This window comes from Salmo salar, chromosome 18 (genome assembly GCF_965601325.2).
Source record: "Salmo salar chromosome 18, fSalSal1, whole genome shotgun sequence".
Taxonomy (NCBI): domain Eukaryota; kingdom Metazoa; phylum Chordata; class Actinopteri; order Salmoniformes; family Salmonidae; genus Salmo; species Salmo salar.
The window spans coordinates 6155668-6227756 of NC_138308.1; the positions used below are offsets into that span (position 1 = coordinate 6155668).

A 72089-nucleotide genomic window follows, 5' to 3' on the forward strand; every position below is an offset into this window, starting at 1 on the left:
CAAGGCGGTGACCCGATCCTGTAGGTTCATGCTCTACAACATTCGCAGATTACGACCCTGCCTCACACAGGAAGCGGCGCAGGTCCTAATCCAGGCACTTGTCATCTCCCGTCTGGATTACTGCAACTCGCTGTTGGCTGGGCTCCCTGCCTGTGCCATTAAACCCCTACAACTCATCCAGAACGCCGCAGCCCGTCTGGTGTTCAACCTTCCCAAGTTCTCTCACGTCACCCCGCTCCTCCGCTCTCTCCACTGGCTTCCAGTTGAAGCTCGCATCCGCTACAAGACCATGGTGATTGCCTACGGAGCTGTGAAGGGAACGGCACCTCCATACCTTCAGGCTCTGATCAGGCCCTACACCCAAACAAGGGCACTGCGTTCATCCACCACTGGCCTGCTGGCCCCCCTACCTCTGAGGAAGCACAGTTCCCGCTCAGCCCAGTCAAAACTGTTCGCTGCTCTGGCACCCCAATGGTGGAACAAGCTCCCTCACGACGCCAGGACAGCGGAGTCAATCACCACCTTCCGGAGACACCTGAAACCCCACCTCTTTAAGGAATACCTAGGATAGGATAAAGTAATCCTTCTAACCCCCCCCCCCCCCTTAAAAGATTTAGATGCACTATTGTAAAGTGGTTGTTCCACTGGATATCATAAGGTGAATGCACCATTTTGTAAGTCGCTCTGGATAAGAGCGTCTGCTAAATGACTTAAATGTAAATGTAAATGTAAGACAGAGGAGAAGGGGCAGAGAAGGTGTCATACTGCCTAACAGCCTTACGACCAAACCCCCTTTCCCCCATTTCCCATCCCTACTACCGCAACGTTAAGAGGAGTCCTCTCCACTACATTCCCTCTCCCCTTCTCACGTCTTCCTACCGCCCCTCTGCCTTCCCCTGCAGTCCACATCTATAATAGGAAATAGGCCCTCTCCCAGGGCTGGCCTGTCTGGGTGATGGACACACACACATGGGCTGGGCTTTAATGGAAACACACACACACACACACACACACACACACACACACACACACACACACACACACCACACACACACACACACACACACACACACACACACACACACACACACACACAGCCTGTTACTATGCCTCAGGAAAGGGAAAGAGGTCCTCCCACTCAATCCCCCCTCCCTGTTACTATGCCTCAGGAAAGGCAGAGGTCCTCCCTCTCATCCCCCCTCCCTCTTACCCACCTCTCACCCACTTCCCCTTCTCCTTCACCCCCTCCCTCCATACCAACCTGGTCTCAGAGCATTGCATATTATTCTTTAAATAAATCCGAGACACTCCATTTAGTATGATATGTTACGTTTCGTATTGGTATGTAAATCACATAACGAAACTAAACAAAAAGAAGAAACTATACTCCGGAACAAATATCAATTATTTAAAGAACGATAGTAAAAAGCTCTGGAGTACTTTAAATGAAATTCAAGGCAAAAAAAGCAAACTCGGCTCCATCCTTCATTGAGGCAGATGGCTTGTTCATAACACAACCCTTTGATATTGCCAACCACTTTAATAACTTTTTTGTTGATAAGATTAGCAAACTTAGGCATGACATCCAAACAACAAATGCTGAGCCTTCATATTCATGCCACAATGGACTAAACAATGAAACACAAGCGCTGTAGTTAAGTTCCACAAAGTGGGTGTGGAAGAGCTGGATTTTCAAAATATCTATAAATAAGGACAAACCACCTGCTACCGACAACCTGGATGGTAAATTGCTGAGGTTGATAGTGAAATACATTGTGACTCCTGTTTGCCACATCTTCCATTTAAGCTTAGAAGACAGTGTGTGCCCTCAGACATGGAGGTAGGCAAAGGTCAATCCACTACCCAAGAATAGCAGAGCACCCTTCAATGATTCAAACAGCCGACCAATCATCCTGTTACAAGTATTTAGCAAACTTCTGGAAAAAAATGTGTTTGATCAAATACAAAGTTACTTTACAGAAAACAAATTAACAACAGACTTTCAGCATGCTTATAGGGAAGGGCACTCAACATACTGTGGTGTACCGCAGGGCAGCAGGCTAGCGCCATTATTGTTTTCTGCTTTTACTAATGACCTTCCACTGACCTTGAATAAAGCCTGTGTGTCCATGTACGCTGACAACTCAACAGTATACACGTAGGTTACAACAGTAAAATAAATAACTGACACCTTTAACATTGAGCTCCAGTCAGTTTTAGAATGGGTAACTAGCAATATGCTGGTGCTAAATATCTCAAAAATGGAAGCATCATTTTTGGGAAGAAAACACTCGCTCAACGCTAAACCTCATTTAGATCTATTATTGAATAATGTGGCTATTGAGCAAGTTGAGGGGACTAAACTGCTGGGTGTAACCCTAGTTAGCAAGCTGTCATGGTCAAAACATATAGACGCAATGGTTACTAAAATGGGAAGAGGTCTAACCATGATAGGGTGTTGCTCTGCCTTCTTGACATCTCAGTCGACCGGACAGGTCCTACATGCCCTATTTTTTTGCACCTGGACTACTCCCCAGTTGTGCGGTCATGTGCGGCAAAGAGGGACATAGGTAAATTGCAGGTCATCCAGAACAAAGCAGCACTTTGTTCTGGGGCGGCAGGTAACCTAGTGGTTAGAGCGTTGGGCCAGTAAACAAAAGGTTTCTAGATGAAATCCCTAAGGTGACAATCTGTCGTTCTGCTCCTAAACAAGGCAATTAACCCACTGTTTCTAGGCCATCATTGTAAATAAGATTTTGTTCTTAACTGACTTGCCTAGTTAAATAAAGGTTAAATAAAAAAAATAAAAAAATTGATGTACACGGAGTGCAAGTGTCAGTAACATGCATGTCAATCTCTCCTGGCTCACTATTGGTCTTTGTGTGAGGTTTTGATGTGTTGAAGGAACCGAAATGTCTATTCAAGCAGCTGGCACACAGTCATCAAAAAACGCAAGACTTGCAACCAGAGGTCTCTTCACAGTCCCCAGGTCCAGAGCAGAGCCTGGTAAACACACAGTATTAATTAAATAGAGCCATGACTACATGGAACTCTCTGCCACCCCAGGTAAGTCAAGCTAGCAATAAAAACAGATAAAAGAACACCTTACTGCACAACGGGGACTGTGAAGAGACACAGCCATTTTATATATCTTGTATTGTAATTTGCACCGTATTATGTATTAGACTTCGATATTGTGTGTATGTAATGATATGTAGGCTATGTGTGATGTTTTAAATGTATGTACACCACCAGTCAAAAGTTTTAGAACACCTACTCATTCAAGGGTTTTTCTTTATTTTTTACTATTTTCTACATTGTAGAAATGCCATGAGTGTGCAAAGCTGTCATCAAGGCAAAGGGTGGCTATTTGAAGTATATATATATATATAGAATATATATTTTGATTTAGTTTTGATGTCTTCACTATTATTCTACAATGTCGTAAATAGTAAAATAAATAAAAACTCTTGATTGAGTAGGTGTTCTAAAACCTTTGACCGGTAGTCCTTGACTAATAATCTTCTGTAGTATGTATGTCATGTTTCATGTGGACCCCAGAAAGAGTAGCTGCCGCTTTTAAAGTGGCTAATGGAGATCCTAATAAAGACCAATACCAATATCAATGTATTAATTTGTGTATGTCCATCACCCATTTCATATGATATGTTACAAATTACAATTCGTACTATACTGTATGTTACAAATTTGCTAAACGTACAATATGTTATGAATTTGCAAAATGTTACGAATTTGCTAAATGTATGATATGTTACAAATTCCAGCTATATGGCTAATATTATCTAGCTGGCTAATGTTAGCTAGGCTAGGGGTTAGGGTTAAAGTTAGGGTTAAATTTAGGAGTTAGGTTAAAGGATTAAGTTTAGGGTTAGGGGAAAGGTTAGCTAAAAGGGTTAAGGTTAGGGAAAGGGTTAGCTGAAAGAGTTATGGTTAGGGTTAAGGAAAGGGTTAGCTAAAAGGGTTACGGTTAGGGGAAGGGTAAGCTAACATGCTAAGTAGTTGCAAAATAGCTAAAAAGTAGTAATTAGTTGAAAAGTTTCTAAAATGCTAAAGTTGTCCGTGATGACATTCGAACTTGCAGCTGTTGGGTTACTAGACGTTTGTGTTATATGCCCACCAATCCACACTGACAAACCACCCTAATTTCCTTTTTGCCTTAAAACCTAAGGATCCACCCCTTTTTTTCAATTTTTGCCTAAAATGACATACACCAATCTAACTGCCTATAACTATTCTTGGTAAAATTTGAAAGGAAACACTTTGAAGTTTATGGAAATGTGAAAGGAATGTAGGAAAATATAACACAATAGATCTGGTAAAAGATAATACAAAGAAAATGCCAACCATTCTTTTGTATTTTTTTTGTACCATCATCTTTGAAATGCAAGAGAAAGGCCATAATGTATTATTCCAGCCCAGCTGCAATATAGATTGTGGCCACTAGATGGCAGCAGTGTATGTGCAAAGTTTTAGACTGATCCCATGAACCATTGCATTTCTGTTCAGAATTTTGCATCAAGACTGCCCAAATGTGCCTAGTTTGTTTATTAATAACTTTTCATGTTCAAAACTGTGCACTCTCCTCAAAAAATAGCATGGTATTCTTTCACTGTAATAGCTACTATAAATTGGACAATGCAGTTAGATTAACAAGAATTTAAGCTTTCTGCCAATATCAGATAGGTCTATGTCCTGGGAAATGTTCTTGTTACTTACAACCTCATGCTAATCGCATTAGCCTACATTAGCTCAACCGTCCCGTGGATGGGGCACTGATCCCGACCATCTGTCTTATATTACCATACCAAATGTAACATATCATACTAATTTGAGTCTCTGGGATTTAAATTTACTATGTTAAGTCTAGTCTATGAGACCTGGCTGTCCAGTTTAGTAAAAATGTATGCCTTAATCAAAACATTTCAAAATACTAGGCTGATCCATAATATGAAGGCGGCATCTTATGCACAATTGGGTTGTTCCCCCGCCATCGTTCATTTTGGAATAAACTCATTCCCTTATCTGAATGATCAGCTGTTGTCAAACACACGTGTGTCTGAAAATACAATTTTCTTTCTCAATAGTGTACAGAGAATTCATTCTAGACGAGTTTGACATCCTGGCATTTAAAGCCAGCTAACGTTTTTGAAATTTCACATACTATAAAACATTCTATTTTCACATACCTATGAAGCCTACTACTTAGAACGCAAGTACGGGTATTTGGACATGGCCACTAGTAAGACTGTGGGACACCTATATATCCTCTTCTGACTGTGGGTGAAATCTGGTTGATCACTTTAATCTGCAGCATACCCTTACACAACCTACAACCATTATCTAATTGCTGTGTCTAGAAAAAATACATTATTTCCTTCTTCAAAGGGTAGATTCATTAATGTATGTAAATACAGTACATGATTAAAATGTCCTGGATTTGGTACCCGTAGCACCCCATGCTAATCATTGAGGGTGATCAAGAGGTTTAACCTTCTCACATCTTCTAAAGAAAAAGATATGGACTGAGACCATCCTCGCTAGTCCCTCCCTCCCTCATTTTACCCCCCCCCCCCCCCTCTGCCCCATGTCTTAGAGGCAGGATTGGGACTGTCTTTATCACACAGATAATTACCACAGTTCATTAGGGAGGTTTAAGTAATCACATTCTACGCTGCTACTCTCTCTCTTTCTTCCATTAAATCAACAACATCACTCTCTTTCTCTTTCCCTCTCTTTATTTATTGTTGGTGTGTGTGTGTGTGTGTTTGTGTGTGTATGTGTCTTTCCCGTTGCTATATAAACCACCCAAACGAGTTAAATGAATGTCAACTGCCCCCAGAGGACTGGAAGCTTCAACTGCTTTGAAAATGCCTTTCCTTTGATTTCCCCTGATCCACAACCTCACAACATACACACCTCACCCTACCGTCATCCCTCTACATTTATGTCTGTGGGCCCTTCATAATATTGAACGGTCCCACCTAATATTATTGGAACGATATACTACTTGCTGTGTGTACCACGTGTGTGCCAGCATCAATAAAACGAAGGCGCTGATCGAGGACTTCAGGAGACAGCAGAGAGAGCATGCCCCATCCTCTTCGGGAGGCCACAGTTGAGAGGTTGAAAAGCTTCAAGTTCCTCTGCATGCACATCACTGACAACCTGAAATGGTCCATTCACACAGACAGTGTTGTGAAGGAGGTACAACAGCACCTCTTCAACCTCAGGAGGCTGAAAAAATTCTGCTTGGCCTCTAAGACCCGCACGCACTTCTACAGATGCAGCACTGAGGGCATCTTGTCAGGATCTGGACAGGGAAAACAAAACAACATTAATGCTGACACGGGGAACAAACTGAGGATCAGACAGATATAGAGGGGGCAATCAACAGTCCAGGTGAGTCCAATGAAGCGCTGAGGCGCGTAATGATGGTGACAGGTGTGCGTAATGATGGGCAGCCTGGATGGGCCAGCTAAGGCGTGGGAGCCCGACGAGCCCGCTGAGGCATGACGCAGGATGGGAGCCTGCCTAGCCCGCTGAGGCGTGGGAGCCTGGCATGCCGGCTGAGTCGTGACGTGGTGTGGGAGCGTGCCGAGCCAACTGAGGCAAGGAAACCTCTCGAGCCAGCTAAGACTTTGTCAAAACGGTGGGTGTAGCTGGTGCATGGAAGTTAGGCGCAGGAGAGCAGAGATGAGTGGACAAAGCACTTTACTGAGGCAGTTATTAGAACAGAACGTAACCGCATCACAAAAACAACTGCCCAAAGAACAAGTGAGGCACAAAGTACAACAACCAAGTACAAAGTAAAGGCTGCCACAAAGCACGGGTACAAAACAAAACATGGTGCAAACCAGCCGGAAGCGTGCCAACCTTGACAATAAACAATACCCCACACAGACATGGAGGGAACAGAGGGCTAAATACACATAGTAATTATGAGGAGATGTAAACCAGGTGTGCAGGAAAACAAGACAAAACAAATGGAAAATGAAAGGTGGAGCGGCGATGGCTAGAAGACCGGTGACGTCGACCGCCGAACGCCGCCCGAACAAGGAGAGGGACCGACTTCGGCGGAAGTCGTGACAGACGTGGAAGCCCGACGAACCAGCTGAGGCACCCCCGTTCCTTCGGCAGCGGCACACGGACCCGACGTCACCAACTAAAACAAAAAACAAAACAAACTCCCTGATGCTTCCAACATTGGTGTCAGCATTCTGTGAGGACAGACGCTGGGAGATGAGAAGCAAGTACAGGGAGTGAACATTTAATAAATAACAGACATGAAACAAACATGGACTGCGTCTGGACAGGGAAAACAAAACGACATGAATTAATGCTGACGAGAGGAACAAATGGAGGAGCAGATAGATATAGAGAGGACAATAAACAAAGTGAAGGAGTCCAGGTGAGTCCAATGAAGCATTGCTGCGCGTAATGATGGTGACAGGTGTGCTGAAATGATGGGCAGCCTGGCGCCAGAGAGGGGGAGCGGAAGCAGGCATGACAGTATGTTTGTGAGACATATGGATGGTTGTACGAGGTTAGCTCCTAGCTCCTAGCCTAGCCTTATTGTTTTTGTTAGATGGTTCTTGCATGGGAACAATATCTCAAAACCAGATTGTCAAAAAGTTATACAATGGGCATACAAGTAATTATAGGGCCAAACCATGAACTGAATTGATCATCGTATCAGACCAAGATGCAGACAGTGTCGAAGTAACAAAAGTTTATTACTAGAATAGGGGGCAGGCAAAACGACAGGTCAAGGGCAGGCAGAGGTCAGTAGTCCAGATCAGAGTCTAAAAGGTACGGAACGGCAGGCAGGATGGCAGTGTTGCCATCAGATGGGGGGGAGACCTATGACAAGGTCCAGGGATACAGTTGAAGTCGGAAGTTTACAAACACTTAGGTTGGACTCTTTAAAACTCATTTTTCAACCACTCCACAAATTTCTTCTTCACAAACTATAGTTTTGGCAAGTCGGTTGGGACATCTACTTTGTGCATGACACAAGTAATTTTTCCAACAATTGTTTACAGACAGATTATTTCACTTACAATTCGCTGTATCACAATTCCAGTGGGTCAGAAGTTTACATACACTAAGTTGATTGTGCTTTTAAACAGCTTGGAAAATTCCAGAAAAGAAGCTTCTGATAGACTAATTGACATAATTTGAGTCAATTGGAGGTGTACCTGTGGATGTATTTCAAGGCCTACCTTCAAACTCAGTGCCTCTTTGCTTGACATCATGGGCAAATCAAAAGAAATCAGCCAAGACCTCAGAAAAAAAATTGTAGACCTCCACAAGTCTGGTTCATCTTTGGGAGCAATTTCCAAATGCCTGAATGTACCATGTTCATCTGTACAGACAATAGTACGCAAGTATAAACACCATGGGACCACGCAGCCATCATACCGCTCAGGAAGGAGACGCATTCTGCAACATCTCAAGACATCAGTCAGAAAGTTAAAGCTTGGTCGCAAATGGGTCTTCCAAACGGACAATGACCCCAAGCATACTTCCAAAGTTGTGGCAAAATGGCTTAAGGACAACAAAGTCAAGGTATTGGAGTGGCCATCACAAAGCCCTGACCTCAATCCTATAGAAAATGTGTGGGCAGAACTGAAAAAGTGTGTGCGAGCAAGGAGGCCTACAAACCTGACTCAGTTACACAAGCTCTGTCAGGAGGAACGGGCCAAAATTCACCCAATTTATTGTGGGAAGCTTGTGGAAGGCTACCCGAAACGTTTGACCCAAGTTAAACAATTTAAAGGCAATGCTACCAAATACTAATTGTGTGTATGTAAACTTCTGACCCACTGGGAATGTGATGAAAGAAATAAAAGCTGAAATAAATAATTCTCTCCACTATTATTCTGACATTTCACATTAAAATAAAGTGGTGATCCTAACTGACCTAAAACAGGGAATTTTTACTAGGATTAAATGTCTAGGATTAAATGCTTCCCTATTCCCCAGTGTCGTTGCCAGGCACGAGGTGGGAAGGATGGTCTCAGGTTCTGGGGTTGTAGCTGTGGGGCTATAGCGGCGTGACAGCGCATCTGGCTTGACATTCTTGGATCCCGGTCGGTATGAGAGGGAGAAGTTGAACCAGGTGAACAGCAGAGCCTACCTAGCTTGCCTGGAATTGAGACGCTTGGCGGTGCGTAGGTATTCCAGGTTCTTGTGGATGGTCCACACAATAAACGGATGTTCCGCCCCCTCCAGCCTGTGTCTCCACTCCTCTAACGCCATCTTCACTGCGAGAAGCTCCGGATTCCCCCACATCGTAGTTCCTCTCCGTGGCGTTGAGGGAGACGAAGGCGCAGGGATGTAACTTGAGGTCCCCCACTCCAACATTCGAAGCATTGGCCTCCACCACAAACTGGCGGGACAGGTCAGGATAATCCAAGATGGGAGCTGTGGTGAAACGGTGTTTGAGATCTCGGAACGCCCGGTCAGCAGCTGGGTCCCACGTGAACAGAACCTTGGGAGAGGTGAGTGCAGATAGGGGGGAAGCCAGGGTGCTGTAACCCTGGATAAAGTGGCGATAAAATTTAGAGAATCCCAGGAAACGTTGCAGCTGCACCCTGGACATTGGCTGGAGCCAATCCTTCACCTCACTCACCTTCCCGGGAGGCATCTGTACACTCCTTGCAGAGATGATGTAACCCAGGAAGGGGATGGTGGAGAGATGGAATTCACACATCTCTGTGTTTGAGCCAATCAATTGTGTTGTGACAAGGTGGGAGGGTATACAGAAGATAGCCCTATTTGGTAAGTCCATATTATGGACGGAACATTTCAAGAACTTTGAAAGTTTCTTTAAGTGCAATCGCTAAACCATCAAGCGCTATGATGAAACTGGCTCTCATGAGGAGCACCACAGGAATGGAAGACTCAGAGTTACCTCTGCTTCAGAGGATAAAATCATTAGAGTTACCAGCCTCAGAAATTGCAGCCCAAATAAATGCTTCACAGAGTTCAAGTAACACACACATCTCAACATCAACTGTTCAGAGGAGACTGTGTGAATCAGGCCTTCATGGTCGAATTTCTGCAAAAAAAACACTACTAAAGAACACCAATAAGAAGAAGAGACTTGCTTGGGCCAAGAAACATGAGCAATGGACATTAGACCTGTGGAACGTTATCCTTTGGTCTGGAGTCCAAATTTGAGATTTTTGGTTTTAACCGCCGTGTCTTTGTGGGATACGGTGGGTGAACGGATGATCTCCACATGGGTATTTCCCACCGTAAAGCATGGAGGAAGAGGTGTTATGGTGTGGGGGTGCTTTGCTGGTTAGACGGTTTGTGATTTATTTAGAATTCAAGGCACACTTAACCAGCATGGCTACCACAGCATTCCGCAGCGATACACCATCACATCTGGTTTGTGTTTAGTGGTACTATCATTTGTTTTTCAACAGGACAATGACCCAAAACACACATCTAGGCTGTGTAAGGATTATTTCACCAAGAAGGAGAGTGATGGAGTGCTGCATCAGATGACCTGGCCTCCACAATCCCCAGACCTCAACCAAATTGGGATGAGTTGGACCGCAGAGTGAAGGAAAAGCAGCCAACCAGTGCTCAGCATATGTGGGAACTCCTTCAAGATGGTTGGAAAAGCATTCCAGGTGAAGCTGGTTGAGAGACTGCCAAGAGTGTGCAAAGCTGTCATCAAGGCAAAGGGTGGCTGTTTGAAGAATCTCAAATATAAAATATATTTTGATTTGGTGAACACATTTTTGGTTACTACATGATTCCATATGTGTTATAGTTTTGATGTCTTCACTATTATTCTACCATGTAGAAAATAGTGAAAATAAAGAAAAACCCTTGAATGAGTAGGTGTTCTAAAAATGTTGACCGGTAGTGTATATATATTTAAAATTCTATATATACAGTATATTAAAAATGACCCGGTTAGAATGAATTCTGAGATTTGGCTGAAAATATGTTAGCATTGTCAGAAATGCTACAAAACGTAGAAAGTACATGGTTTGTTCTTAATGGACGGGAATGTGCAAGTGAGAGCGATAATTTCTAAATGTAATAAAAGCTGTTGCACCTAGAAACTTAGGGTGTTTTGCAGATGAAAATATACAGATTAAATTATGCTTTAATTAAAAAATGTATACTCAAAATTGTACCGCCAACCTGCACATCATCTTTTTGGGGTTTGTGGCACTAATGTGAGGGGCTATGGCAGGGGAAACGGTGTTGCAGTAGCTTATAGTGCTTGCTGTGGAAATAAAGATAAGTGAACTGGGTGAGCTTTGTGTTCACATTGCACTAAAAAAGGGAACCTAACTACAGACTTCAAGTGAACCGATCTCAGACTACTTCTTCAGATGGTCTCAGTTCGGTTCACTTCAGGGGCTCTTTTGAGGGGTCTGAGTTTCTTTGAAGCATTCACACTGCACAAAAATTAAAGGGAACTGCACTGAGTTCCCCAAAATTGGCTGAAAGGAACTAAGAGTGAAAACACTCTTTGTCAATATGACATTTTTAAAATCCAAATGGTCACTTTATGGATGCTGTAGTCTCGTTTTGATCCGACATCTCAAATTTGAGCTAGGTACCCAGAAAATTATTCTGGCTCAGCTGTGGGCCGCATACTTTGAGTTTTTCTGGCCCAGTAGTGTATAAGCTTGCATACTTTGGTCAACACACTGTAAAATGATTAATTCTAAAAGGTATGGCCCAGATCTGGCCCATACAGTAAAAAATACATGTAAAATCAACAAGAGTGGCCCAGGTTTGGCCCACATACTGCTCAAATAAGGAAGGGCACTCACCATGCTAGGCACTGACACAAATTACTGATGATTTACTGAAAGAAATTGATAGTAAGAAGATTGTGGGACCTGTTTTGTTAGACCTCAGCGCAGCTTTTGATGTCATTGATCAAAACCTATTGCTGAAAAAATGTAGGTGTTATGGATTTGCATCCTCTGCCTTATTATGGATTGAGAGTTACCTATCTAATAGAACACAGAGCGTTTTTGTTAATGGAAGCTTCTCTCATGCAAATTCAGTTGTGTGTGGTGTACCGCAGGGCAGCCGACAAGCGCCATTATTGTTTTCTGTTTTTACAAATTACCTTCCACTGACCCTAATTAAAGGCAGTGTGTCTACAGTATGTACGCTGAAGACTCAACAGTATACATGTCAGATGCAACAGTAAAATAAATAATTGAAACACTTAACATAGAGCTCCAGTCAGTTTTAGAATGGTTAACTAGCAATAGGCTGTGCTAAATATCTCAAAAACGAAAAGACAAATTTTTGCGACAAATCACTCACTCAATGCTAAACCTCGTTTAGATCTATTATTGAATAATGTGGCGAATGAGCAAGTTGAGGAGACTAAACTGCTGGGTGTAACCCTAGTTAGCAAGCTTTCATGGTCAAAACATATCGACTCAAGTGCTAAAATGGGAAGAGGTCTGTCCATGATAGGGCGTCGCTCTACCTTCATGACATCTCATTTGACCAGACAGGTGGTTATGTGCGGCAAAGAAGGACATAGATAAATTGCAGTTGGTCCAGAACAAAGCAGCACTTATCGCACTTAGATGTACACGGAGGGAAAGTGTCTGTAACATGCATGTCAGTCTCTCCTGGCTCAAAGTTGAAGAAAGATTGACTGCATCACTATTGGTCTTTGTGCGAGGAATTGATGTGTTGAAGGTACTTAACTGTGTGTTTTAGCAGTTGGAACACAGTTTGGACACTCCTCGGTACAACACAAGATATGCAACCAGAGATCTCTTCACAGTCCCCAGGTCCCGAACAGAGGCTGGGAAACGCACAGCAATAAATAGAGCCATGACTACATGGAACTCACTACAGGTAACTCAAGCTAGCAATAAAACCAGTTTTAAAAAACAGATGAAAGAACACCTTACAGCACAAAGGGGACTGTGAAAACAAACAGCCATTTTATAAATCTTGTATTGTAATTTGCACTGTAATATGTATTAGACCTAGATATGTGTATGTACTTATACAGTTGAAGTCGGAAGTTTACATACACCTTAGCCAAATACATTTATGCTCAGTTTTTCACAATTCCTGACATTTAATCCTACTAAAAATTCCCTGTTTTAGGTCAGTTAGGATCACCACTTTATTTTAAGAATGTGAAATGTCAGAATAATAGTAGAGATAATGATATATTTCAGATTTTATTTATTTCATCACATTCCCAGTGGGTCAGAAGTTTACATACACTCAATTAGTATTGTAAACAATAAATTGTTTAACATGGGTCAAATGTTTCGGGTAGCCTTCCACAAGCTTCCAACAATAAGTTGGGTGAATTTTGGCCCATTCCTCCTGACAGAGCTGGTGTAACTGAGTCAGGTTTGTAGGCCTCCTTGCTCACGCACACTTTTTCAGTTCTGCCCACAAATTTTCTATAGGATTGAGGTCAGGGCTTTGTGATGGCCACTCAAATACCTTGACTTTGTTGTCCTTAAGCCATTTTGCCACAACTTTGGAAGTATGCTTGGGGTCATTGTCCATTTGGAAGACCCATTTGCGACCAAGCTTTGACTTCCTGACTGATGTCTTGAGATGTTGCTTCAATATATCCACATAATTTTCCTCACTCATGATGCCAACTATTTTGTGAAGTGCACCAGTCCCTCCTGCAGCAAAGCACCCCCACAACATGATGCTGCCACCCCCGTGCTTCACGGTTGGGATGGTGTTCTTCGGCTTACAAGCCTCCCCCTTTTTCCTCCAAACATAACGATGGTCATTATGGCCAAACAGTTCTGTTTTTGTTTCATCAGACCAGAGGACATTTCTCCAAAAAGTACGATCTTTGTCCCCATGTGCAGTTGCAAACCGTAGTCTGGCTTTTTTATGGCGGTTTTGGAGCAGTGGCTTCTTCCTTGCTGAGCTGCCTTTCGGGTTATGTCAATATAGGACTCGTTTTACTGTGGATATAGATACTTTTGTACCTGTTTCCTCCAGCATCTTCACAAGGTCCTTTGCTGTTGTTCTGGGATTGATTTGCACTTTTCGCACCAAAGTACGTTCGTTCATCTCTTGGAGCCAGAACGCATCTCCTCCTGAGCGGTATGACGGCTGCGTGGTCCCATGGTGTTTATACTTGCATACTATTGTTTCTACAGATGAACGTGGTACCTTCAGGCGTTTGGAAATTGCTCCCAATGATGAACCAGACTTGTGGAGGTCTACATTTCTTTCTGAGGCCTTGGCTGATTTCTTTTGATTTTCCCATGATGTCAAGCAAAGAGGCACTGCGTTTGAAAGTAGGCCTTGAAATACATCCACTGGCACACCTCCAATTGACTCAAATTATGTCAATAAGCCTAACAGAAGCTTCTAAAGCCATGACATCATTTTCTGGAATTTTCCAAGCTGTTTATACTTCCAACTTCAACTGTATGTAGGCAATATGTGACGTTTAAAATTGATGTATTTCAGTACTTGACTAATAATGTTCTGTACTATGTATTATGTCTCTGATGCTTTTGCAGCAGCTATTGGGGATCCTAATAAATACCAAATACCAAAGGTAGGGCTGAGGTCTTTCCTAGGTCCCCAGTCAAGAGGTGGGCGAGATGCAGTCTGCCACACAGACCTTATATGGGGCTACATTAAACAAGCATTAAACCAGCTATACTGCCCAAATTACATTCAGATCCTCCGCTATTAAATGCTGTATTTAAACAAAAGAGAACATAAAAAGAGAAGAGCAGTTGCAGATAAAGTCAATCAAATAGTTGCAAAAGGGAACATGAAAAATTCTAAAATAAGTATCACTGACTTGGATTTGTGCCATAACTGCTATAACATGACCTTTTGAAAACATTGGCCAGGTAAACAAAAACAAAGCATGGACTGCTGTCATACCTTGTCCATAGAAACCTTACAGGGTAAGGACATTTTTAATTACTGTTTACCCTTCCGATGGGTGTTGATGGGATTCATTGTTTTTTTCCCTGTATTTAATTTCAGATTTTTGCATGGTTCTATTGTGCCCAGTGTAAGTAGAAGATGGGCTTCAAAGCCAAAAATGGTGTATTCTAATCCATTGAATTTGAACTGTGTCTGTTATTCTGAACATTCTATTTCATAATTATTAGATAGCACACCATCAGTTAAACTAATAACAATTCATTAATAATAACAATTCTAATAACAATTCCTGAGAATTCTACCTGGTGTTGTTAGGGTTAGTGTATATATTTCCCAAGCTGCTGGAAGGAGAGACAGGGAAGATGTGTCTACCCTCGGCGTCGGATTAACACATCCTCCCCATCTCTCATTCCACCAGCTGGTACTGAAGCATGAGTGAGTGAGGTCTTGCCACTCACCAGGAGAAGAAGGAGAGACAGAAGACGTGCCTATCTTTGGCGTCAGATGAACACATCCTCCCCCTCTCTCCCTCCACCAGCCGGTACTGAAACATGAGTGAGTGAGATATTGTTGGTACTGAAACATGAGTGAGTGTGATATTGCCCCATAAGAAAAGGAGAGACAGGTAGCCAGGCAGTAGCCAGATTTTAGTATCATGATACCATCCTTCTCTCATCCCGGGATGTACGGTATCATCGGCTTAGTACACAAGGCTATTGGGTGTCTATTACCAGAATGCTAACAAAATTAGGACACGTAATAGCAAATTTCTATGGCGACTGATAGCTAAATATGTTAATGAGCGACAACGAAAATAAACTAATTGCAAAGACAGGCAATCCCGCTCTTAAAGTTACACATACATAGGTAGGAACTACTGAATGTCATTTTTGGTGAATTTGGACATTAACAAGCAAATGTGAAGGAGAGACATTGTGCAAATGAACAAAGTTTTGTTGCATGCTTGTCTGAAGGAAGAACAGCACTGTGTACACACTGTGTCTTTGTGGAGTCTGGAGTCGCTAGGGCAATGGGCCTGCCTGCTCTGCTTGGAAAAGATGGGGGAGGAACAGACAAGTCAAGAACGGACAGGAGAAAAAACACAAGGAAATCAAGCTGCAGTGGTAGCTGTACAGATAACTCATCCAAAGGACTTTGACTTCTCAAACACGGCAGAAATATAACACAATAGGATGCCCTGCTGCCTTATTATTCAGCCACTTCAGCCACTTGCTAGATAACTAGCAAGTTAAACTTAGGGGTTGTGTTAATGAAGAAATCTTTGTTTTTCACACAGGAAATAAAGATAAAACACATAAAAAGTATCTTGCTGTGTTTTATAAATGCAGATCTAAAAAGCTTCTTATTGAAATTTCTGCTTGGCATCAAACTGATTGTGTGCTTCAGTTGCACTTCTCCAGTCGGATGAGAATTGGTGTAGCCAGCCTACTTTTCTCTGGTAAATGCAAGATTAACTTAAGCAAAACATTATGAAATGTAGCTGGCTACATTCTTTCCAAAGAAAACATTAGAAATATGATGGCCATGGATCGTTTTGGCAAAAAAGACCTTGCTTTTTCATCGTAAACTCATTTACTTGTGTGGCTGCCAGCCAAATAGCATTGCACTTCTGTTGTCATCAGCTGACAATTCTCTGCCAAATATGTTGCACTAATACATTTTCTGTTAAGGAAAACTATAGTTGCACGTCCCAGATCACTGTACAGTCGTGGCCAAAAGTTTTGAGAATGACACAAATATAAATTTTCACAGTCTGCTGCCTCAGTTTGTATGATGTCAATTTGCATATACTCCAGAATGTTATGAAGAGTGATCAGATGAATTGCAATTAATTGCAAAGTCCCTCATTGCCATGCAAATAAACTGAATCCCCCCCAAAAACATTTCCACTGCATTTCAGCCCTGCCACAAAAGGACCAGCTGACATCATGTCAGTTATTCTCTTGTTAACACAGGTGTGAGTGTTGACGAGGACAAGGCTGGAGATCACTCTGTCATGCTGATTGAGTTTGAATAACAGACTGGAAGCTTCAAAAGGAGGGTGGTGCTTGGAATCATTGTTTTTCCTCTGTCAGTCATGGTTACCTGCAAGGAAACACGTTCTGTCATCATTGCTTTGCACAAAAAGGGCTTCACAGGCAAGGATATTGCTGCCAGTAAGATTGCACCTAAATCAACCATTTATCGGATCATCAAGAACTTCAAGGAGAGCGGTTTAATTGTTGTGAAGAAGGCTTCAGGGCACCTAAGAAAGTCCAGCAAGCGCCAGGACCGTCTCCTAAAGTTGATTCAGCTGTGGGATCGGGGCACCACCAGTACAGAGCTTGCTCAGGAATGGCAGCAGGCAGGTGTGAGTGCATCTGCATGCACAGTAAAGCAAGGACTTTTGGAGGATGGCCTGGTGTCAAAAAGGGCAGCAAAGATGCCCCTTCTCTCCAGGAAAAACATCAGGGACAGACTGATATTCTGCAAAAGGTACAGGGATTGGACTGCTGAGGACTGATGAATCCCCTTTCCGATTGTTTGGGGCATCCGGAAAAAAGCTTGTCTGGAGAAGATAAGGTGAGCGCTATCATCAGTCCTCTGTCATGCCAACAGTAAAGCATCCTGAGACCATTCATGTGTGGGGTTGCTTCTCAGCCAAGGGAGTGGGCTCACTCACAATTTTGCCTAAGAACACAGCCATGAATAAAGAATGGTACCAACACATCCTCCGAGAGCAACTTCTCCCAACCATCCAGGAACAGTTTGGTGACAAACAATGCCTTTTCCAGCATGATGGAGCACCTTGCCATAAGGCAAAAGTGATAACTAAGTGGCTCGGGGAACAAAACATCGATATTTTGGGTCCATGGCCAGGAAACTCCTCAGACCTTAACCCCATTGAGAAATTGTGGTCAATCCTCAAGAGGTGGGTGGACAAACAAAAACCCACAAATTCTGACAAACTCCAAGCATTGATTATGCAAGAATGGGCTGCCATCAGTCAGGATGTGGCCCAGAAGTTAATTGACAGCATGCCAGGGCGGATTGCAGAGGTCTTGAAAAAGAAGGGTAAACACTGCAAATATTTACTCTTTGCATCAACTTCATGTAATTGTCAATAAAAGCCTTTGACACTTATGAAATGCTTGTAATTATACTTCAGTATTTCATAGTAACATCTGACAAAAATATCTAAAGACACATAAGCAGCAAACTTTATGGAAATGAATATTTGTGTCATTCTCATAACTTTTGGCCACGACTGTACTGAAGCAAAAAAAATATTTGACTTTCAATATAAAACGCGACCCCTGTCAATACACTGCTGGACTCACCTGCTCCCGCTTTTTCCCATTGTGCTATTTACAAACAAACACGTGACTGGCTCAGCTGTTCTGGGAAACTATGGTAAGCTTCATAATGTAAAATAATGTGACAGGTGAAATTATGAACCCGATCTGCTTCATATCCTAAAGTATTGCACAATTTGACTGCAGGTATTTACTTAAAAAGAAGCTACAAATATAAACATGTAATGAAAAACTTCAAATACATTTTTTAACGGTATTGAAAAACCATCCTGTGGCCATTTCCAAATACCCCGGTGTAGTGTATTAGCGACACCTAGTGGTGCAATACCAGGGGGGCACTGTGAGGCACATGAGGAACAGATGGACGCTATGCTTGGGGTATGCAGTTGGATGGGTTTGGAGTACATGTCAATGATTCCGTTGAGTCTGAGTCAAGTCGAGACATTACACCCGGTATATGGCATAAACAATATACCGCCCAATCCTAGAGACAGGGAAGATATGTCTATCCTCGGCATCAGATGAACAGATCCTCCCCATCTCTCACTCCACCAGCTGGTACTGAAGCATGAGTGAGTGAGGTCTTGCTGCTCACCAGGAGAAGAAGAAGAGACAGGGAAGATGTGCCTATCCTCAGCGTCAGATGAACACATCCTCCCCATCTGTCCCACCTCCAGCTAGCACCTACCATCCCTCACTACATACCATTCTCCACCCTCAAATACACCCCTCTCACAGTTGTCTCCCTCACTTGACATACTTCTGTACATTTTCATTAAGTTTAATGATTTTTAGATTTGGAGAGAGGTTGGTCACCAAATATATTACAAACTCAAAAGAGTTTATAGGGTAATCAAAGAAGGATTATTTCTGCCCTAACTCCCTATAGACAACATAAGCCTTGTCCTGAGACAGAAGAATGTTCATTACCAAAGTAATGCAGTTGCTAATCTTAACACAGTTATCTCCCTCACAAGACTTCAAATGGAACCCAGTCTTTGCGGCGTGACTCAAAGTTTATTCCAGTGTCTTCCTTTTAACAGTTGGCCACATTAATTTCTTTATTTTTAAATTTGACCTTTATTTAACTAGGCAAGTAAGTTAAGAACAAATTCTTATTTACAATGACAGCCTACCCCGGCCAAACCCGGACGATGCTGGGGAAATTGTGTGCCGCCCTATGGGACTTGCAATCACGGCCGGTTGTGATACAGCCTGGAATCGAACCAGGGTCTGTAGTGACACCTCTAGCACTGAGATGCAATGCCTTAGACCGCTGTGCCACTCAGGAGCCGAGAATGCACACACCATCCATCACCCACACTCCTGGCACCACATCTCCATTTTCATCTCTCTTCATAAATTCAATAACTTTGTAAATGGCTTTTGAGGAAAGTTTTTGCATCCTTCCCATCACTCACTCCTGGCTCATCTCTTTCTTTCTCCCTTCTTCCCTGTCTGTTGACAGCTGCAACCACTTTTTCATGACCGACTCCACATCCCTCTCAGACGCTCTAGATGTTATCGTATTCTTCCAGACTGCAGCTAATGAACAAGAGCACAAAATGTTGCAATGTCATTGTAATCACATTGCAGGAGGCTTTTTGTGTCGTGATGGGACATTTGTAAATATGATAAATCTTTACCAATCAAAAACTCCCTCACTCGAAGGGATGTGTCCATCTCTCCCTCCATCAGCTGGTACTGAAACAAACGTAAATTAGGTAATGCTGCCCACCAGGAGGAGGAGGAGAGCATCTAATGAATCCCTGGGTTTTCTTGTGGTGGTGTCTGCTGGGGCCAAGGTCTTGCATGGTCTTGAGACATCTGGTGGATTAGAGGTGGACAATGTACATATTACAGTTGTTTGGTAAAAAGTTCCTTGTTTGAAGGAAAGGTACATTTTCATGGTGATTTTTCATAATTCCAATAACGTAACTTAAAATATATTTCTAAAGGAACTGACTAATTAAATTTGGCTACTTACAGTATTAATATCACTTTTTAGCTTTTTCAAGTCGTTCTTGTATGCCAATTCCACCTGGGTGCACACACTTCATACCACTTGTGGTCCAATCACTGTAATAGTGATGTTCGGACACATAACACACAACAGACTCTGTGCAAAAGAAAAGCCACAACTCTAACCAAACGCGGATGTCGCACAGTTTGTCTGTGTTGTGGCCCTCCCTTCTTCTTCTTCTTCTGGTATATTGGCGATCACATAATTTAATGTGCATCCCGCTACCTACTGTGCGGGATGTAAACAGGATTCCCCAAAATGGAACAAACCCCCCCCCCCCCAAAAAAAGTTACCGAACATATCAATAATAAACTAAACTTAATCAAACAACTTTTCATTTAAAAAATAAAACAGATCTGATCCTTACACAGGCTCAAGGGGAAACTGGGAGGGTGGGTCTTCCTGCGCCAGTACCCCTTACAAGTCTTCATGATCCCCACCACAATTGCAACACTGTCGTCCTTCTACACACCGTTCTTCAATATACTCTGTCCGTTTGCACACACTTGAAACATGGCCAAATCCTTTACAATTCTTACACTGTAATGGTTTGAGGACGAACGCTCTTACAGCGTATTTTACATAACCAAGCTTCACATGCGTAGGCATTTGCTCTTTATCAAAAAACAGGACCGACAGACTTTCTTATTTTTCTCCATTCACCCAGCAGGTCAGAGGCCGGTCACCAACTACACCAGGAATTGGCTTTTTTCTTCAGGTATTCAAAATAAACATCCGCCATCACCTCTGAGATGACTCCTTTGACAGGTGCTCTATTCTGAAGTTCAAAACACAAAACTTCTGTTGTCTGGATTCTTTTGAGGCTCACTGCAATCTTCCTGTTCTTCAGAAATACAATTAATCAAAATTAGACCACTCCTGGTCACTCTGACAGACTCCACTTTTCCCAGCTCATACTTCACCATTTTCAACACCTCAAACGGGTTTCCCACATATGCATCATTACTCAACAAAGGCATCCCAACAAAAAGCGATTCATTAACTTTCATACGCGCATTCTCCACACCAATTTGAGGCAATTTCCTTTTCGTTCCAGTTTTCACTACTGCTGTTGTCCATTCAGAACATTGGTCTTCACCAACTCTGCTCGACACGCTGCTTGATTCGAACTCAGCATCCACTTCCGCCATCTAGCCCCCCCCCCCCCCCCCCAAGCAGCGGCTTTCTTGTGGCCCTCCCATTTCTTCTTCTTCTTCTTCTTCGAGGTTTATTGGCAGACTACACTCATAAGGTGTATTGCCACCACCTACTGTACCGAGCGCAGTGCACGCTGACACGGTCGCCAGGTGCACAGTGTTTCCTCCGACACATTGGTGCAGCTGGCTTCCGGGTTAAGTGGGAATTGTGTCAAGAAGCAGTGTGGCTTGGTTGGGTTGTGTTTTGGAGGACGCACGGCTCCCGAATTTTTCCTCTCCCGAGTCCGTGAATGAAACATGAAACAATGTGAATGAAACATCCAACATTTCAGTTGGATTTAAATGTCTATTCAGATCCCTACACAGGCTCAGGATCCTGAGAGGGGGAACCTATTAATTCAGTACTCCCTGTAACATTTTGGCGGTGAAGTCCTGGAGATCCAGAAATATATTTGCCATCTTCACAATGATGTCTAGCTTCTTTGATTTTTCATTAGTTTGGCTAGTCCAATTTATCACTTGAGCTATAAACGCAACAAAGTCCACCTTCTTCCCTGTTAGTGTGTCGGGATCCTTCTCCTGCATGATATTCACTACAGACTGTGGGACATCCACTACCATCTCATCTCTACTCAACAATTTTCACTGCCGCCACATAGGAAACCTGCTGGATAGCCCTGATCCTAACTACTGCGACCTCCTTCATCCTTACGTGGCACTCCCTGAACTTGGGAACGTGATTCCCATCACAATTACAGCAACATGCTTCATCTGACTCTTCAACTACTACACATGTATTCCTACCACAAACACTTGCCACGTGTCCAAACGTTTTACAATTGTAACACTGCAGCGGCTTCTGTACATAGGGTCTCACCGCATATCTCACATACCCAAGTTCTACATAAGTCGGAAGAACCACTTCATCAAATGACAGTAAAACCGATAGGCTTTGCGTCTTCTTCCCATCTATCATTCAAGCAACATGCATCTACCACTCCTGGAATGTCACCTTACTCTGAAAATCCTAGCTTTCCACATCATACATCGAGTAAAGCCACAGAGCTTTCTCGTCAATTCGGTCTTATCATCGGATAAAATTAGAGACTCAGAACTAGAAAATGGTATAACATAAACTGCAGTTGAGGAACAATGGGAAAGTAATTCTGCTTTGAAAGTTGATAAACATGTAACCCCACTTTTGATAAAATGGCCCTTGAACATTTTGGTACACCTACTGGAGAGCTCTTCTTTGTCTGCACCCATTCAGCATTGTTCACACCCTCTTAAGCCTTAAGCCTACATGATTCACAACCATCTCTTTAAGCATTCACGTGTGAGGCCATGTGCTAAACAGTAGTAGTAGTTTAGTAAACAATCAAAGCTTTTAAGAATACCATTTTTAAAAGTAGTAGCCTACAATAAGGTTAAACTCCAGATAAAAATACACTTTATCTAGTCCTTGGCCTATATCCTAATCTGACAGGTGCAGGTCATGGTGTTCTTCAAATTACTGTCTCTGGTAAACACACACTATATCAAATAAAATGAAAGTTTATTTGTCACATTCACAGGATACAGAAGGTGTAAACTAGGGGTGCAGAAACCAGTCGATCGCGATCTACTAGTCGATCGCAGAGTGCTTGCCAGTCGATCAAGAGATGATTATACATCTACTAAAATTCAGCCACACAAATCAATGCCTATAATCTCTTTCTGTTTTAACGTTCAACAGTCCTCCATTCACAGCAATGTCTGAAAAGTCACATGGTCCCTTCCCACTTATTGAAGTATGCTTAGTTAGTGCGGTCAGATGCCGCCCGCCAACTCCAAGTCGAGGTCACGGTGATGCCAGTATAACAGTCTTGTTTCCGTCCCTCTCCTCACCCCGAACCAGGGACCCTCTGCACACATAGACAACAGCCACCCTCGAAGCATCATTACCTATCGCTCCACAAAAGCCGCGGCCCTTGCAGAGCAAGGGGAACAACTACTTCAAGGTCTCAGAGCGAGTGACGTCACCGATTGAAACGCTATTAGCGCGCACCCCGCTAACCATTTCACACCGGTTACACCAGACGGGTAGCTAGCTGGCTAGCTTTGTAGCCAGATTCATTCTTAAGTTGTTCTTAAGTTGTGTGGTTGACAGCAGCAATAATGAGTGAAGAGAAGGATACAATAAAACTGAAAACGTATTATTTCCACAAGGAATGGGAGGAGGATTATTTTTTCGTCATGTCAAACTCAAAATGTGTGTACCTCATCTGTCATAATAGCATCGCTATCCCAAAGAAAGGTAACATAGAACAACATTTTTTTAAACCACACACAAAACCAAGGAAAGACATTTTCCAGCAAAGACTGAATTACGAAGAAGAAAGGTACAAGATCTAAAACATCAACTGGCAGCGCAGCAGTCAATTTTCACAAGGCCTGTGACCAAAGGGGAGGCGGCAACCATAGCATCTTATTGTGTGAGTCGCGTTCTTGCTAAGCATAAAAAGTTGTTCAAAGTTGGGGAGATGAACAAGGAAGCATTTATTGAGGCTGTAGACTCGCTGTTTGGGGATTTCTAAGAATAAGACTGAAATGATGGCTACCATCAATGACATTCAGTTGTTCAGAAATACGGTGACAAGAAGATGTGAGGGAATAGCGGAAAACCTCGAGGATCAACTGAAGAAGGATATTGACAACTGCGAGTGTTATTCCCTCCAGTTTGACGATTCCACAGATATGGTAGATGTTGCACACTTATGCATTTTCATCAGAATGGTATTTGACAACATTACAAAGGATGAACTACTAGCCATTTTGCCACTGACATACCAGGGGTGAAGATATTCAACTGCCCTTTTGTAAGCTTGTCTCCATTAATACCGATGGGGCACCCGCTATGGTAGGCCGCATTAGTGGGTTCGTTGAATTGTGCAAACATGATGATTATTTCCCGGACTTTCTTAGTTATCACTGCATAATTCATCAGCAAGCTTTGTGCAGTAAGATGTTAAACATGAAAGAGGTGATGGATGTTGCGTTGAAGATTGTGTGTTCTATTCAAGCAAGAAGCCTACAGTGGAGGCTATTTTAGAAGAGACTGAAGCAGAGCACACAGACCTGCTGCTGCACATGGATGTGCGGTGGCTGAGCCAAGGTACATTTTTAGGGAGATTTAGTGAGTTGTTGCCTGAAATCAAGGAGTTTCTCAAGGTCTCCAAACATGCAGAATATGTACAGCTAGAGGACACACAGTGGCTCCTGGATTATGCTTTTCTCACTGACCTAACTTAAATGCTTAATGAATTGAATGTAGAGGTGCAAGGAAAAGGCAAACATGTAATCGACATGATCAGTTCTGTGAACACTTTTAAATGCAAACTACAACTGCTCACAAGAAAGCTGCAACATAAGGACCTGCACTTCTTTCAACACATGCATTCACAACTTGAACGTCAGGACAAGGATACAGCTTGACAGTGTACGTTACGTGCAGCAAGTCCAGAGCATTTTATCTGAGTTTGACAGTCGTTTCACTGACTTTGCATCACTTGAGCCTATTGCCACTTATATGTGCTTTCCGTTTGGCACAGACATAAATGTGGAAGTCATTGCCTCCAAAATGGGATCACATTTTCAGTTGGACACGACTATAGCAGAAACTGAAATTCACACCCTTCAAAATTACATTCAGCTGAAATCCAGGGCAACCACTGAGATGAAGGAAGAGTTCTGGGAACTACTGCTAGAGGAGAAGTATCCCAACATAAGAAGATGTGCTCTCAACTTATCAGCCCTTTTTGGATCAACCTACCTCTGTGAGTTTGCATTTTCTCACATGAAGATAATAAAGTACAGATCTGCTATGACTGATGACCACCTTGTGGCCTGCATGAGACTTGCAACAAGCTGCTACAGCCCTGACTATGAAAAACTACTTGCCTCCACCCAACGCCAAAAGTTACACTAGGTAGGAAATGATATTAGTTGCATTTATTTGTAGAAAACATGTATTTGGTCCACATTATATTTGGGTATCAAATAGGTATCATAGCGGCAGGTCCATACTCAGTGGTGTGTTGCGTTTCATACATTTGGTGGTTGGTTTAGATTTAGAGACTGGTTGATCTCATCAGACCGGCAAATGAAAAAGTAGATCTCACGTCAAAGAAGGATGGACACACCTGGTGTAAACGGTACAGTGAAATGGTTACTTGCATAGTAGCAATATCAAAAACAGAAAGTGTCTAGATAAAAATATTGTACAAATATTTTATAATTATTAGACGACGCTTACCCGACACATTTGTCTAAATTGATCGGTCATGTGAAGGAAATGCTATAACCACTCCCCAGCCACATCTAGCTAAGTGGATGGGTCACTATTGTCTAGACATGTACACATGTTCATGAAATACAATAGATGACCGTAATCACACCCAGACACACCTGGCTAACGTGATGGGTCATGCAATCATCTGGTGAAGTGGAGTCTTTTGTTTAGACATGTAGCTAGTTAGCTAGCTAGCCAGCCAAACAATGAACCGGCATAATCCCAATTCATACTACTACCAATACAAACATTGTCATAGCTGTAGTATGAATCTGTACCCTCAATGCCATTCTGAAGTGTAATACATTCACAGTGCGATTTCATCAGATTATTTATTTTTGTGTCAAATTAAGGAATTATTGTATTGATAATGCTAAAAATTCTGAACTTGTTTAGCATTATCTAGTCCAAATATGCATGATTCCACTATTTGTATCCGTTTGCATCGCTTTCAATAGGGGACTTTTATTTTGAAGCGAACCGCACATTAAACCATTGTGACTAATCCTTATGTTGGCTAGTTTTACATGGTCAGTTGCTTCCCGCAACTGAAGCAAACTCGGTATCCAACAGTTTCCACCCCCACTCGGTTTTATTTGAAGGATAGCAGCCTACACGAAAAAATAACGTGTAATATTGGTAGCAACAAACTGGATGTCACCGTGATAGTCTACTGCTCAATGGGCTACAAACCGGGGAAGTTACTACGGCAATAACGTCTACATTTTCATAATAAAATAAATAACAACTCTATCAAATCCCCTGCTCATAATTCTGCCAAATATTTGGTTGTCACTAATTACCACAGTACAAAGTCATAAACCCTGCTTATTTCTACAATGTATCTTCTTAAAATGTGATTTTAAACCTAACCTTAGCCACACTACTAACCTTATGCAAGCTGCCTCACTATCCTCAAATTGTTGTTGTCATGACTTTGCTCTATATAGCCCAGTTTTGACTTTGTGGCTGTGCTATCTAGCGGAAACCCAAATATAATGTGTTGAACAGGAAATGACAGTCTTTCGACAAAGCCAGATACTGTTCCCTCATTGGTTGCTCAGATAAAAGTCAACACGATCGAGTGTAGTTGTGTGGTTTGAAGAGTAAGGGTGGAGCTTATGATTGACAGACGATGCTCTTCCTACCTCTGTGGTAGTGATGGGCATTCCGGCTCTTTTCAGTGAGCCGGCTCGTTTGGCTCAGCTCACCAAAAAGAGCCGGCTCTTTTGACTCCCAAACGGCTGTTTTAAAAAACATGTTTTGTATTTTTTGAAGTCAAACAGTTTGCGATAGTTTGACTATGATTGGTGTTAAAACAATTCTAATTAAATTATTTAATGAAATCATACTCTACCTTCACCACAATGTATTTAAAAATGCATTGGTTTGTTATGAAAAAGAGTGCTTATTAAACAATTGCATTTAAAGTATAACTTTTTAATGTATATAAACAAAGTGCATATAAATCTAAACATTCAAAACGAATACAATCTGAACAGCATAATAGAATATTGCACCATATCAAAGAAAAAGAAAAACAATTTGCAAAACTGCAGCATCCCACAAATTGAAATAAATGTAAAAAAAGGATGCTATCACACATGTGCATTTAAAGTATGACTTTTTTAATGTATATAAACAAAGTGCATATAAACATAACTATTCAAAACAAATCAAATCTGAACAACACAGTAATAGAATATTGCGCCATATCAAAGAAAAATAAATAACAATGTGCAAAACTGCAGCATCCCACTTAAAAGATCAAACTGGTCCCTCTTTTCTCTCTCTTCTTTATTGCCATGTTATAACCAGCAGCACACAGCAATGCTGACCCTATTTTGCTTTTATGAGAGATTTGCATTCAGAAATGCAAGCTGCCTCACTTTCGAGGAGCTAATGCGGTTTCTTCTCAGTAATTATTTGTCCCGTTTTCAAGAAGACCCTCTGGGGGAACGGATGTGGCCACTATGCAGAGTCTCCCTGTCATGACTTTAGTAAGCCCTGGGTAGACAGAGGCCTTGTTCTTCCACCAGCTCAGAGGATCTGCAGATCTTTGGAGGAGGTCTCCTCCAAATAGGATCGGACCTCCATTATGGCATCTGCTGAGGGATTTCTTTGCGCTGCATCCCCAGTTGCTCTCTCGTCAAACAGCATCCAAACAGCAGACGTTTGTGGCACTACTGCTGGTGCTTCTGTTCCATCTGATCCCTCTTCTTCCTGTTGCCCTGGTGCCTGAGCCAGCTGACTGCTGGGGCTGTCCCTCCCTGCTGCTGAGGTTATTCTTTGAAGAGCCTCATCAATTGCTCTGGCATCACTGAAGGCTAACTTCTTAAACCTGGGGTCAAGTGGGGCTGCAGGTAGCCTAGTGGTTAGAGCGTTGGGCCGTTCTGCCCCTGAACAAGACAGTTAACCCACTGTTCCTAAGTCGTCATTGTAAAAAAGAATGTGTTCTTAACTGACTTGCCTAGTTAAATAAAGGTAAAACAGTTAAAAAAATGTTTTTATATTATATTCCATTCTGTGGAACTTTCTGTCCATTGATGAACATAGGGTGTCCACCAACTCTATCACATGTCCTGTGGTTACATTTGCTTCTCTCTGGCGGCTGGCTGTGATTCGCTGCAGACCCTTACACAGGGATATCATTTTTTAGGCTGTCACATAGCTGAAAAGAGAGAACAGTAACTTAGTTCAGGTTCATGTTTTGTGCACTGATACTACATTCTCATCTACTGCTCATATACATATATAATACTGGATTAAATAATGATGTAGTAATAACTACTTACTGTACCTCTCTCCACTGATCTCCACAGTGACCTACTCAAAGGGTTCCAGGACTCTGCACATCTCCTCCACCACCTCCCATTCCTCTTGGGTCAGAGCATCAACAGGTGCATTGACAATGGCCAGGGTATAGATGATGGCATCCTTTGACTCAAGAAACTTCTTCAACATATAAAATGTTGAATTCCACCTTGTAGTGCAGTCTTATTTAGTCCTCAGTTCAGGAATCCCTATCTGGCGTTGTGTAGACTTTAGTTTTTCAGCACCTACTGTGCTCCTGTGGAAGTATTCCACATCTGCTTTCACTTTGTCCACAGTGGGCTTCATCACCTTCAGAGCATCTCTTACAATCAGGTTGATTGGTTATGTTAGCTGCATAGTCGCTAACACAACAGACCACATTTCCATCTACTTGCCATTCTCTGGCCACTCTCAACAGTTCCTCTGCCATGTTCTCTGAGGTGTGCCTGTCGCTGAACTCAAAGCAGTTCAGAAGACAGCTAGACATCGAAAAATCTTCAATGAAATGACATGTAACCGACATGTAAGAAGTGGTTACCCTTGATGTCCAGCAGTCAGTGGTAAGGCAAACTGCAGTAGCTTTTCGGACTCTTTTCTGCACTGAAGCCTGTGTGCTCTCATACAGTTGTGGAATAAGTGATTTTGAAAGGGTTTCCCTGCTTGGAATTGTGTACATAAGCATGTGAAAAAGGTAATTCAAATAACCAAATTCAACCTAGCTAAATTCCGATTTATGCGACATCGTTTGACTACATAGGTAGCAAAACTGTACTTCAAATCTATGATACTCCCCCACTTAACATACTGCTTGACTAGTTGGGCCCAAGCTTGCTGTACAACATTAAAACCTATTCAGTCTGTCTACAAACAGGCTCTCAAAGTGCCTGATAGGAAGCCCAATAGCCATCATCACTGTTACATCCTCAGAAAGCATGAGCTCCTGAGTTGGGAAAATCTTGTGCAATACACCAACGCATGTCTTGTATTCAAGATCTTAAATGGCCTGGCTCCCCTCCACTCAGTATTTTTGTTAAACAGAAAACCCAAACATATGGCAGCAGATCCACAAGGTCTGCCATGAGAGGTGACTGTATAGTTCCCTTAAGGAAAAGCACCTTTAGTAAATCTGCTTTCTCTGTGAGAGCTTCCCATGTCTGGAATACACTGCCATCAGACACACAACTCCACCACCTATCACACTTTCACAAAAAACATGAATACATGGCTAAAGGTCAATCAGATTTGTGAACATAATCCCTAGCTGTGCATTGCCGCGTTCCATGTTGTCTGTTGTCTGTAGCTTGTGAGGTGTGGAAACACATTGTTGCTTTTATGGATTTTGTCTTGTTGCTTTTTGTTCTACGTTGCTCTGTCTGTATGCTACGTCTTGCTTGTCCTATGTTGCTCTGCGTGTGCTCACTGCTCAATGATTGTCTATATTGTAATTGTTTTTAATAACCTGCCCAGGGACTGAGGTTGAAAATTAGCCGGCTGGCAAAAACCGGTACTTTTACTGAAACGTTGATTAGTGTGCACTGTCCCTGTAAAAATAAAATAAACTCAAACATTGGATTTAGACTATTGCTATAATTTCTAAAACCTCTGTCCTCCACGATCGAAAATGGCTGGAAATCGGTGGCAATCATTTTAGCCAATGTAATATCAATTCGGCCTTGTTGTTCTACAGATATAGACTTTGGCATAAACTGGTCCATAGAAGACTGCATTGCTGTGGGTCGCGGAGTAGTCCTACTTGACTGAGTGGATACATCGCCATGTGTGGAGTTGCTGGCTCCACCACTATCACTAGCAGACCCGCTAGTTTCTCGATGCTCCACTACAGCTAGCTTCACAGTTGGGTGCACAGTTCGCATATGCCGGTATAGGTTGTGCGTAGAACTGGCTTTATATGAGATTTTGTTTGGGCAAATTCTACACTGTGCTCTAGCATTGTCTACATTATTAAAATGCATCCAAATGCTACTGTGCTTCCGACTAATTTTCCAGCTGTTGTTTTCACAGCTGTCCTTCCTCTCTCTCCTCGGCTGCTAAGTGTGTGACTGTGAGTGAGTTGGCTCGGCCCTCCCTCACGCATCTTTGGTTCATTGGTTGACACTGCGTGTCTGATTGACAGAAACAACAGGTGAGGCTGTTAGTCTGAGCAGACAGTTAGAACGAGTGTGTGCGCTTGAGCATTTAGGCCTATATGATTTTATTTATTTTATTTTATTTTAATTAGTTCATTCTATTCATTTAAATATTTTGTTTATTCATATCTTAATTTTGTCATGTTTTTATAAATAGATTAGGCTCTTCTGATATGCAGTACAACATTTATTTTTTTTAAATGCATGAAATGAAATGTATGAAATGTTTGCATTCACTATTGTAAGTTGCTCTGGGTAAGAGCGTCTGCTAAATGACTAAAATGTAAATGTAAATATGCGAGCCGGCTTCCAACGTTCACCTACAAGAGCCAGCTCTTAGAGCTGACTAGTTCGCGAATGACCCATCACTACTCTGTGGCTGTGCTCTCCTCTTAATGAAAAGCTCTGCTCTCCAATTTAAGAGGCACATCACAGCATTGAAACACTGACTCTATGGAAATGCTCACTGCACTTTCACATAATCATTGGCATTTCCTAAAACATTGGAAATGCCTAATACAAGCATTGCGACTTTGACATTCGAGGTGTGTTTGTTATTTGTAGATTGACCAAGCCCATTACTTGCACTAAGTTTTCAATATAGGATGTGTGGATTCTATAGTTGAATTTTGAATATTTTTTTTCTCCATGTATACTGTATTTAGGCCCATGTTGCCTATATATCTTTTAATGCGGTCATCTCGGTTGTCATTTGAAGCTTAATTTTATCCTTCCCTTGTTTGGCAACTTTGTATTCATAATCAACTTCAACTTATTGGCTGTCACAGTCAGACAGAATGCTTGATTCTATCTTTAGCGGAGATTTTCTGTGACTAAAGTGATGCGGAAGGGGAAAGAAGCATCTAACGATGCACTTTGGCTGCTCCATGAGTAGTCTGGATCACTCATAGATGTGCAAAGATTTTTAAGAGCTACATTACTGTAAGGCTCTGGGAAACACCTTGGCTATTAACGATACATTGTATGAAGGTTCTAACAATGTCCTTAATGCTGGGAAACGAGGCTCTGAATAGCCAAATGTAACTCCATGGTTGTACTGGTGTATAATAGTGAGAAAGTGAAAAATAGACTATTTTAACTACATGGGGCAGAGAGGAGCACAGTAGGTAGCAACAGGGAATACAGACAGAAGTGTGTATGTGTGTGGTAGCAGGTAGCTGCATCTATCTTATGTTTTATGTTTTGGGCCAGATGCCCATAAATTGCATTACACTACCATGTGGTTTGCATCAACTGTTTATTATGATCGATCACATGTTAATCAGAAGTGAATCAATTGATTACTCTGGGAGGGGAGTGATAGTACAGAGAGCTCTACAGTTCACTTTAAAACACTTTCAACATGATTTACTGCATTTTAAGGTATCTTAAAACATCATGTAACCATTGGTGAGAAATTCCACATCTGGTTTCTATTCTATTCAATTCTATTCCGTTACCATTGTCTTACATCAGATAGCGAGACAAACCATCTGCAACCGTCAGTTGAGGGACAAGTGTCTCATAGGAGTGACGCCACCTGTTGGAAGACATTGTTTGATTACTGTATAGTAAGTTCATCTTTACAAAAGGAGTAAATGTAGGAAGTGCTTTCAATTTACATTTACATTTACAATTTTGTCATTTAGCAGACGCTCTTATCCAGAGCAACTTAGAGTAAGTAGTGAGTGTCATCCTGCAATTTCAATGTCATCCTGCACAACAAACGTGAAGTTTGCAGAACTGTTACACCAGCCACATTTGACAAAGTGGTAACACATTACATTAAGTTACAGTGTTCAGTGCATGCCAAATAGTGAGCAAAATTGTACCTGCAGTTATTAGGACTTTATAAATGCACTTACACATGGTTATAACATGAACCCTTAAGTATCATCATGCAACCTTACAAAAAAATCTGATTGTCATTTTGCTTACTTTTTTCATTATTTTCAGTGTTCTATTCCTGAAGTTCACAGCTCAGCACTGAGCTGGCTGCCAATTGTGACGTCATCAACTAGAGCAAACAGGGAGAATGGAAGGGACGGAGATGTGTTAAATACATTCAATTTGCTAATTTATTAAAACAAATAATAATAAAATATCACATTTACAAGTATTCAGACCCTTTACTTGCTCTGACAACTGTGGGACCTTATATAGACAGGTGTGTGCCTTTCCAAATCATGTCATATCAGTTGAATTTACCACAGGTGGAGAAGCATCTCAAGGATGATCAATGGAAACAGGATGCGCCTGAGCTGAATTTCGAGTCTGATAGCTAAGGGTCTGAATACTTATGTAAATGAGGTATTTCTGTTTTTAATTGTACATTTTTGTGCAAACATTCTAAATAACTGTTTTCGCTTTGTCATTATGGAGTATTGTGGGTAGATTAAAGATGGAAAAGTGTATTTAATCCATTTTAGAATAGGGCTTCCTGTGTTGTGCTTTTGTATCATGTTTGTTTGAGATGCAATGATCGCATTAGCTCCTGCTAATACACAGTTGTTTCCATGCTACAGACAAATCTACAGCCATCATTTTTCGAATGAGGCTGTAACCTAACAAAATGTGGAAAAAATCAAGAGGTCTGAATACTTTCCGAAGACTACTCTCTAAAGAGAATTAAGGGAATGTTAAGACCCCATTGGCAAAAATGCCTGTTACATGTTAAGTACACACTGTGACAATGGTTACCTCATAGAAAGAAAATAAAAACCTGGGCCTACTTGACCTCTGACCAATTACCCCCATAGGGCCCTCTTGACCTGAAAATAACATAAAGGCCAGCCTGGAGTCCCATCTAATGAACTCAAAACGTCCTCTGTGTCTGCATAGTCTCTATGAGCCTCAGTGGTGCTTTCCTAACTCTACCAGTCCCTGACCTGACAGGCCTAACCCAGCTATCATTACGGTTATCATGTTAAACTACAACCACCATAGATAGGTCACTGTCCACAGTCGAGGGATAGCCAAGGTCAAGGGCTCTGCGACTGTGGCCCAGCGTCATCTTCAGAACGCCTTTCCTCATCAGAGGGTTGTGACCTTTCTTCTCTAAAGGTCAGCTCTGACACACTTGTGTCACCAATGGCATCCTCAGAATGTGGTGTGTTCTGAGGGTTCTGACTGTGAATTTCCAGAGGTCAGCTCTGATACCCACAAACTAGTCCTCTCGCTCATGTCCATGTCTGCTATGTTATTCACAGATGAGGCCTCTGTCTTCTCACTCTGATCCTCTCTGTCTCCCATATCAGCTAAGGCAGCATCAGGGAAAGGCAATAAGTTCACTGATATTATCAGACTGCAGTGGACTGTGTTTTTTGGGCCCGTCAACGTGTTCCATATCTTGAAGGTGTGGATCTTATTGTTTTTCTCTGCCACGATGTAGAGGTTGTCCTCCCTTCGATCAGCCAGCTTCCTTTTTCCACATTCACACTTATTTGCCAGCTGCACCCAGTCACCAACTTCCACAGGAGCTCCTCTGATCTTCCTGTTGTACAGGTCTGCATGTCTCTTCAGCTGTTTGCTCACCGACACATGAAACGTCTCCATGGCCTCTCTCAGGTTTCTCGACAGGGACTTGACATACTTGTCGTAGTCTACAACCTCTGAGTCATGCAGCACTGCTCCAAACATCATGTCAATGGGCAGATGTGGTTGTACTCCCAAACATCAACTCGAAAGGGGCGTGGCCTGTTTCATGGACTGTACAGTTGTAAGCAAAGGTCAACGACTCCAGCTTCTGAGGCCATCTGTATTTCGTTCTGGCAGCTAAAGCTCGGATCATATTTCCCAGCGTTCTGTTGAACCTATCGACTGCTCTGTTGCCCATAGGGTGGTATGGGGTCGTGTGCAACTTCTGGACTCAAGCAACACTCAACAACTCAGCAATCAGGTTACTTTCGAAGTTGGCACCTTGGTCAGAATGGATACGATGAGGAAGGAAAACCACACACACAGAATATGTTTTTCCACAGCTGATGAGCCACTGCTTTAGCAGATTGATTCGAACACAGGAAGGCACGGGCCATCTTGGTAAAATGGTCGGTGACAACCAGGATGTCCATGCTGGTCATCTATGAACGTTTGAACATCTTGAAGTGTAGTATCTGTGAACTACATCGGTTTATATTAGCTACTATGCTGTTACTAAGCAGTAATGTATTACAGCAGTGTTATGTTACTACACCTAATAGGAAATGCACATGCGCAAAACTGTACTCCCATCTCCTGCCTGGTCATTTTGCCACAACACAAATATTACACTGGCGACGAGGTGATTAAGCTTCTAAAACGGACATTGCTTGAAGGGAAGAATGTTGCATGAGTAATGAAACTCAAAATAATTATGGAAATCGTCAGTTTTTTTTTCGCCAGCAGAAAAGGCTAAGCACTGCTAGTAGGTACAGTGTTCAGGAGCTGCCAAGTAGCAAGCCTATTGGAGTACAAAATAGCGACACTGCCCTCTTGTGATTAAATTAAAAACTGTCATTGAACCCATTGAAATTATGCGATCTCAGTGGAAAAATATTGTAAAAGAGAAAAAGAAAAAAAAAGGAAGAGGAAATGTGACACAGTTATTACAAATGAGTGCAGTGAATGAGTGCAATGAATTAAGTAATTGCAGAAACTTCTGAAATGAAGTGAAGAATTAAATGAAAATTCAAAAAATTAAGGAATACAAGGAATAAGGAAACTGAACATTTAACTGTGAAAATGGCAACCAGGCGGTCGAGTACCAGAGTTTGAGGCTACAAAAGAGGATTTTGATTCCTATTTAGAGCGTTTTTTAGCGTTGGCTGGCTGCAAATGAAATCAAAGATGAAAAGAAAGCAGACGTATTTCTCAGTGTTTTGGGTCCAACTGAGTATGGATTGCTGAAAGGTCTCATTGAACCAATAAAAGCAGTGGAGTTGACCTATGCAGAACTGACTGAAACTCTTTCAAAGCATTTCAAGCCTAAGCAAATTCTCACTGCAGAACGTTTGCGATTTTAACAATGTCACCAGAGTCAAGGGGGTACCGTGGCTGACTACATCCTTGCATTGAAAAGGCTGGCAAGTGCATGTGAGTTTGCACTATTTCTTGATGACGCTCTCCGAGACAAGTATATATGTGGTCTCACAGGTCAAGCATATCACAGAAGGCTTCTGTCAGAGAAGGACCTAACCTTTAACCTGTTAGGGACAGACGTTCCGCTAGCGGAAGGCCTCATCAATATCCAATGGTAGAGCGTGGCGCGAAATACAAATACCTTAAAAATGCTATAACTTCAATTTCTCAAACATATGACTATTTTACACCATTTTAAAGACAAGACTCTCGCTAATCTAACCACATTGTCCGATTTCAAAAAGGCTTTACAGCGAAAGCAAAACATTAGATTATGTCAGGAGAGTACCCTGCCAAAAATAATCACACAGCCATTTTCAAAGCAAGCATATATGTCACAAAAACCAAAACCACAGCTAAATGCAGCACTAACCTTTGATGATCTTCATCAGATGACACTCCTAGGACATTATGTTATACAATACATGCATGTTTTGTTCAATCAAGTTCATATTTATATCAAAAAACAGCTTTTTACGTTAGCATGTGATGTTCAGAACTAGCATACCCACCGAAAACTTCCGGTGAATTTACTACATTACTCATGATAAACGTTTACAAAAAACATAACAATTATTTTAAGAATTATAGATACAGAACTCCTTTATGCAATCGCGGTGTCAGATTTTAAAATAGCTTTTCGGCGAAAGCACATTTTGCAATATTCTGAGTAGATAGCTCAGCCATCACAGGCTAGCTAATTTGACACCCACCAAGTTTGGTGCTCACTAAACTCAGAATTACTATAAGAAAAATTGGATTACCTTTCCTGTTCTTCATCAGAATGCACTCCCAGGACTTCTACTTCAACAACAAATGTTGTTTTGGTTCGAAATAATCCATAGTTATATTGAAATAGCTCCGTTTTGTTCATGCGTTGAGGTCACTATCCGAAGGGTGACGCGCGGGCGCATTTCGTGACAATTTTTTTTCAAAATATTCCATTACCGTACTTTGAAGCATGTCAAACGCTGTTTAAAATCAACCGGGTGACGTTATATTCATTCATAGACTGAAAGAAAAACATGGAGTCGTCTCGTGCACGCGCACTCCAGTGTCATTGTTCCCTGCCTGACCACTCACAAAAACTCCTGCTGTTTTTCGCCCAGAGACTGCAGAGACGTCATTCCACTTTCTGGCGCCTTCTGAGAGCCAATGTAAGCCTTAGAAAATGTCGCGTTACAGCAGAGATGCTGTATTTTTGATAGAGATGCCCTAGAAGGAGAACAAATTGTCAGACAGGGCACTTCCTGTATGGAATCTCTTCAGGTTTTGGCCTGCCATATGAGTTCTGTTATACTCACAGACACCATTCAAACAGTTTTAGAAACTTTAGAGTGTTTGCTATCCAAATCTACTAATTATATGCATATTCTAGTTTCTGGGCAGGAGTAGTAACCAGATTAAATCGGGTACATTTTTTATCCGGCCGTGATATCGCACTTGGACTCAAGCTTGCCGACAGGGATTCTATTGAGCTATGGGGACATGCAGAACATCAGAAAGGTGTTCACAAGGGCAGTGACAGACGTGGAGGAAAAGGCTCACAAAAGCCACACTTTTCTCAGTCCCGTCCTCAAGATTACACAAGAACAAAGCAGCCCACATCACAAAAATAAGTTGCTACAGATGTGGGGGAGATAACCATCAGCACAGTGAATGTCGATTCCAAACTGAAAAGTGCCACAATTGTGGAAAGGTTGGACATTTACAGAGAGTGTAACGCTCCAAAATGCACAGCAAGAGTGCGCAAAGTGTCAGACGCAGCACAAGAAGAGGAAGGTACAACTGAAACAGTATTGGAACTGTTCACAGTGTACACAGCTCAACAACAAAAAGATGGAATCTATGTCAGCATGGAGTTAGCGAGAAAACCAGTAAAAATGCAGCTGGACACCGGAGCGTCTGTATCTCTTGTTCCAGAGAGACTCTACAAAGAAAAACTGAGAGTGCCCTCTTCAGCCAGCATCCATCCGCCTTTCTTCATACACTGGTGACGCTATCCTGTGTTAGGGCAGATCCAGGTACCAGTCCGGTATGAGGGGACGCTACCGCTTGTCATTGTTAAAGGAGAAAAATCAGCCTTGCTAGGCAGAATCTGGCTACAAAAGATCAAGTTAAACTGGGGAGAACTCTTCAGTCTGAGAAATGACAAACCAGTGAGTCAGGCTACACTCACTAACATACTGGAGAAGCAGAATATTTTTTTGAAAGATGGCTACGGCAAAATACAAGACAGCAAAAGTCAGAGTGCAAGAAGGAACCAAGCCTATCTTTCACAAACCACGTCCAGTTCCATATGCTCTTAAGGAAGCAGTAGATAAGGAACTGGACCGCCTACAGAAGAATAACATCATCACGAAAGTAGAGAGGAGCGACTGGACCGCTCCGATCGTTGTAGTCCCAAAGAAAGACGACCGTCAGAATGTACGGAGACTACAAGGTCACAGTAAATTGCTGCATACTACCAGAGGAATATCCACTACCAAATGCTGAAGATCTGTTTGCCACTCTAGCTGGTGGGAAGGTTTTCAGTAAGCTGGACCTGTCATTCGCTTATCAGTAACTGAAGCTGGATCCAGAGTCAGAACAGTATCTGACCATCAAATCACACAAGGGGTTATTTAGATTCAATCGCTTGGCCTATGGAATCTCGGCAGCTCCATCGATATTCCAACACACAATGGATCAGATCTTGGATCTTATTATGCTCAAATTGCGAAGGAAGCCCTGAGCATAATATTTGAAGTTTCACAAATACCTCTACGGAAGGAAGATCCAACTGCTGACAGATCACAAGCCTCTGTTGGCCATCCTTGGACCAAAATCAGCCATAGCAACCCTTGCTGCACTTCGAATGCAACGTTGGGCTCTGATATTGCTAGCCTACGACTACGAGTTCAAGTACAGACGATCCAGTGATTACGCAAATGCAGCTGCACTACCAAGACTACCATGCAATAGTGACTCCGACAGTGAAGATGATAGAGCAGTCTTCCAGATCTCTCTCATTGACGAACTGCCCATATCTACTTCAGACATGGCAGAGGAAACAAGGAAAGACCCAGTGCTTTCCAAAGTCTTGGACTTAACATTATGGATGATAACCTTCATCCATTCATTGACAAGAAAGACCAATTGTCTACTGATCAAGGATGTGTTCAGTGGGGATCAAGGATGGTGGTACCTCACAAATTCCAGAGGAGACTGCTGTCTGACCTGCATGAGGGACATCCAGGGATCACTCGAATGAAAGCACTCTCCTGCAGTTATCTGTGGTGGCCTGAACTGGATCAGGACATTCAACAGCATGTAGGCCACTGCTCACCTTGTAAAGCTGTTCGCAACAAGCCTGCTGCTACACCTTTTCATCCATGGTCCTGGGCTACTACACCATGGGAACGCATCCATGTGGATTATGCCGAGATTGACAAGCAACATTTCCTTGTTGTCGTCGATGTCCATTCCAAGTGGATGGAAGTGTTCCCTACTCAACTGACCACAGCTGAGAAGACCATCAATCTTCTCAGACACCTGTTCGCATCCTTGGACTAGTCAAGGAGCTCGTATCGGACAATGGCTCTCCTTTCACGTCAAACGATTTTGAAATGTTTCTCAAGAACAACGGAGTAAGGCACATCCTGTCACCACCTTGCCATCCGGCATCAAACGGAGCAGCGGAGAGAGCCATGCAAACCTTTAAGAAGACCTGGACTAGACTTGAGGTTATATTAGCTACTATGCTGTTATGGCAGGGTAGCCTAGTGGTAAGTGCATTGGCCTACTAACCGAAAGGTTGCAAGTTCAAATCCCTGAGCTGACAATAAGAATTTGTTCTTAACTGACTTGCCTTGTTAAATAAAGGTAAAATTAAAAAAATACTAAGCAGTAATGTATTATGGCAGTGTTATTTTACTACACCTAATAGGAAATGCACATGCACACTATTGGGCCGGGGCTATAGAGCAGGAGAGGTTTTGACTAAACAAAACGAACTGTACTCCTGTCTCCTGCCTGATCTTTTCTCCACAACACAAATACGATCTGGCCTTAATGGCAATGTACTCTTATAATCTCCACCTGGCACAGCCAGAAGATGACTGGCCACCCTTCAGAGCCTGGTTCCTCTCTAAGTTTCATCTTTGGTTCCTGCCTTTCTAGGGAGTTTTTTCTATTGATTGATTGATTGATTGTTTGAGGAGTCTCCAGCGGACCAGAAGTCCACACACACCATCTCGAGGGGCTCAGCCATGCTGAGTCAAGGCACCAGTGTAACAGATGTGATCGTACTTCATAACTGTCACGCCCTGACCTTAGAGAGCCGTTTTATTTCTCTTTTGGTTAGGTCAGGGTGTGATGTGGGGTGGGCATTCTATGTTATCTATTTCTTTGTGTTGGCCGAGTAGGCTTCCCAATCAGAGGCAGCTGTCTATCGTTGTCTATGTTTGGGAATCATACTTAGGCAGTCTTTTCCCACCTGTGTTTTGTGGGTAGTTGTTTTCTGTTTTGTTATTCTGTACCTGACAGAACTGTGCGCTTTCATTTTTCCCTTATGTTATTTTGTTTGAGTGTTTTTTGATAATAAAAATCATGAATACTTACCACGCTGCGCTTTGGTCCACTCCTTCCGACGAAACCCGTTACAGTAACTCTCCTGTGTTGTGTAATAAAGAAAGAATGTCTAGCCAGCCATCCCAGTTGATCGGTTTTTATTCCTGACAATGGACACAAGGAAACACATTAGAGCAAATCAAATAAAATGTTATTGGTCACATACACGTGTTTAGCAGATGTTATTGCGGGTGTAGCAAAATGCTTGTGTTTCTAGCTCCAACAGTGCAGTAATATCTAACAATTTCTCAACAATACACACAAATCTAAAGTAAAGGAATGGAATGAAGAATATGTAAATATTTGGATGAGCAATGTCAGAGTGGCATAGACTAAGATACAGTATGTGTTGGGCAGACCGCACCACCCTCTGGAGAGCCCCAAAATAGTGAAAAGTTGCCTAGGAGCTAGAAACACGGCTGCCTTATCTGTCGGTGCCATTTAAGTTACCCCGCCATTTTTGTGCCGTACAGAAGTCTGTTGATGGCTGTAGATTTGTCTGTAGCATGGAAACAACTGTGTATTAGCAGGAGCTAATGCGACCATTGCATCTCAAACAAACACGATACAAAAGCACATCCTGTGTAGAAACATCTCAAGGATGGTCAATGGAAATAGGATGCACCTGAGCTCAATTTTGAGTCAATAGCAAAAGGTTAGAATATTTATATAAATAAGGTATTTCTGTTTTATATTTTTAATACATTTGCAAAAAAATAAAAATTAACAGTTTTTTGCTTCGTCATTATGGGGTATTGTGTGTAGATTGATAAGGGATAAAAAAGTATTTAAAACCTGTTTGGGACAGGGGGCAGTATTTTCACGTTCGGATGAAAAGCGTGCCCAGAGTAAACTGTCTGCTACTCGGGCCCAGAGTCAAATATTTGCATATTAACACTCTGAAGTTTCTAAAACTGTTTGAATGATGTCTGTGAGTATAACAGAACTCATATGGCAGGCAAAAACCTGAGAAAACATCCAACCAGGAAGTGGGAAATCTGAGGTTTGTAGTTTTTCAAGTGATTGCCTATCCAAACTACAGTGTCTGTGGGGTCATTTTGCACTTCCTAAGGCTTCCACTAGATGTCAACAGTCTTTAGAACCTTGTTTCATGCTTCTACTGTGACTGGGGAGAAAATAAGAGGTGATTCAACAAGTGGACTAGGCTGAGGCCAATGAGTTGTTTACTGCGTGGGCACACAGGCGCGCCGTTCCTTCTTTTTCCTCTGTAATGAATACGCTATTGTCCGGTTGGAATATTATCAAAGATTTATGATAAAAAGACCCTAAGGAATGATTGTAAACATTGTTTGACATGTTTCTACAAACGGTAATGGAACTTTTTGACTTTTCGTCTAGGGTTTTGCGCTCGCGCATTGTACCTTTGGAATAGTGATCTGAACGCGCGAACAAAACGGAGGTATTTGGACATAAATGATGGACTTTGTCGAACAAAATGAAAATTTCTTGTGGAAGTGGGAGTCCTGGGAGTGCATTCTGACAAAGATCAGCAAAGGTAAGTGAAGATTTATAATACTATTTCTGAGTTTTGTTGACTCCAGAACTTGGCGGGTAACTGTATAGCTTGCTTTGATGGCTGAGCTCTGTACTCAGAATATTGACCAATGTGCTTTCGCCGTAAAGCTGTTTTGAAATCTGACACAGCGGTTGCATTAAGGAGAAGTGTATCTATAATTCTTTCAATAACTGTTGTATATTTTATCAACGTTTATGATGAGTATTTCTGTAAATTGATGTGCTTATTCACCGGAAGTTTGAGGCAAAACATTTTCTGAACATCACACGCCAATGTAAAATGGGGTTTATGGATATAAATATGAACTTTATCGAACAAAACATACATGTATTGTGTAGCATTGAGTCCTGGGAGTGTCATCTGATGAAGAACGTCAAAGGTTAGTGATTCATTTTAGCTGTATTTCTGGTTTTTGTGACGCCTCTCCTTGCTTGGAAAATGGCTGTGTGTTTTTTCTTGTCAAGTGGCTGTCCTAACATAATCTAATGCTATGCTTTCGCCGTAAAGCCTTTTTGAAATCGGACAATGTGGTTGGATTACCGAGAAGTTTATCTTTAAAATGCTGTAAAATAGTTGTATGTTTGAGAAATTTGAATTATGAGATTTTTGTTGTTTTGTATTTTGCGCCCTGCTATTCCATTGGCTGTTGGCGAGGGGTCCCGCTGGCGGAACGGGGTTCCTCTAGCGGAACGTCTGTCCTCAACAGGTTGTAATACATTTTAGAATAAGGCTGTAAAGTAACAAAATGTGGAAAAGTCATGGTGTCTGAATACTTTCCGAATGCACTGTAAAACGCCTCTCATCCCTCTTCTCCTTTATCTATCCTCAATCTCTCCTCTATCACCCTCCTGTCCTCCTTTCTCCTAAATGCCCTTGGCCCATACTGAAGCCTAATCATGCACACTCATATTCACACACATTCATACTCATGCACACACTCACATGCACACGCCCATGCCCGCACAAGAAAAAAAGACTCTAACTGACTACCCTTCACACACGCTAAGTAAAATTAAGCGTCTATTTGGAGTCACAGTTTCCTCAAGTCTCTTTACTCAGCCCTTCTTAGTCCTGTAGTGACAACATCAGCTCTGTTACACTTCCTCTGCCCAAACTTTTTCTCATCAGAAACAACCCCACCCTTGAATCAAAACATTACATTCCTGCATCTGTCTTACTCTTCCAGATGTGTGTTATAAATGTGTCCCCACTTTGATAGTAAAATGTGTATGTGTTCCAAATATGTAACTGTGTGCAGTGCTCCTCTGCTCTCCATCTTCCTGTTCACGTTGGTCCTTACCTGCCAGTACCTGCACACACGTCACACACTCAAAAAAGGTAGGTGCACACACACACACACACACACACACACACACACACACACACACACACACACACAATCAAAGGTTATCAGAGGAATTACAATTGCACATTTTCTTCTCCGTCACTTCAAGTCTCAAGTTCAACGTTTTTATTGTCACGTGCACTTGCAGTGAAATACAGTGAAATACATTTTTTGCAAGCTTTTCCCAACAGTGCAGTAATTAATTTCAGCATAGTCAGTGCAAATATTTTAATAAAATAGAAGGGCCAATGCAGATACTCCATGTAGCCATTTTGCTAGCTATTTAGCAGTCTAATGGCTCGGGGATGGACGCTGTTCAGGAGCCTGCTGGTGTCAGACTTGTTGCTTCGGTACCGCTTACCGTGCGGAAGCTGAGAGTATAGTCTATGGCTTGGGTGGCTGGAGTCTTAACAATTTTCCGGGCCTTCATTTCACACCACCACATTTGTTTCATAGCCTTGTGTGCCTGATTTACTGAAATAAAGTGTTTCATAGTAATGCTGTACCATCATTGTTAGTCTGACCACCCTTCTTTACAGCCAGTTACTACCTGGTCAAATGCCCAGAGAGTAGGTTAGTCTTAACCATTCATTTATAGACTCCATTATCAATAGCTAAAGCTCACATGAATACTGTACATAACCAGGGAGATCATAGAATAATACAATATAGTAAACTTCCAAGGTAACGTCTTTCCTATAATAACTGTTATATCTTACATGGGTGACTGATCATGTTAACTCCTCCTGTTCCTGTGTAACCCTAGCTCTGGAGAGACGGTGGCCAGCTCAGTGAACTCCTCCACCTCGTCTCCTGGAACCCACAGGAACAACAAGAGACAGAAAGCACAAAGGAGAGGCAAATCCAGAGAACCAGAGGAGACACCGCCACACATTCCAGACAAAGGTATGACATTTTACATTTACATTTTAGTCATTTAGCACACACTCTTATCCAGAGCGACTTACAGTAAGTAGTGAATACATTTCATACATTTCATACATTTTTTTTTTCCTGTTCCGTATGACCTCACAACAGCATATGCTTAGCAATAGAATGACTAGAAAGGGGAAACCCCTTCAGACCATGGCATACCTAAATTAGCATGGGAATTGTCCTTTCTAGTATTTATTTTTCTATGAGAATAGATAAATAATCCTAGATTGACAAGAATTTGGAAGACCCATTTCAGAAGCAGTTGTTAAACTTTTTTTTTGCTTTGGGGATGGTTGTGTGTTTTTTTTATTGGGCACAGGGGACAGTAGTGCTATTTTTCCCTGGTTTACATTCACTCTATTGCAGGTTTTACAAATTAATTTCTTCCAGACAAAATTTCACATCTGTGTGCATGCGCCTCCCTACACTGCATGACCAAATGTATGTTGACACCTGCTCATCGATAATCTCATTCCAAAATAATGGGCATTAATATGGAGTTGGTCCCCCTTTGCTGCTATACAGCATCCACTCTTCTGAGAAGGCTTTCCACTAGATGTTGGAACATTGCTGCGGGGACTTGCTTCCATTCAGCCACAAGAGCATAAGTGAGGTCGGGCACTGATGTTGGGCGATAAAGCCTAACTCCCAGACGGATTTCCAATTAATACCAAAGGCGTTTGAAGGGGTTGAGGTCAGAGCTCTGTGCAGGCCAGTCAAGTTCTTCCACACCAATCTCGACATTTCTGTTTGGACCTCACTTTGTGCACAGGGGCATTGTCATGCTGAAACAGGAAAGGGCCTTCCCCAAACTGTTGCCACAATGTTGGAAGCACAGAATCGTCTAGAATGTCATTGTATGCTGGAGCATTAAAATTTTCCTTCACTGGAACTAAGGGGCCTAGCCCAAACAATGAAAAACAGCCCCAGACCATTATTCCTCCTCCACCAAACTTTACAGTTGGCACTATGCATTTGGGCAGGTAGCGTTCTCCTGGCATCAATCAAACCCAGATTCGTCCGTCAGACTGCCAGTTGTTGAAGCGTGATTAATCACTCCAGAGAATGCGTTTCCAATGGTAGCGAGCTTTGGTGGCAATGCTTGGCATTGCGCATGGTGAACTTAGGCTTGTGCGCGGCCGCTCGGGCCATGGAAACCCATTTGATGATGCTCCCGACAAACAGTTATTGTGCTGACCTTGCTTCCAGAGGCACTTTGGAACTCGGTAACCGAGGACAAACAGTTTTTATGCGGTACGCGTTTCAGCACTTGGCGTTCCTGTTCAGTGAGCTTGTATAGCCTACCACTTCGCGGCTGAGCAGTTGTTGCTCCTTGACGTTTCCACTTCACAATAACAGCACTTACAGTTGACATGGACAGCTCTAGCAGGGCAGTAATTTGACAAACTGTCTTGTTGGAAAGGGGGATACCTAGTCAGTTGTACAACTGAATGCATTCAACTGAAATTAGTCTTCTGGATTTAACTCAACCCCTCTGAATCAGAGAGGTGCGGGGGGCTGCATTAATCGACATCATCGGTGCCTTGCTCAGGGGTAGGATGACAGATTTTTTACCTTGTCAGCTCGGGGATTCGATCCAGCAACCTTTCACTGATCTCTTCATAAAAGGCCATTCTACTGCCAATGTTTGTCTATGGAGATTGTATGGTTGTGTGCTCGATTTTATACACCTGTCAGCAACGGGTGTGGCTGAAATAGCCGAATCTACTAATTTGAAGGGGTGTCCAAATACTTTGTATACATAGAGTATTTTGGTACTTCCCTTATGCACTACGCTTTTTCATGTGCTAAGTTTTATTATACCACAGGTCAATATAGTCTACCAGTCTAACAGTCTATCCTGCCCTCTATCCAGATCGGCAATAGGCTAACAAGCAATCATACCTCACATAAAAACATTCAAAGCTGCATACATTTTTTATTTGAATCGACAAGAACAAATAGGAATTGCTGATAGGCAGCGGAGACATGAGACACACAGCTAAAAAAATCTCCCCTATTGATCTTGTTAAGGGACAATACAATTATCCTACCTAGACTAGCCTACAACACCACAATGCAATGAATATTGCATTATTGTTTTCAAGTGAGTACAACATTTTACTCTAGGCTGCAGTGAAAATGTAATTTGAATAACGCTGCAAAAGCCATGTGATTTGAATGTTTAATTCTATTTGGATCAGTTGAGGGTTTACTCTCAACACTTTATAAGGTATAGAAAGGCACAGTAACAGGCCAGTCTGGCTGTATTTTTACTTCTGATACTGAATACACTGACTGTTGTAGATCGTCATTCTCCCGAGTCTTCCTATAATAATGTGGCCACATATGCTCCCGGCAGGCACAGTTCATCAAGGACAACAACCACCCGAGCCACTGCCTGTTCACCCCGCTATCATCCAGAAGGCGAGGTCAGTACAGTTGCATCAAAGCTGGGACCGAGAGACTGAAAAACAGCTTCTATCTCAAGGCCATCAGACTGTTAAATAGCCATCACTAGCACATTAGAGGCTGCTGCCCTATATACATCGACTTGAAATCACTGGCCACTTTAATAATGGAACACTAGTCACTTTAATAATGTTGACATATTTTTGCTTTACTCATCTCATGTATGTACTGTTTTCTATTCTACTGTATTTTAGTCTATGCCACTCCAATATTGCTCATCCTATTTATATATTCCTTAATTCCATTCATTTACTTTTAGGTGTATTGTGTGTATTGTTCGTGAATTGTTAGATATTACTGCGCTGTTGGAGCTGGAAACACAAGCATTTTGCAACAACCGCAATAGCATCTGCTAAACATGTGCATGTGACCAATAAAATTTGATTTGATTCGATTTTTTTCTTCAATTATTTTTATTTAACCTTTAGGCAAGTCAGTTAAGAACAAATTCTTATTTACAAAGACGGCCTAGCTTCAGGAAAGCTTAACACATGCTCTGCCTCTTCTCCAATCCAAGCGGCTATTCCTTGGGCACCTAGAACCTAACTCTTCAATATAGCCTAAATATTTATAATATAACTTTTTAAATGTATTACATTTTATATGTGGCATAAACACAAGCAGTCACACTTTGTTTTATCCGATTAGGCTACTTCAAAAGTTTCCTGTAGGCATTCGCACGTTCTGTCACGCCCTGGTCTGTTTCACCTGTTCCTGTTATTTTCTCCACCCCCTCCAGGTGTCACTTATTTTCCCCTGTGGATTTATCCCTGTGTTTCCTGTCTCTCTGTGCCAGTTTGTCTTGTATGTTTCCAAGTCAACCAGCGTTTCTCCCTTTCTCCTGCTTTTTGCATTCTCATTTTTCTAGTCCTCCCGGTTTTGACCCTTGCCTGTTTCTGGACTTTGTACCCACCTGCCTGACCATTCTGCCTGCCTTGACCACGAGCCTGTCTGCCACTCTGTACCTCCTGGACTCTGATCTGGTTTTGACCTTTTTGCCTGTCCACGACCATTCTCTTGCCTACCCTTTGGATTAATAAACAGTCTAAGACTCTAACCATCTGCCTCCTGTGTCTGCATTTGGGTCTCGCCTTGTGCCTTGACACGTTCATCCAAAATATAATTCCAGCAGCCCCAAAATGGCTTGACATTAACCAGGTTCCCATCCAACCTCATGAGAGTCCCATCCAACCTGCATGAGAGTAAAGTAGCCTACCTGTCTGATAAAAAAATGTCACCACATCATTGGAAAACATGCTGTTTATTAAGCTACAGATGAAACAAGTTATAATGACTTCACAGGGTGGTGAAAGTGCACAGTGATGAGGTTCATGCTCCTTTCAATAAATATCGAGGGTGTTATTCTGGCGACATGATGATCGATGCTTTGCTGCCATTTGACATATAAAAATAATCTTTCACTTTTGTCCATAATCATTTCATCATGTAGTAGGCTACAAATGACTAATAAAACAAATACCAAAATCGTTTTTGGGTGGACTTAAGGACTTTAATCAAGGAATGAGTTGGCTGGGGTGATTTGATTTATAAATGTTTTACTGTATGTGCAAGCTGTTGGCTAGAGCGTATGTGCCAATACCAGAGTGGGCACATTCGCTATACATACATTTTCTGTGAGCCAAATTGTCCATGAGAGGCTGTCTATCAAAGCCTCCACGCGACCCGTCCCACCTGTTTTGAGCCCCACCTGTTAAGCTTTAAAAAAAATAAAATTAAAAGTGTTGCCTGTTTTGCATGTTATTTTGGCTTTAATACATGTCCCATATCAGTTTGCACACAATGTAAAAAAAAATAAAAAATCATTGAGTTAATAAAGCTGCATGGTCTCTTTTCTGCTTTCTTGAGTAAGGCAGCTCCAAAATGCAGGTGTTTCAGCCTAGCTCATTGCTTTCTAGGGGTTCGTAATGTTCTCTAGTTGCGCCGTGATTGGTTCAGTGTTCTATCACTCACGGGGACACTATGTCACCGCAAAATCTACGGGGAGAGCTAGAAAATTCAAGCCCCTTGAGTGCTGCCATAGAGTTACATTAGAAGTGCCCATCCAAGAAGGCTCAAGGTCATTGGCAACAAATAAAATGACGTCACGTTATATCTACAGCGGCTTTGATTGGACTGATCACACTTTGAAAATCTTAGCTAGCAGTCATCATCATGAATCAAGTCGACAATCTACTGGCAAATCATTTTCAATCATTGTCATATGAAGAGAAATTATGAAGAGGAATTATAGATAAAATGCATCGGTGCTCATCGGCCAACGCAAATTCAACAATGAGTGGTTTGGAAGGAATCAGTGGCTAACTGCAAGCATTGCAAAGTGATCACTAGCCTGCTATTCAGTAGAGTAGATGTGTGGTCCAAGTTTGGGTTTAAGGGTCTCTTTTCCAACCTTAAAAGGATAAACATTCAACATTGGCCATACTGTCAATCCAGCATGACTTTTGCCGCGTTCGAAACAACTGGAAACTCAGAAATCTCAGACTTCAATGAGTTCAAGACAACTGGGAACTCTGGGGGGAAAAAACGAGCACCTACTGGGAAAATACGTTTTCAACAGTCATCCAACTGGGAATTCCAAGTTGGGACTCAGGCCTCTTTCTCGAGCTCCGACCTGAAGATCACTGACATAATGAGTCGACCTTGTTTTTTTCCAAGTTCCCAGTTGTTTTGAAAGCACCATGAATCCAGAGAATGCCAGATTTTGATAATACAAATTATGACAAAATGTGTCACGAAGGACCGCCACGCCACCTTCTTGTTCAAGTGAGCACAACAAAGCGTTTATTGCGAAGGACCACAGGAGGAGGCAGGCAGCTGGGTCCAGGGGCAGGGAGAAGGTCATTCACAGGGGGTCCAAAAGGGCAACAGTACATGCAGGTAAAAGGCTAGTAAAGTTGTCCGGGAGATCAAGCAATAGGTAGATAACAGCAAATCCAATAGGCTAAACTACAGGCAGGGAATAGGCGTCATTAGTGAGGCAGGCAAAAACTATCATACACGGGAGGAGTAAATCACGGGGAAAACAGCGCTCCAAAAGATGTGTGTCACAAAACAAACAATACCTCACAGTGATGGGGTGTAAAGAACTGAACTAAATAGTGTGTGATAATGACATACTGTTGTGTGAACAGGTGATTAGAATTCAGGTGATTGGGATCTGGAGAGTGAGCTGTGTTCAGGGGATCTAGGTGTTTGAGAGTGTGAGCTGGAAACTGGGCTGGATAGTGAGCTGAGTTCAGGGGATCTACATGTTTGAGGGTGTGAGTTGGAAGCAGACGTTACAGGGGCTATACAATACATTTGGGTGAGTTTTCTTTCTCGCTTGAGTGGCCTCGTTTCACTGCCAAAAAATAAAATGAAACCATCTTGTGTTCAGCGAAATAACAACACCATGTCAAATACAGGTAGCCTAGTGAAATAATTAACATCCAATCACATTAACCGTTACTCTCTCGCGGGAATTCCACTAAAGGTCCATATGTAGCCAAACGTAGCTGCTGCTCATGTTGGTAATGTATCTGTACTGATGGCGCAAAAGCCATGACAGGGAGACATAGTGGAGTGGTAACGTGCGTGCAAGCAGTCGATCCCGATGCCACTTGGGTACACTGCAGCATCCACCAAGATGCTCTTGCTGCCAAGGGAATGCCTGACAACTTGAAATACATTTTGGACACTACAGTGAAAATGACTAACTTTGCAAGGCCCCTGAACTCTTGTGTATTTTCTGCACTATGCAATGATATGGGCAGCGAACATGTAACACTTTTACAACATACAGAAGTTGGTTATCAAGGGGCAAAGTATTGACACGTTTTTTAGAATTAAAAGACGAACTTAAAGTTTTCTTTCACTTGTCCGACCGCTTGCATGATGACGAGTGTCTCACACGACTGGCCTATCTGGGTGATGATTTTTCTCGCCTGAATGGTCTTAATCTAGGATGACAGTGACTCGCTGCAACTATATTCAATATGAGGGACAAAATTGAGGCTATGATTAAGAAGTTAGAGCTCTTCTCTGTCTGCATTAACAAGGACAACACACAGGTCTTTTGTGTGCAAATGAACTCAAGCTTATGAGTTATGAGACAATGTCAAATGTGATATAGTGAAGCACCTGAGTGAGTTGGGTGTGCAATTACGCAGGTACTTTTCCCGAAACCGATGACACAAACAACTGGATTGGATTCATTATCCCTTTCGTGTCCTGCCTCCAGTCCACCTACCGATATCTTAACAAGAGAGCCTCATCGAAATTGCAACAAGTGGTTCTGTGAAAATTCAATTTAATCAGAAGACACTGCCAGATTTCTGGATTGGGCTGCGCTCAGAGTATCCTGCCTTGGCAAATCGAGCTGTTAAGACACTGATGCCCTTTGCAACCACGTACCTATGTGAGAGTGGATTCTCGGCCCTCACTAGCATAAACTAAATACAGGCACAGACTGTGTGTGGGAAATGATTTAAGACTGATTTAAGACTGAGACTCTCTCCCATACAACCCAACATTGCAGAGTTATGTGCATCCTTTCAAGCACACCCTTCTCATTAACCTGTGGGGAGTTATTCACAATTTGTGATGAAAAATTAAGGTTTTATATGTAAGATGGTTAAATAAAGAGCAACATTATTTATTATTATTATATTGTTATTTGTGGCCTGGTCCTATAAGAGCTCGTTGTAACTTCCCACGAGACGGGTTGTGACAATAACTCACACTACTTTCTATGTTTAATAAATGTATCGTATAGTGTGTGTGTGGCAGGCTTACAATAATGGCAAAAAACAACATTTGAGAGTACGTTGACCCTGGTGCTAGAGGGGGTACGCAGCTGGAGGTTGAATGTTTGGGGTACGGGACTATAAAAAGTTTGGGAACCACTGCTGTAGCATATGCTGCAGCAAATGTAGGGACCATAATGCAAATAAGTCCCTGACTTTATTGTGTAATCCCAGTCAGTTTTTTAATTATTTGTGCATATATGTATTTTTTTAACTGACAAATAAAATCAATCAGTCAATCAATCAAAGTTGTTCAGTGGCAATTTGATGAATGGAAAGAGACATAACTTACAAAACACCAAAAGGTTTAATGAAATTCAGACATTGTCAAGCCTTCGATACTGGGTAAGCCTACAAGGTAGGGAGGGATGTATTTTCTGTTTGTCGAGATTGGAATAGTCTATTTATTGTGGTGTTGAAAACGCAAACCATGAAATTGAAGTGCCGGAAGTCGGTATGTTTTATTTATGGGTTGTGTGATGCATTGGCACAGAAACCTATTGCTGGACAATATGTTGCATTTGCATATAATAAAACAAGCAGCGAGAGTGAGCTCCTCTGTGGTGGTTTAGCGAACCCTCAACCTTCTAGTGCATAGCCCTGCGTGGCATCGACTGTGCCACAAAAGCAAAGTAGCTATCCCCATTTATCAAGTCAAATCAAATTCTATTGGTCACATACACATATTTAGCAGATGTTATTGCGGGTGTAGCGAAATGCTTGTAGCTTTATTCCTTTCCAAACAAAAATATTTATTTAGTCTGTTGTGTCTTTTTAGACACAGGGTCGTTACAGTTATTATTATTTGTGGTTGAAAACATTATTTTGAGTTTATTCTATGAGGGGGGAGGGTGTTCAATGTATTTTACAATACAAGGGGAGAGTCATGTGTAAATATTATGACACCTTGAGTTGGACAAAATTTCAATCTGTCCTTAAGAGCTTCTCTTATTGGTCACCTACACCCACACCCTCAGCCAATTACAACACATAAAGAAAGTTATATAATTAAATTACAGGATTTCTGCCTCCTGATTCATATCCTTTATTAATCATTTTCCGTGTTTAATCTGTTTGTCATAAATTGTATAATGTTTACATTTAAAAATCTCATTTACTTATATTTTTCAATTGCGTTATTGGGTGTAGGAGCTAAGAGAGGGGGAGTTCCAGAGTTGGTCTCAGAGGGCTGCTGTGTGTGTTCTCTGCTGCAGTTATTGCTGCTCTGTCCTCCTGTTATGAGCCTGCTAATTCTATTCAGCTTTATTGCTTTCCAAACAAAATTATTTATTTAGTCTGTTGTGTCTTTATTACATTTACATTAACTGTAAAAAGTATCATAAAAATATGGACCACAAATAAAAATACAAAGGATCAGTGAACATTTTTTTAATCTGTATCCTGTCGGTAGAAAAGGGTGTTATTGTTGAAATCGAGCTGTGTTGTAATTCACTGTAATTCACCTGGTCTGACTTTGCCTGGCCAAGAAATGAATGAGTCGCTCCCACGCAGGTCACTGATTGGATTTAATGTGACTGAAAGGGGATCTGAGGACACGGGATAGAGCTCCTTTTATACAAAATTCCCCCTCCTTAGATCCCTGTCCGGTTCTTCCGTTACAGAGAATGTCCTGTTATACTGGAGAAAATGTGAATCCTGTAAACCAATACCTTCAACAACTGTAAATGAGGGGGAGAAAGGTTTTAACTATGCTAACCTTCTCCCTCTCCACTCCTCCAGTCGAAGGTCTGTGTGGAGCACAGCCTGATGTATCCAGAGTTGCAGGTGGTATGACCCAGGCCTGAACTCCCCTCCTCCTCCTCCAATTCTCTGTCCTCTCCCTCCATCCCTGAGCCTGTAGCCTCCATCCCTTTCAGCTCCAACACGGTCTATACCCAGATCCTGTTCCAGGAGAAACCGCTTTAGATTTATTATTTAACCTTTATTTATCCATATGGTCTTTGATGTGCGCCACAAGACTGTGTTAGCCTGCTGAGCTGAAGTGTTGGAACAAGCTACGAACCTTTGAGGTTTCAGGCAAGAGCATAGTTCACTGAACCACATCCGTTAAGCCCTTACACTTGTGGAAATTGGCCAATATGGATAGGGCCAAATTGAAATGTTTCTAACAGAAGAACTATAAAAAGTATATGCATTACCATTGTAGCAATTGAAAGACAAAACTTTGAAAATTATGGGGAAATTATCAGACCAAAGGTGAGGACACAACGGTTCACCTGACACAAGACTGAATCCAAACATTACACTGTTGGTGTTATGTTCATTTTACATTTACTGTACCTTTCGCAGCATTTTTCATTAATGAAATATGTAGGTGCTAGATAAGAAAAAACTATTTCAGAGGTTTGAGTGAGAGGTCTAACTGGTGTCTGTCTCCAAGTGGCCACACACCTCTCCAAACTGTGCACAGTTCCTAAGTCATTTCAGCATACATTTATGACTCAAGGAAAGAGCATTCAACTGTAAGGTGCTTTTTTTGAGCTCTCCTAGCTTCGCCATCATGGAACTGACACTAGCAGACAGGTTTCTGTTTGGAACACAGCCCTGCATCCCCACCATCACGTTCCATTATAAATCATAATCTGGGTCAGGTGGACATTATTTGAAAGCTTGTTCTATTGCCAACATGGCTAGCTAAGCTATAAAATACGATCTTAGGGTTAGGCTTTCAAAAGGTACTTCAGACAAACAGATTGTAAATTTGGTGCGCATAGAATGGAGTCATTAGTGCATTCAAGTGCGTGTTCCGCGGCAAGCTTCCTTCACAATACAACAAACGTAGGCTCATTCTGTTCAGGACAAACCAGGGTATAACACATGTCATCCTTGTAACTGTGGAGCAAACATAGCAATCATTAATGTTGATACTGTAAAATACACGAGTTTACAAATATGGAAATGTTAACAGTTGGACTCACAGGTGTGTAGTTTGCTTGTATGGCGTCAAAGCGATATTTATTATAAACCTCTAACATCTCATCTTTAGAACACATCGACTCATCTCGATTTGCAGCATTACCCTCACTCAGACAACAACAAATGTGAAAAAGTAGCCCAATTAGCAGGAAGGATGGGGGAAATCTTCTTGTCACATGTGGTGCTCAAGTTTATAACAGCTGTCATTGAAAACCCCTACAGCACTGTGATGCAGAGAACCTGAGCTCTGACATCATGTATAGCATGTTACTGTACAGCCACTGCGTTCCAATTTTGGCGCTTACAAATAACATTTCCATTTTCAACACATATACAGGGTAAAAGAGGATGTGAGTGGAAAGGGCTACACAAAGACATTACTATCTCGACAGACTCAATGATAAAAACAAGAAAAACTTGCTTTGCACCTTGCCTCTATTTATGCAAAGTCTATGTGGTTTTGTGTGTTGTTTGCTAGCATCTCTGGTAGTTTTGTCTGGGGACCAGATCTTGTGTGTTACATGCTGACCGCAAAATAAATGTACAAATACATGTTATTAAATCATTTCATCCAAACTGCTTGCGTGCGTCAATGAGCATCTACGTAACCAGTCACTAAAATATAACTTGGTTCTATTTTTGACGTGCTGCAAGTCCTGCCTCTCCCATCTCCTTATTGGTTTTTAGGACCATATACCCACGTGGGTGATTGAATGCTGGACTAAGGTCCAACTCCAGTCCTGTTGGTGGTGGTAATGCACCTTAAAGTTGGTTTGCCAATCGCCATATAAAGTCCACAGAAGAAGAAGAAGAGATTACTAGAAACGAACAAAATTTCCCCTTTTATCTGTGGATTATTTGTTCGGAGTAGAGAACACACGATTTGTGTGACTCAGAATGGGTCAAAATTCTACAAAGATCCAGGAAAAAAAGGATCTTGTGCATTTCAGGTAAAATAACAACCCAATGTTTATATCCCAGGACAAATTAGCTAGCAACAGCTAGCTAAATGTCCATGAATGTTTCATGTTTCGACCTGTCCCCAAATTAATATAGTTGGTTCAGAGTTCGTTTTGATATTTCAACCTGCTTTTCCTGATCGCATCTGGTGTGGATGGACAGAATCAACATCCACGAGCGTGCCCAGTGTAGTCAGCATGTTAGAGATGTGTGTCTTATAATGGTGTCTGCGTTCAACAATGTTAGCTACATGCTAGCTATTTCATTAACTTGCCAGTATTGGAAAGTCAACAAGTTGGCTATGGTAGAAAGCATTAAAAGTCAGTCTCTGTTTAATGTAAAAAAAAAAAAAAAGGTAAATAAGCACTAATGTATCTAAAAAGTGTGGAGATGTTACATGAGTAGTTGTATAAATCATGTTATAACTGAATTAAACCTGAAATATTGTCATTCTTTTTACATTTGTATCCTGTTTCAATAAAGAACATTATTGTTTGAGTTGGTAAACAACTGTCGATGGTGTTGAATTTAGACTCGCTTGAACACAGACCCACATCTATTTACATTTTACAAATGGATGACCAAATATTAGGATAACCAAATGCAGTTATATCACTACAATAGGGATACTAAGAATGTATGGCAAACAATCTAGGGTTAAATGTGTAGAAATAGCTCAAAGACACTGCGATCTCATGGGACAGAAAGACGTACTTCTTAAGCACAGCAGCACTTCTAATTTTCGGTCTACTTTCTAGAATTTCAACAACACACCCCAGTCATAAACACCACAGACATAAACACTAAATGTGAGTCTTCATCCTGGAGGCAGGAGGTGCCACGCTCTACTGCCCACCAGGGGTGAAGGAGGAGGCCATTTTGTGAAGGTCAGATTGTGAAGGATGGAAGGAGTGATGGGATGTATGAAGAGAACGAGAGAGAGAATGAGACATGCCTCCCATCCTTCTCTCAGAGAGCGAGAAAGTGGGGGCAGAGACAGAGAATAGGAATATGGAGGAGGAAGAGGAAGAGGAGGAGGTGGAGTCAGTGACTGGGATGAACCCTCTAATGGGAACATTTATTCAAATTAGGCTAATTGTAATCATGCTTAATAATTAGCTTTACAGTGCATTATAATTGGGTTAGACTACAATATGGTTCTGCCTAGGAACTATAATTTATTTGATTTAATTATTCTGATGAACCCAACGGTGTGGCATTTCATATCATAAAGCCAGTGAAGGAGAGAGAATGGCCATGGACTGTTGTCTCTGAGAAGGTCATAGCTGGCTCTATGGGAGAGTTATGGGACTATTTTCCAGGCTATTAAGCCACTCCACTTAGCACAATTAGCACCACGCTCAAAGGTTAAAGACAGAGCCATAGCTATGGCTGCATCGGGTGGCCATGGAGCATAATAATGGAAGGAAAGAGACATCTTAGGATGGCTACAGAGCATGTTGATGGAGATGGAGGTATAGACAGTAGGAGGGAAAGAGGGAACGATATGGATGGGAAGAGGGAGAGAGACCTCTTCAAGTTGGCCACAGCAAATTAATGGGCATCCGCAGCTGCCTTTTTCTTTGTTGAAGAGATAGAGAGAAAGAGGAAGGTATTCCTTTAAAAAAACATTCTACATTGTTACACCCTAGCCTTCCCATATTTGCTTGTGTCCTCTGTGAGGTATTGGGTATCCTCGGCTAATTGACTCGGTAAAGGTATTTTTATTTGCTAATTTTCTTACTTTTTAACTCTGCATTGTTAGGAAAGGACTCCTAAGTAAGCATTTCATGGTAAAGTCTACACCTGTTGTATAAGGCACGTGACAAATACAATTTGATTTGATGTTGTTGTGGGCTATTATTATTATTGAGGCACATGGGTGTGATCATGTGTGGTTTGTCTCATGAGAAAGCAGAGCAGTGTGGGTAATCTGTTAATGGTTAGGGTCATGGCTATGGTTTGAATGGGGAACACACACCAGGCACAGACAAATCCCACTGATAACACACAAACACACACAAAACATCCTGAAAACCTTACGCGGCATGCTGCATAAAAAAAAGCCATAGCTCTTCCTCCCTCTGTCTAGAGAATGCAAACACAGAGTTCTTCTGGGTTAGAAACCTGGGTCTGAACCATACCACTCAACAGGAAATGTGTTTGTTTTCAGTGCATGTTAAGAGGGAAAATCCAAAGCTCAGTAAATTAAATGTTTGCCTAATCAATCTACACGAAATACCCCATAATGACAAAGCAAAAACAGGTTTTTAGAAAACAGAAATATTAGATTTACATAAGTATTCAGACCCTTTGCTATGAGACTCGAAATTGAGCTCAGGTGCATCCTGTTTCCATTGATCATCCTTGAGATGTTCTACAACTTGATTGGAGGCCACCTGTGGTAAATTCAATTGATTTGACATGATTTTGAAAGGCACACACCTGTCTATATAAGGTCCCACAGTTGACAGTGCATGTCAGAGCAAAAACCAAGCCATGAGGTTGAAGGAATTGTCCGAAGAGCTCTGAGACGGGATTGTGTCGAAGCACGGATCTGGGGAAGAATACCAAAACATTTCTGCTGCATTGAAGGTTATCAGCAGCCTCCATCATTCTTAAATTGAAGAAGTTTGGAACCACCAAGACTATTCCTAAAGTCAAACTAAGCAATCAGGGGAGAAGGGCCTTGGTCAGGGATGTGACCAAGAACCCGATAGTCACTCTGACAGAACTCCAGAGTTCTTCTGTGGAGATGGGAGAACCTTCCAGAAGGACAACCATCTCTGCAGCACTCAACCAATCAGGCCTTTATGGTAGACTGGCCAGATGGAAGCCACTCCTCAGTAAAAGGCACATGAAACCCGGGCTGGAGTTTACCAAAAGGCCCTTAAAGGACTCTCAGACCATGAGAAACAAGATTCTCTGGTCTGATGAAACCAAGATTGAACTTTTTGGCCTGAATGCCAAACGTCACGTCTGGAGGAAACAAAATCATGCTGTGGGGATGTTTTTCAGTGGCAGGTACTGGGAGACTAGTCAGGATCGAAATAAATATAAATGGAGCAATGTACAGAGAGATCCTTGATGAAAACCTGCTCCACAGGTTCACCTTCCAACTGGACAACAACCCTAAGCGCACATCTAAGACAACACAGGAGTGGCTTCAGGACAGCTCCCTGAATGTCCTTGATTGGCCCAGCCCGAACCCGGACTTGAACCCGATCGAACGTCTCTTGAAAGACCTGAAAATAGTTGTGCAGCCACGCTCCCCATCCAACCTGACAGAGCTAGAGAGGATCTGCAGAGAAGAATGGGAGAAACTCCCCAAATACAGGTGTGCCAAGCTTCTAGCGTCATACCAAAGAAAACTCTAGACTGTAATTGCTGCCAAAGGTGCTTCAACAAAGTACTGAGTAAAGGGTCTGAATAATTATGTAAATGTGATATTTCCGTTTTTTTTTTTTAATAAATGTGCAATCATTTATACAAATCAGATTTTGCTTTGTCATTATGGGGTATTGTGTGTAGATTGTTGAGGAACAAAAAACTACTTAATTAATTTTAGAATAAGGCTGTAACAGAACAAAATGTGGAAAAAGTCAAGGGGTCTGAATACTTTCTGAATGCTCTGTATCTACACTCTGCTACTCGTAAACAACAGTCTGAGATCTTACGACCACATATTTTTTTAAATGATAACATACACACATGTACATGGATTTTGTGTTGTAGATACGGTATGCGGTTGTAGAGTAGTAGCCTGAATGCAGAATACTTAATGTGTTGTGAAATCTGGTGTGAAATGTATTGTAATGTTTTGAAAATTGTATAACTGCCTTCATTTTGCTGGACCCCAGGAAGAGTAGATGCTGCCTTGGCAAGCAGCTAATGGAGAACAATAATAAATACAAATACAAATGCAATTCCATTTTGTTTCTTTGTTCTAGTTTCTGTGTAATTGGCTGAAATAAACCGTATGTCATATTAAGGCATGCACTTCCTGTTTTGACGCACAGTGTACACGTTTGTGTTTTTCCACACAACTCCAAATCACGCATCCAGCACACCAAAATAACAGCAAACAGATGTATTATAAGTCAATACAATCCATTATATACGCAGATACATACATTTACAATTAAATAATCGGTCTTCGTCAACAAAATACCTAAACGTCAGTAGTACGTCAGTAGTATTGAAATGTACAATCTGTACAACCTTGTTGGATTCTAGCTTGGACTATACTTATTCATGTCACCATACTAGTTTACACGTATAACGAGTATATATATTGTGGTCAATGGAGGGTGGATAAGGGGGAGTGCAGAAAGTTTACATTCTGTCAGAACATGTTATTGTCAAATCTCATGTATCCTATGGAGAGCGGCAAAGAGTAACAGTCTGGTTTCAGTCATTGATAAGGTTGGATAGCCGTGAATTAGGGAGGAGTGAGGAATTTGGGCCTAGGTCAGGTCAGATGAAGTGAGAAGGAACAGTCACCACTTAAGTTCCTGCCTAGCAACAGAAATGTATTGGCTGTCTAGAGGTGCAAGGAGGAGACTCTGCCTAGAAGGAGGGTATAACTCTATGTGCCTGTGTAAACATGTATTTGTCTTTTCAGCTGTTTGACCCAGTGGGTGAATAAACTTGGTTTGAGCTTTGACTAGTTGTCCATTAGTTTTTCACTCTGTTTGTCAGAACCTAACAACCCTCAAGAAGTCCTGATCCTCCCTCTCGCCATTTCTTTATTCTCGTTCTTTCCTCTCTGAACTCTCTCTAATTGGAGTGTGTGGTCATTGTGGAGGTGAAAAGTGAGTGAACGAGTGTTTGCGCACATGCCGTGCAGGAAAAGAGTTCCTGAAGTGCAGGCTGGGTAGTGGGTGTGCTGTTGGTGGAATGGGATAGTACACACATGCTCACATACACGCACACACTCCTCCCCCGTCACTCACAGGTCCAAGTGAACACTCTACCCGAGGCATCTCCCACCAGCAGAGTAGCATGTGTCCTATACACAGACAGAGAAAGACATGGCTGTATGTGTTTAGTTTATCATAGGTGTGCGTATGTGTGTGCTAGATCATGCGTCCGTGTCCGTGTGTGTGTCTGTTACCTGGATATGGCTAGAGCAGTGACGGTAGGATTGTTTTTGTTTTGCATCGTCTGGACACGGATTGACTTCAGTTCTCGACACAACACCAGGTATCTCTCCCAGCTCTGACCCTGACCAGACATACAGTACCTACATAGGAATGATCAATATAACAACAGCCTTAAATCAGTTATACCCTAATAGACCTACAGTACAGTATAACATATCCTGTTACATACTGTATAACACCAGATGTCTCTCCCAGCCCTGACATGCTAGAGTAGACCTACAGTACAGAAGATATACCAACAATATAATATAATTTAACAACAAAGCCTCTTTAAAAATCAACTATGCCTTCACCCGTCCAATCAGGTCAAATTTCTTCAAGGAGGGAAAGATGGCTTTTTAAATTAGTCGATCAGGTTCAAGGCTCTGACAAGACCTTGAGAGAACAATACCACCAGAGCCTGTTTTAACAGTAGCTTATATTACATGGTCAGCAGGCTGATAGAGTGGGAAGAATCCCTCTATATAAACCTCACCATTACACGAGGACTGTTCTGATGTAATTTACCAGGGTAATACTGCTATGAGCTGACGATGTGCTACCAACACCAAACAAATTACAGCTGGGTATTATTGCTTTCTAAATTGCACATGCACGCCTGTGCACATACGCACGCGCGCACACACACACAAACGTCAGCAGAATTGCTCATCAGTGTTTACCCTTGGTATCTATTCATAACTTAATAACTCAATAAATCCAGGCAGCTAGCCTTGATGTTAGCATGTGTATTCTGGAACTTCACAGTCAATCCCAATAGCCCCCTTAGCCCTCCCTCTCATTTTTGAGTGTCCCATGGGGGTGGAGTGGCACTAAAAAAACGGAGAAACTAGTGGTAGGGAGAGATAAATAACCCTAGGGAATGGGACATCACTACATCACTCGCGCACATCAGAAGTGGATAGCCTACCAAGCAATTCATTGACGACGAGCCTTTTGTTTTTCACAATGCCTGTACTGGCGGCAGTAATAGCTTTTCCTGTGTCAAGAACTGCAACGCTGCTGGGTTTTTCAAGCTCAACTGATTCCTGTGTGTATAAAGAATGGTCCACCACCCAAAGGACATCAACAGGTGTCAACAGGTGTTCTTAATGTTTTGTACACTCAGTGTATATATATTACTGTAAATATTTATCACATTCCTCATGTATGGTTATATATTTTGATATATTGAATGTTGATATTGTGAACCGATGTGATATATTTTTACCTCCTGTTTCAGGAAGTGATGTCACTGAGCACTGCCACTGGACCTTCTTCCCCTACCTGGGATATGGATGCCTGATGATGACCTAAGGGTCAAAACGTTGTAACAATAAAATCACCTGGGAGCATGAACAGCAGTGTGTGTTGTTTTCCTGTTTGTTTTTATGAGTTCACCTATAACTCCAGCACCTGCAAAAAAAAAGTACCTGGATGTGCGTATGTTCTTCCGCTTTTGTAAAATAATAGTGTTTAGTGACTTTAAAACAGTCACAGTGAATGACAGTGAATGTTCCTGAGTGGTTGAGTTACAGTTTTGAATTAAATCTACAGTGAGCTCCAAAAGTATTGGAACAGTGACACATTTTTTGTTGTTTTGGCTCTGTAGTCCAGCACATTGGATTTGAAATGAGTGTAGACTCACCGTGAGGTCGTTGACAGCCAGTGGCTGTGATGCTAGCCTTGTGTGCAGGTAGCTGAGTCATGTAGTTGAATTCCTCCGGGTCCCACAGGATACAGGTGAGGTCGCGAGACAAAGGAGATGATTGTGGACTACAGGAAAAGGAGGACCGAGCACGCCCCCATTCTCATAGACGAGGCTGTAGTGGAGCAGGTTGAGAGCTTCAGTTTCCTTAAAACTGTATTGTTAGTTAAGGGCATGTAATTAAGGATTTCACTGTAAGGTCCACACCGGTTGTATTCGGCGAGTGTGACAAATTACATTTGTTTTGATTAGAGAACCTCTGACTATCACTCCGTGAACCTCAGACACCACCAGACACATTACTACATTGTTAGAATCATACAACGCCTGAGAGACAGTTTATGATATTCACTTTCACTTTCACACACACACAAACACACACACACACACACACACACACACACACACACACACACACACACACACACACACACACACACACACACACACACACACACACACACACTTTATGATCAAAGTGAGGACCACAGGAGAAAATAGGACTTTCAAGAGTGCTAAATACATACTGATACCACATCTCACCAATATATCACCACACACACACAATCCTGTCTGAGTTTCATGTGAGTGAGTTTGTCCTTGCTGATGGAAACATTCCACCCAAAAACCTCTGAGCTGATCCCGGCAGGGACTGTTGTGGTTTAGTTGGGACATGCTGCACACAGCCTCTCCCCCCAGTCACACACTCTCATATACAGCAAAGGTCTATGAGAGGGAAATAGAAACACACATGCACATTAGCCATGGTCAATGTTGGAAAGATTTTGGCAAACGGTTGAGCTGTATGTTATGTGGCTGCCTCTGAAAATTGTATTCATGATGGATGGATGGATGGATGGATGGAAGGAAGGATGTGGACTGGACTGTAATATTGCTAACATTGTCAGTCTGATTTAATCAAATAGCCGCCATAGCGTACTACTTTCTCAGTGGTGTAGTGTACAAAGGAGCAGGAGTTATCAGGGAAGCCCCAGGAGAAATAGACGTTCCACAGAGGAGGGATCACTAGTCTGTTCTTTTCTACAACCAGAACCTCGCTGTCCATACAGACCACCTGGCCTACTGGACTACGAAGAAGCTCTGGAGGGGATAGAGAGAGGGTGAGGAGATGGAAAGATGGAGATCATTTAATAGAAATCAAATCAAATAAAAAATGTATTCGTCACACACAGTTTACAGCAGGTATAAAAGGTGCAGCAAAATGCTAATGTACTTGACTCTTTTTATTGTTATTATTGATATTGATTAATGTACTGCAGTACATTACTCAATATCAATAATAACAATAAAAAATAGTCAAGTCAAAAATAACAACTAATAGAAGAAGTAGTATCCATAGAAATAATGGACTGTATTTACACTGTATTTACAACTATAAAATGGGTAGTGTCTTGTTAACTCAGTAAAATAAATAGTGTATAGAACAGCAGCGTTGACTGTGCCTGTGTGTCTGTATAAGTTCTGAGGGTGTGTGTGCTTGTGTGTATGTTTGTGGGTGTTTGCACATGCGTGTTTGTGTGTAAGGGTTGAATGTGTGGGTAGTCAGTGAAAATAATCTCTAAGGTGCAGATAGAGACTATTTGCAGCTTAGAGACTAAGGTGCAAGGCTCAGGCAACTGGAGTCCTTAACGATCTTTTGGGCCTTCCTCAGACACTGCCTAGTGTAGACATCCTGGAGAGCAGGGCGCTCTCCCAGAGTGATGTTTGAGGGCGGACAAGTTTCCGTACAAGGTGATGATGCAGCTGGTCAAGATGCTCTTGATTTTGCAGCTGTGGAACTTCTTGAGGATCCAAGGGCCCTTGCCAAATTTTTTCAGTCGGCTGAGATTTTTCGCAAGAATCTCTCACGAACCCACCCCAAATCTAATGACGCATCCTTAAAATACATACATTTAGATTCTTACATAAGCAAATAACCTTAAATTAATTATATTTTCACCTCTTGTCAAATGAAAAGAAACCAATAAATACATTTACTCAATAAAATATTATTTTTCAAACCATCTTTCTCAAAATGCGATCACACTGCACTTCCCCTGTGACCACACTAGAGGTCGCGACCCCGACTTTGAATACCACTGCCTTAGAAGGAGGTAAGAGAAGTTTGTTGTTCTCTATGACCAGAACCTCTCTGTCCCCTCAACCCTCTTGCCTACTGGGTCAGGCAACGGAGAAAGAGAGCCATCAGAAAGCAACTCTGGTGGCCTGCCTGGACTAGCAGTAATGCCGCAGCCTTTGGCACACATGTCTACGGTGTCGGCATAGGTCAAATCCAGCCTACTGCCCCTTTGTCCCAACCTGTTTCCAAACTGTCATCCCTATATATCCATATAAATACATGTATATACTGTATATATATAGATATAGATATTTTAAAGCAACTCCGGTATGTGGGAAAACAAAAAGTAGAGAGAGTACAAAAGCATTGACCTTAAGGCTAAACCGAGACTAAGATGATATGACATGGATACAAACAAACAGTAAGTCTGCCAGTACATAGATGAAATTCCATGGAAAAAGAATAATAGGCCTACTTCAAAACCATCACATTAAAGAGTTTCACATCTTCTGCTGAATTTCATTCAATTACATTAATATCGCATATTGCATTGCAGACCCTACACTGCCACCCTGCCCTAAAGGAAACACATACACACACATCCTGGTCCCTGTAAAGGTGTATCTGACTTCCTGTAATTGGGCCTTTAATTGACCTACTCCAACCCAGGCAGGAAGAAATTGTTATTTTCCTATCACCACCTTTACCTTCCAAATCCCCTGGAAGCAGAGAGCGCCTGGAGAATGTTCCAGCATTACCCTTAATAATATAATATCACCTTAATATCACATGAATATCCTTCTCCCTATTCATCTCTACCTGCTTATTGATCAGACAACACTCAGATGTAATATGTTGGAAGGAATGCCTCTCCTGAACATACACGTTCAGCTCGTCTCCTTCAGAATGGCTCTTCAGGGATATTCAGATTATTAAGCAAGGCTTCCGTGGTGGAGTCATCTCCATACTGTAGGTCCATAGTAGCAGATCTGTCTGTGTGTGTGTGTTTGTCTACACACCCTGCTGTTTCTAAGTCCGTCTGGGTAAATTACCCTATGAAGAGTGTCTAGCCAGTCTGTTCCTATTCGCTTACTATAGACCTGGCCCATGTATTATATAAAGTAATTGAGGAACGCTGTGAAGTTAAATAAAATAATTTATGTATGAAAAGGTTATTTTGAAATAATCAGGTGACAGAATGATTAAATACAGTCTCTCGTGTACACACACTGCATACACTCGCACACAAATTTTCCTCACAGGAATGATAAAGTCAGTAAAGTAAAGCTCAGTACTCCTGATTCTGCTTAGGGTTAAGGAAGTGCATGGATACGGTTTGTGTGGGATTAAATATTGTTAGACATTGTTAAGGGCGGTACAGAGGGTTTGAGTAATATTATGATAGTGTTATTCTTGGAACTTGACCTTTGAATGGTTGACTGGGTTTCAGACTGGGTTTGAGTTTGTCCAGTCTGAAGAAAAAGAGGGTTGGGCTGACAACAGAGACAGAATGCAATATGGAATAGCAGTAAATAGTCTGCTCCTCGGAGCCAGATGCTGATGACAGTTTTCCCTATGCTGAGCAGCTGGCATCGAACCCCATCAAACACTACCATATAAATACCTGCTATGCCTATGAGATAGGAAGCGATGTGAATGATATTGCACTTACTAGATAAATGTAAAAGGGACGAGCCATTCAGACCAGCCTTCCTGATAGAATGTTCGTAAACTACATTACTGTTCTACAGACTGCAGGACACAACCCTCACTTTGGCCATCACTGGCTAAATCTGACACAAATCAAGAGCCATCTGAAGTATACTCAATTTCTACCCCTAGTAACTCTTATAGAAAGTAGGTGGAGATATGGTAGATTGTTGAGGCTTCTCTCCTCCCTACCTGTTTGGGCACCTGTCCAAAGTTATTGACGTATCCTACGCTGATGCTCTTGATAAAGGGGTCTGTGACTGCATCGTGCCCCTCTCCCTCTGTGGGCATAGAAATAGGGGAGGAAGGTGTACATCAGCTGGTCACTGCTGGCGGTACCCAAAGTGAGGGTTGATCCACATACTCACTCTCCAGAGCCTGGGGGACAGAGCAGGAGGATCAGATACAACACACACACATGCACAGGTACAAACACATATACACCCACATATGTACAGATGGACGGACAGACGCACGCACACCTGCACACAAGCATACATACACACAGCAATAAAAAGGCACTCAAGATACTTCAAGAATCACAATAGAATAGTATTTAATTACTTTATACGTTTCTAATTCTTTGTTGACTGGCAGCCAAGAAGAGCTTGTACATGTCCCTTGTGTACTGTTTCTACAGGGCTAGTGGATTCCAGTGCCACGGGGAACTTTATTGACCAGACCCTTGCCTCCTCTCTTAACCTGTCTGGGCTAGGGGGCAGTATTTTCACGGCCGGATGAAAAACGTACCCAATTTAAACAGGTTACTACTCTGGCCCACAAGCTAGAATATGCATATTATTAGTAGATTTGGATAGAAAACACTCTGAAGTTTCTAAAACTTTTTGAATGGTGTCTGTGAGTATAACAGAACTCATATGGCAGGCGAAAACCTGAGAAAAAGTCAATCAGGAAGTGGAGGATCTGAGAATTGTAGTTCTTCTTTCTAGTCCCTTTCGAAACTACAGTATCCGTGGGGTTACGTTGCACTTCCTAAGGCTTCCATTGGCTGTCTAAAGCCTTCAGAAAGTGGTTTGAGCATTCTCCTGTCACTGGGCAGATAATAGGAGCTCAGTTTCTGAGTGGACTGCCTGGCAACAAAGGGATTGGATATGCGGGGTCACGCGAGCACGCCGTTCCTTCTTTTTCTCCTTGAATGAATATGCTATTGTCCAGTTTGAATATTATCGCAATTTTACGTTAAAAATACCATAAACATTGATTTTAACCTGTTAGGGCTAGGGGGCAGTATTGTAGTAACCGATTTAATCTGGTTACTACTCCTGCCCAGTAACTAGAATATGCATATAATTATTGGCTTTGGATAGAAAACACCCTAAAGTTTCTAAAACTGTTTGAATGGTGTCTGTGAGTATAACAGAACTCAAATGGCAGGCCAAAACCTGAGAAGATTCCATGCAGGAAGTGGCCTGTCTGAGAAGTTGTGTTTCATCTTGGCTCTTTTTATTGAAGACTGAGGATCTTTGCTCTAACGTGACACTTCCTACGGCTCCCATAGGCTCTCAGAGCCCGGGAAAAAGCTGAACGATATCGAGGCAGCCTCTGGCTGAAACACATTATTGCTTTTGGCAAGTGGCCGATCAGAGTACTATGGGCTTAGGCGCGTGCCCGAGTCGACCGAATGCTTTATTTTCTTTCGTCTGTTTACCTAAACCAAGATTCCCGGTCGGAATATTAGCGCTTTTTTATGAGAAAAATTGCATAAAAATTGATTTTAAACAGCGGTTGACATGCTTCGAAGTACGGTAATGGAATATTTAGATTTTTTTTGTCACGAATTGCGCCATGCTCGTCACCCTTATTTACCCTTTTGGATAGTGTCTTGAACGCACGAACAAAACGCCGCTGTTTGGATATAACTATGGATTATTTTGAACCAAACCAACATTTGTTATTGAAGTAGAAGTCCTGGGAGTGCATTCTGACAAAGACAGCAAAGGTAATAACATTTTTCTTATAGTAAATCTGATTTTGGTGAGTGCTACATTTGCTGGGTGTCTAAATAGCTAGCCCTGTGATGCCGGGCTATCTACTGAGAATATTGCAAAATGTGCTTTCACCGAAAAGCTATTTTAAAATCGGACATATCGAGTTCATAGAGGAGTTCTGTATCTATAATTCTTAAAATAATTGTTATGTATTTGTCAACGTTTATCATGAGTAATTTAGTAAATTCACTGGAAGTTTGCGGTGGGTATGCTAGTTCTGAACATCACATGCTAATGTAAAAAGCTGTTTTTTGATATAAATATGAACTTGATTGAACAAAACATGCATGTATTGTATAACATAATGTCCTAGGGTTGTCATCTGATGAAGATCATCAAAGGTTAGTGCTGCATTTAGCTGTGGTTTGGGTTTATGTGACATTATATGCTAGCTTGAAAAATGGGTGTCTGATTATTTCTGGCTGGGTACTCTGCTGACATAATCTAATGCTTTGCTTTCGTTGTAAAGCCTTTTTGAAATCGGACAGTGTGGTTAGATTAACGAGAGTCTTGTCTTTAAAATGGTGTAAAATAGTCATATGTTTGAAAAATTGAAGTTTTTGCATTTTTCAGGTTTTTGAATAACGCGCCACGGGATTACACTGGCTGTTACGTAGGTGGGACTATTTGGTGCCACCTACCCTAGAGAGGTTAAACAGCGTTTGACATGCTTCTAAGTACGGTAATGGAACATTTTGACTTTTCGCCTCTGGTTCTGCGCTCGCGCGTTATGCCTTTGGATAAGTGATCTGTACGCACGAACAAAACAGAGGTATTTGGACATAAATATGGATTATTTTTAACAAAAACAACATTCCTTGTGGAAGTAGCAGTCCTGGGAGTGCATTCTGATGAAGATCAGCAAGGGTAAGAGAATATTTATAATACTAATTCTGAGTTTAGGTGACCACAGAACTTGGCGGGTGTCTGTATAGCTTGCTTTGATGGCGATAGAAAACACTCTAAAGTTTCTTAAACTGTTTGAATGGTTTCTGTGAGTATAACAGAACTCATATGGCAGGCCAAAACCTGAGAAGATTCCATACAGGAAGTGCCCTGTCTGACAATTTGTTGTCCTTCTGTTGCATCTCTATCAAAAATACAGCATCTGTGCTGTAACGTGACATTTTCTAAGGCTTCCATTGGCTCTCTAAAGCCGCCAGAAAGTGGAATGGGGTGTCTGCTGTCTCTGGGCGAAGAACAGCAGGAGAGTTTGTGAGTGGTCAGCCTGGGGACAGTGAGACTGAGACGCGCATTCACGAGAATTCTCTATTTTTTTCTTTCAGCCTTTGAATGAATACAACGTTTTGAATATAACTATGGATTATTTGGAACCAAAACAACATTTGTTGTTGAAGTAGAAGTCCTGGGAGTGCATTCTGACGAAGAACAGCAAAGGTAATCCTATTTTTCTAATAGTAATTCTGAGTTTAGTGAGCCCCAAACTTGCTGGGTGTCAAAATAGCTAGCCGTGATGGCTGAGCTATGTACTCAGAATATTGCAAAATGTGCTTTCGCCGAAAAGCTATTTTAAAATCTGACACCGCGATTGCATAAAGGAGTTCTGTATCTATAATTCTTAAAATAATTGTTATGTTTTTTTGTCAACGTTTATCATGAGTAATTTAGTAAATTCACAGGAAGTTTGCGGTGGGTATGCTAGTTCTGAACATCAAATGCTAATGTAAAAAGCTGTTTTTTGATATAAATATGAACTTGATTGAACAAAACATGCATGTATTGTATAACATAATGTCCTAGGAGTGTCATCTGATGAAGATCATCAAAGGTTAGTGGTGCATTTAGCTGTGGTTTTGGTTTTTGTGACATATATGCTTGCTTTGAAAATGGCTGTGTGATTATTTTTGGCAGGGTACTCTCCTGACATAATCTAATGTTTTGCTTTCGCTGTAAAGCCTTTTTGAAATCGGACAATGTGGTTAGATTATTAACGAGAGTCTTGTCTTTAAAATGGTGTAAAATAGTCATGTTTGAGAAATAGAAGTTATAGATATTCCACTGGCTGTTGACTAGGGTGGGACGCTAGTTAATATCACCTCATACCCACTCTCAAATCAAATCAAATTTATTTTTATATAGCCCTTCGTACATCAGCTGATATTCTCAAAGTGCTGTACAGAAACCCAGCCTAAAACCCCAAACAGCAAGCAAAGCATGTGAAAGAAGCACGGTGGCTAGGAAAAACTCCCTAGGAAAAACTCCCTAGAAAGGCCAAAAACCTAGGAAGAAACCTAGAGAGGAACCAGGCTATGAGGGGTGGCCAGTCCTCTTCTGGCTGTGCAGGGTGGATATTATAACAGAACATGGTCAAAATGTTAAAATGTTAAAATGTTCATAAATGACCAGCATGGTCAAATAATAATAATCATAGTAGTTGTCGAGGGTGCAACAAGCACGTCCGGTGAACAGGTCAGGGTTCCATAGCCGCAGGCAGAACAGTTGAAACTGGAGCAGCAGCACGGCCAGGTGGACTGGGGACAGCAAGGAGTCATCATACCAGGTAGTCCTGAGGCATGGTCCTAGGGCTCAGGTCCTCCGAGAGAAAGACAGAAAGAGAGAAAGAGAGAATTAGAGAGAGCATATTTAAATACACACAGGACACCGGATAAGACAAGAGAAATACTCCAGATGTAACAGACTGACCCTAGCCCCCCGACACATAAACTACTGCAGCATAAATACTGGAGGCTGAGACAGGAGGGATCAGAAGACACTGTGGCCCCATCCGATGATACCCCCGGACAGGGCCAAACAGGCAGGATATAACCCCACCCACTTTGCCAAAGCACAGCCCCCACACCACTAGAGGGATGTCTCCAACCACCAACTTACCGTCCTAAGACAAGGCCGAGTATAGCCCACAACGATCTCCGCCATGGCACAACCCAAGGGGGGGGGGGGGGGGGGGGGGGGCGCCAACCCAGACAGGAAGACCACGTCAGTGACTCAACCCACTCAAGTGACGCAGCCCTCCCATGGACGGCATGGAAGAACACCAGTAGGCCAGTGACTCAGCCTCTGTAAAAGGGTTAGAGGCAGAGAATCCCAGTGGAAAGAGGGGAACCGGCAAGGCAGAGACAGCAAGGGCGGTTCGTTGCTCCAGCCTCTCCTCTCCGTTTCCGGTCCAAGCCCTTGGTAATCGACCACAAGGATCTGGACCATTACACACATCACCACACCACTCACCCTAACCGTGTAGTCCCTTCATCTGCAGAAAATTCCCTTCTTCATCACTCGTGCTCACAAGATCATCCTCTGCCTCCCATGGCTCCAACGCCATAACCCCACCATCTCATGGTCGAGGATGAGAATCATGGATTGGTCACCTGAACGCCAGAGGACCTGCTTTCCCGTTCCCCCTCGTGTTGTATCCCCTGTGGTCTGGGACGTAGATTTGGACAATCACCTGTCCTCCTGAGCGCGTCTATGTTCCCACGGGGATAAGGGAGTGGCTATTGACCTGGGCACACACAGCTGTCATCGCTGGACATCCAGGGATCACCCGTACTATTCAATCTCTCTCCAAGAAGTACTGGTGGTACACCTTGGCGTAGGATGTTATTCATTACGTCAACTCCTGTTCTGCGTGTGCCCAAACTTAGTCCCCCTGGCACGCTCTAGCAGGGAAGCTCCTTCCCCTTCCCGTGCCTCAGCGTCCCTGGTCTCATCTGTCCATTGACTTTGTTACCGATATCCCCTCCTCTGATGGTTTCACCACCATTCTGGTGGTTGTGGACAGATTTTCAAAATCATGCCGTTTTATTCCTCTCTCTGGTCTCACACACACAACTCTCCTGGTCACCGAGGCACTGTTCCAGCAGGTTTTCTGGCACTATGGCCGTCTGGAGGACATCGTCTCCGACCGTGGTTGCCAATTCACGTCACAGGTATGGAGGGCTTTCATGGAGAAACTGGGGCTCTTGGTCAGCCTCACTTCCGGATAACGGCCTCAGTCCAACGGGCAGACAGAGAGGATGAAC

The 72089-nt window shown here is 42.1% G+C and overlaps 1 long non-coding RNA gene across 1 annotated transcript; it reads right to left on the bottom strand.

Moving 5' to 3' along the window:
* Positions 1–15354: 15354 nt before the first annotated feature.
* LOC106576866 (uncharacterized) lies at positions 15355–26739 on the bottom strand. The gene is made up of 3 exons (XR_001322021.3): positions 26650–26739; positions 19895–20075; positions 15355–19793 (listed from the first exon to the last, which is right to left on the bottom strand). It is a non-coding gene; the product is annotated as an uncharacterized LOC106576866 (long non-coding RNA).
* Between the last annotated feature and the right edge of the window lie 45350 nt (positions 26740–72089).